This window comes from Henckelia pumila, chromosome 3, assembly GCF_033568475.1.
Source record: "Henckelia pumila isolate YLH828 chromosome 3, ASM3356847v2, whole genome shotgun sequence".
Lineage (NCBI taxonomy): Eukaryota > Viridiplantae > Streptophyta > Magnoliopsida > Lamiales > Gesneriaceae > Henckelia > Henckelia pumila.
Window position 1 is genome coordinate 82,406,838 of NC_133122.1, and position 72,089 is coordinate 82,478,926.

General features: G+C 39.3%; 1 protein-coding gene across 1 annotated transcript; it reads right to left on the bottom strand.

Moving 5' to 3' along the window:
* Positions 1-19,387: 19,387 nt before the first annotated feature.
* LOC140889104 (uncharacterized) lies at positions 19,388-46,402 on the bottom strand. The gene is made up of 7 exons (XM_073296813.1): positions 46,289-46,402; positions 21,705-21,742; positions 20,849-21,360; positions 20,777-20,789; positions 20,424-20,658; positions 19,640-20,101; positions 19,388-19,480 (listed from the first exon to the last, which is right to left on the bottom strand). Exons 1-7 carry the CDS (start codon positions 46,400-46,402, stop codon positions 19,388-19,390), a joined length of 1,467 nt encoding a protein of 488 aa, XP_073152914.1.
* Positions 46,403-72,089: the final 25,687 nt, after the last annotated feature.

Consider the following 72,089-nt stretch of genomic DNA (forward strand, 5'->3'; position numbering starts at 1 on the left):
CGTTTTAGTCCCTAAAATTTCCAAAATTTGCAAAAAAGACCCTGATCAAAATCAAAACGGCTCGAGAACTCTGTAATCTCTGATTAACTCAAATAAACTTATTTAAGATAAAAACGGGGTGTTACAAAACATCTCGAAACAAACTGATAAACACTGCGTTTCATTCCCTTCCACCAGAAACGAGTATGTAGATCCTTGTACATCTTGTTGCTCCCAGGATAAATACTCAACTTAGTGCGATGCGCCTGAGACAAAATCTCCTCTCGCAACTCTACATCCTGCGGAATCACAAGCCTACCAGACAAAAAAAGAAAGCCATCTGACTGATAATGAAATCCAGACGAGCTACCCTTGTTAGCTAGACGAGCTAAACGCTGGGTCTTCGAATCAGACATCTGAGCATCTCGAATCCGCGAATACAAAGCTGGCTCAGATAATATCGCAAACATTTGGATACTCTGCATACCTTTCTTATGCTTGAAAGTATATCCTGAAGTACAACAGTCACTGATCGCACTAGAAATCGAACAAGTCTGAAGTGCGGATAGTCGCACCTTGCGACTCAATGCATCAACGGTGAGATTAGCAGCTCCCGGATGGTACTTAATCTCGCAATCATAGTCCTTAATCAAGTCCATCCAACGTCTCTGCCTCATGTTCAACTCCGCCTGAGTGAACAAATACTTGAGACTCTTATGGTCAGTGAAGATCTCAAATTTCTCGCCATACAGATAATGACGCCAGATCTTCAAAGCGAACACAATGGCTGTCAATTCCAAATCATGGACTGGGTATTTGTCCTCATGAAGCTTCAGCTGTCAAGAAGCGTATGCGATCACATGCCTATTCTGAGTCAGGACACAACCTAACCCCTGAAGAGAAGCATCAGTGTACACCACATACCCTCCAGATCCTGACGGTAATGCCAACACTGGCGCAGAAGTCAACCGCCGTCAAAGATCACAGAAGTTCTCCTCACACTCGGAGGACCACTCGAAATCCACATCCTTGCGGGTAAGCTGCGTCAAAGGTCGAGCTAGCTGAGAGAAATTCAAAATGAAGCGACGATAATATTCTGCTAGACCCAGAAAGCTACGGATCTCAGCAACCGTCATCGGTCGCGACCAATTAAGCACCGCCTCAATCTTTCTTGAATCAACAGAAATCCCCTTCCTGGATATGATATGGCCAAGAAAGGCCACTCGATCCATCAATAACTCACACTTGCTCAGCTTGGCATACAACTGCTCATCCCGAAGAGTCTGTAGTACCAACAGCAAGTGAGAAACATGCTCTTCCATATTACGCGAATACACCAAGATGTCGTCAATGAAGACCACGACAAACTTGTCCAAATACTCCCTGAAGACACGGTTCATCAGGTCCATGAATATAGCCGGCGCATTAGTCAAACCAAATGACATCACTAGAAACTCGTAATGCCCACAGCGAGTATGAAATGAAGTCTTGGCTACGTCTTGATCTCGGACTCTCAACTGATGATACCCAGATCTCAAGTCAATATTGGAGTAAATTGAAGTGACCTGCAGCTCATCAAACAAATCATCAATACGAGGCAAAGGATACTTGTTCTTCACAGTGACTCGATTCAGCTGCCGATAGTCAATGCATAGCCGCATAGATCCATCCTTCTTCTTTACAAAGACAACAGGAGCTCCCCAAGGAGATACACTAGGACGAATGTACCCCTTGTCCAAAAGATCATGTAGCTGATTCTTCAACTCACGCATCTTTGACGGAGCCAGATGATATGGTGCTCGAGAAATAGGAGAAGTACCAGACATCAACTCTATGCCAAACTCGACTTCCCTAATAGGAGGACGACCCGGAATCTCATCAGGAAATACATCTGGGAATTCATCCACAACAGGAATACTCTCTATCCCAATACTCTCAGAGGACAAATCAACTGCATAGATAAGGTAGCCTTCCCCGCTAGACTCTAGAGCTAGACAGGCTCTCAAAGCTGATACCAAAGGCATCGGGGGTCGCGCTCCCTCTCCATAGAAAAACCAGCTATCACTCCCCTCCGGATTAAAGCGTACTAATCTCTGATAGCAGTCCACTGAAGCTCGATAGGTAGTCAACATATCTATTCCCAGAATGCAATCAAAGTCGTCCATCGCAAGAACCATGAGATTCGCTAACAGAATGTTCCCCTCGAACTCTAAAGGGCAACCCATCACTAGACGCTTAGCCAAAGCAGATTGGCCCGTCGGAGTAGAAACAGAAATCACTACGTCTAGTGCAATGCAAGGTAACTTATGCCTCTTAACAAAACGTGCAGAAATGAAGGAATGTGATGCACCAGTGTCAATAAGTACAAGAGCAGGTATACCATAAAGCAAAAATGTACCTGCAATGACTTTCTCATTCTCCTCCACTGCCTAATCATGTCTCAGGGCAAACACCTGGCCAGAAGCTCGTGGCCTCAAATGAGAACTCCCAGCAGGCTGTCCCTGCGACCTTTGCTGAATGGTGGCCTGAGAACCAGAACCAGAACCACCTCCCCCAGATAGTGGACAATCCCTTCGGATATGACCCACCTCACCGCAACGAAAACAATCTCCAGAAGCTTTACGGCACTTGTCGGATGGATGGTTCTTCCCACAATGATCACACTCGTCCTTCTTTTCGAAACGAACAACACCAGCAGAGCCAGAGGAAGAAGAAGTAGATCAAGACTTCTTGAAAGATTGGGCATGGGGACCCAAAGAACTAGCAGGCCTCGACTGAGAGAAAGACCTGTTCCGCCGAATGCTATCCTCTACCCGGTGACAACGGCTCACCAAACCCTCGTAGGACATGTCGTCACCAACTGCCACACGGTCATGGATCTCAGGGTTAAGGCCCTGAAGGAACAGATTATACTTCATCTCGGAGCTATCGGCAATCTTCGGGCAATAGACTAACAGATCAAAGAACTTCTGCTGATACTCGTCAATAGACAAATCTCCCTGCCGCAAGCTCAGAAGCTCACCTGCCTTCGACTGACGGAGTGCAGCAGGAAAATACAGCTTCTGAAAAGCTGTGCGGAACTCGGCCCAGGTGGCCAATCCTCTCGCCGCAACAAAAGGTGCAGAAGTAAACCTCCACCACCTGCACGCACGTCCATCCAGAAGAAAACCAAGGGTCTCTATCTTCTGCTCCTCGGTGCAGTGAAAAGTCTGAAAAGTCATCTCCATGCGGTCTAACCAGTTCTCCGCATCCTCTGGAGACTCACATCCAACCAAGGGCTTAGGCTCCATCTGCAAGAATCGACGTACACTGAAATGGTCCTCATCTCAATGACGATGGCGGCGTTCCCGACGAGGCTCCCGGTCGGCATCACCCCAACGCCCAACAATACTGCCATGAGAACTCTGGTCATCACGATCTGCCATCTACAAAATTAACCTAACAGTTATCTTATGTAGAATCTAAATCCCAAGAATACTTTGCATGCTCTGATACCATAAATGTAGTGACCCTTACCCGGATCACCTACTAAACATAACTTAGGCATGAAATTAACTTAACTAAACAGAAATCAAAATTCAACTTCGGAAACCATAACATTAATACAATCCCAAGAAAATAAATCTGTAAATATCCAAAATAATATACAATCAAATTGAATAGCTGTATAAACCCAAAACAACAGAATAAAAACCTAAACGAAGCTCCAGCTGACCAACCACTGCCTAGCCCCTCTTGGATCCACCCGCCTCATCCAATCGCAAGCCTGACCCATGGAATAGGGTGTCCAGAAACACAGAGTACGAAACGTGTAGTGACCCAACCCGGATCCACTACCTAATCATAGTTATAGTAAAAGCGCACGCAATAAAAGCTTAAAGCTTAAAGAGCGGATAATTAAAATACAACAAATCCAATCGGCAGAATACAACCGACGCTATCACAAGTGTATAAATACTGTTATACAACCAAATTGAAGGTTCAGGGTAAATAAATCCCTACCCTCTACAACCTCTCACTCCCCAAGCTCAATCCTGCTGAGAGCCGCCTGGACCGTCCAGCCTCAAACCTGCCCCGCCACAAGGTACACAATACCCAAACACAGGGGCGTGAGCTAGAACGCTCAATACGAAGCAATGATATAAATACAAATATGCGCACACAGATGATATAAAACTCAAGTGAAAACACTTGCTCATGGCGCCGGGAATATACAGTACCGGCTAGAGAGCTACTCCGCGGGGTACTCGTATACTCCATATCAGGGCTGAGCCAACCCCATCCTGACCCGAATCCAAAATAGGATACAAGTCCCATATGGAAACTGTCATACCTGACTCGAGTCCAAAATGAATTCATCGTTCCCTATGGAGACTGTCAATGACTCACATCTCTCCGGATGCAGTAACACTTAAAATCATGTATGTGCTAAGACGGTAAAACATGATAAAACATGATAAAACATATAGCACATACTCATGCAACATATAAGCAAATATATCATGCCGGCTATCTCGGTCAGTAAATACGTACCTCTAACACTGCTGGTCAAACCTAGCTCCACTGACCTAGACTCCAAGTCTACTAGTCCAGTCTACTAGCTACTACAATGCAAATATCCATGCATCAACATTTAAGCTCTAAAAGCCTTAATTAAGCTATTGCATACTCCTAAATATTTTTAGGATGCCAAAGCTATATATGCGTCCGTCGTTATCCCTTTGCTGTCAATAGCCTCAAAACTAGGCCGTAGCTCTGCGACGACGTCTAGATCACTTAGCCACTTCCGGATTCCCCATAGGACGCCTAGATCTCCCTAGATCTGAGTTAGAAGGCTTAGGAATCGAGAGAGAAGAGAGGAAATTGGTGCGAGAAAAATGAATTCTCGGACCCTCTATTTATAGGCAACGTTCGGAGCCTCCGAACCTGGTTTGGAACGTCCGAACTCGATCGGAACCTCCGATCCCTCCTTCGGAGCGTCCGATCGCCCAATATTACGTCAGCCATGACGTTACCTTGCTGATGTAAGCGATGACGTATGCCCTGGTCCCGATCGGAACGTCCGATCTTACCGACGGAGCTTCCGATCCACTTCGGAGCCTCCGATCCTGAATTCGGATCCTCCGAACCCGTTCGAAGCCTCCTGACTTGGTTCGGAGCTTCCAAACCATCGAACCCTTGGGACCTTCCCGGCTATTTTCGAGTGTCCTGAATCTATTTCTAAAGTCCGTTACCCCAACAGGAACTTACTTAATCATGTTTTACTTAATCTAAACATGATCACGTGATTAATTACTCATTAATCACTAATTAGAAATACGAGTTACTACATTCTCCCCCACTTAAGTAATTTTGTCCTCGAAATTTAAGTCTTGGAGAAAAACATAAATAGCCAACCAAATGTTCTTTATTACAACTGAACAAGTACAAAATCGATACTAAGAAGTACAAAATCTCAAAATAACTCGGGGTGCTTGGCTAACATTCGGCTCTCCAACTCCCAAGTAGCTTCCTCTATCCCTCTGCGTTGCCACTGTACCATAACCAATAGTATGCGCTTGTTACGAAGTACCTTATCCTTCCTGTCAAGAATCCATAGGGGTTTCTCCACATACGACAGATCTCGATCTACCTTTACCTCGGTCGGATGCAAAATATGTGACTCGTCCGCCACATACTGCCTCAACAAGGACACGTGGAACACATCGTGGATCTCCGAAAGATCGGGTGGCAAGGCCAGACAATAAGCCACATCCCCAACCTTCTCGAGAATCTCGAAAGGACCAATAAATCTAGGTGTCAGCTTACCCTTGCGACCAAACCTCATCACCTTCCGGAAAGGTGACACACGCAAGAAAACATACTCTCCTACCTCAAAATGAAGTGGCCTGCGATGAGTGTTCGCGTAGCTAGCCTGTCGATCCTGGACTGCCTTAACCCTGCGTCGGATTAACTCTACTGCATCAATCATCTAAGGACCCTCAACCTGACGCTCGCCAACCTCGTCCCAAAACAAAGGTGTACGACAACGGCGTCCATAAAGAGCCTCAAATGATGCCATGCCAATGCTGCGATGGAAACTATTGTTGTAGGTGAACTCCACCAAGGGTAAATGATCATGCCATGCTGGACCAAAATCCATCACCACCGTGCGAAGCATATCCTCTAAAGTGAGAATAGTACGCTCCGACTGTCCATCCGTCTCTGGATGATAAGCCGTACTCAAGCTCAAAGTAGTACCAAGGGCTCACTGGAAACTACCCCAAAATCTTGAGGTGAACCTCAGATCTCTATCGCTGACAATGCTCAACGGAATCCCATGCAATCGAACAATCTCTCGCACATACAATTGCGCCATCCTATCAAAGGTGTAATAGCGGTTATAGGGAAGAAAATGCGCTGACTTCGACAACCGATCCACGACAACCCAAATAGCATCACAATTCCTGGAAGACATAGGCAAGTGGGTGACAAAGTCCATCGTCACATGCTCCCACTTCCATTCAGGAATCTCTAGGCTGTGAAGTAACCCTCTGGGTCGTCTAAACTCTGCCTTGACTTGTTGACACACAAGGCATCGGGATACAAACTGATAAACGCTGCGCTTCATCCCTTTTCACCAAAATCGAGTGCGAAGATCCTTATACATCTTCATGCTGCCTGGATGTACAAAGAATCGACTGCGGTGAGCTTGCGATAAGATCTCATCCCTCAAAGTAGAATCATCGGGTACCACAACTCGACCAAAAAGACACAACAGACCGTCTCCTTGCAGATGAAAACCAGAAGTATTATCACACTCAGCCAGCCGGGCCAACTTCTGAGTCTTTAGATTAGAATTCTGAGCTTCCTGGATTCATCTGTATAGCGCTGGCTCTACAAGCACAGAAGAGACACGAATCCCTTGTTGTTCTTTCTTATGACGAAACATGAATCCCAAAGAACAACACTCCTCCACTGCCTTCGAAACCGAACTGGTACGAAGGGAACTCACATAAACCTTGCGACTAAGCGCATCAGCAACGGGATTTGAAGAACCTGGATGGTACTTGATCTCACAATCGTAATCCTTCAACAGATCCATCCACCGACGCTGCCGCATGTTCAACTCAGCCTGAGTTAACATATACTTCAAACTCTTATGATTGGTGAAGATCTCAAATCGTTCTCCGTACAAATAGTGACACCATATCTTAAGAGCAAAGACAATGGCTGCAAGCTCTAAATCATGTACGGGATAGTTCTCCTCGTGAGTCTTCAGCTGTCTGGAAGCATAAGCAATCACGTGGCCATTCTGAGTCAATACACACCCAAACCCTGGAGAGAAGCATTAGTGAAGACTACAAAACCACCTGATCCAGACGGTAAAGCAAGAACTGGAGCTGTTGTCAGACGACATCTCAACTCACGAAAACTGTCTTCACAAGCATCGGACCAAATGAAAGAAATGTCTTTCTTCGTCAACTGAGTCAAAGGCTTAGCTATCTGAGATAAATTCTCCACAAAACGACGATAGTATCCTGCTAAACCAAGGAAGCTACGAATCTCAGATGCTGTAGTCGGACGTGACCAATTCAAAATAGCTTCTGTCTTGCTAGGATCAACAGATACGCCATCCTGAGAAATGACATGACCAAGGAACACAACTCGGTCAATCCAGAAGTCACACTTACTCAGCTTCACGTACAACTGTCTTTCCCTCAAGACCTGCAGTACAGTATAGAGATGGTAGGCATGCTCATCCATGCTGCGAGAATACACCAGAATGTCATCGATAAACACCACCACGAACTTATCCAGAAAGTCGCGGAAAACTCTGTTCATCAGATCCATAAAAACAGCTGGAGCATTCGTCAAACCAAACGGCATCACTAGAAACTCATAATGTCCATACTGCGTACGAAATGCCGTCTTAGGAACATCCTGCTGTCGAACTCGCAACTGATGATACCCAGACCAAAGATCAATCTTCGAATAGACAGAAGTACCCTGCAACTGATCAAAGAGATCATCTATCCATGGAAGAGGATACTTATTCTTCACTGTCACCTGATTCAACTGACGGTAGTCAATACACAACCGCATCGAACCATCCTTCTTCTTGACAAACAGTACTGGGGCTCCCCATGACAAAACGCTAGGTCGAATATAACCCTTATCAAGAAGATCTTGCAATTGCTTCTGCAACTCTTTCATTTCTGACGGTGCCAATCGGTAAGGAGTTCTTGAAATCGGTGTAGTTCCTGGCACTAACTCAATGCCAAACTCAATCTCCCTTACTAGTGGTAAGCCTGGAATCTCCTCCGAAAACACATCTGGAAAGTCACGAACCACTGGTATCTCTTGGATATCTGGCTCTCCTAAGGATACGTCAATGGCGTAGATAAGGTATCCTTCCCCGCCAGACTCTAAAGCACGCCGGGCCTTCAGAGCTGAAACCACTGGCATCGGGGGTCGCGCTCCCTCACCATAGAAATACCATGACTCGTCATCCTCTGGACAAAACTGGACAAACCTCTGATAGCAATCCAATATCGCTCGGTAGGTAGTCAATAGATCTATCCCAATGATGCAATCGAAATCCTCCATCGCTAGAATCATTAGGTTAGCACTAAGCTGATGTCCCTCAAAATCCAAAATAAAACCCCCAACTAGACGCTTGGCTAAAACCTCGCTCCCCATAGGAGTAGAAACTACTAGCAACACATCTAAAGGAATAAACGGCAATCTATACTTCTTAGCAAAACGTGCTGATACAAAAGAATGCGATGCACCGGTATCAATTAAAACATATGCAGGAAAACCACATAAACTACATATACTTGCAATCATCCGATCACTGTCAGCCTCTGCCTGCTCCTGGTTAAGCGCAAAGACCTAACCCTGGGTACGTGGCCTCAAAGAAGAATGACCCCGAGAAGGAGTCTGAGTAGGCTGTCTCTGAAACTGCTGCGGATGCTCGCGCTGCTGCGAATACTGCTGCTGGAAAGGTGGCTGCTGGTACTGAGGTGGCTGAACAGATGCCTGAGAACCTCCGGAACCACTCGCTGCCCCAATCAGCATAGGACAATCTCTCTTCATGTGACCCTCCTGGCCACACTGGAAACATACAGTGGTCGATCGACCACACTGCCCTGGTGAATGTCTGCGTCGGCACTGAGTACACCGGTTCGGTATGTGTCCACCAAAACGATGCACTCCACCAGATCAAGAGGAACAAGAAGAAGTACCTCCTGACTTCTTGAAGGACTGTCCTCTCGGACCCAAAGGACTAGAGCTCGCTGTCCTGGAAGAAGAAGAGTAAAGTCCCCTGTTCCTCCGAATACTGTCCTCGGCCTGGCGACAATGGTCCACCAAATCCTCGTAAGTCCCATCGCCGCCCACAGCAACCATCCGATGAATATCAGGGTTCAAACCCTAAAGGAAATGATCAAACTTTGCCATAGAACTATCAGCAATATGAGGACAAAAGGGTAGCAGATCAAAGAACTTCTGCTGGTACTCCTCGATCGTCATCGTCCCCTGTCGCAAACTCAACAACTCACTGGCTTTCGCCTGACGAAGAGCTGGAGGAAAATAAAATCTCTGATAGGCAGTACGGAACTCAACCCAAGTAGCTGCACCTCTAGCTGCTATGAACGGTGCGAAAGTAGATCTCCACCACTTCCTCGCTCTGCCCTCAAGCATAAAGGCAAGAATCTCCATCCTATCCTCAGCCGTGCAATGAAACTCCTGGAAGCACTGCTCCATCCTCTCCATCCAATCCTCCTCCTCTTCAGCTGTCTCACCACCCGTCAAAGGCTTCGGGCTAACTTCTTCGAATCTACGCATGCTTACTCTTCTGCGCTCCTCGGGCTGTCCATAACGTCTACGATCATCTGGATCGCCCCAACGACTGCCGTCTACGCAACCGTGACTCTCGTCGTAATCTGCCATCTGTTACATAAGAACAGATAATTACTTAATCCGTTTTACGATATTCCCAGTGCAATGCGTCGCTTTGATACCAAAAATGTAGTGACCCAACCCGGATCCACTACCTAATCAGAGTTATAGTAAAAGCGCACGCAATAAAAGCTTAAAGCGTAAAGAGTGGATAATTAAAATACAACAAATCCAATCGGCAGAATACAACCAACGCTATCACAAGTGTATAAATACTGTTATACAACCAAATCGAAGGTTCAGGGTAAATAAATCCCTACCCTCTACAACCTCTCACTCCCCAAGCTCAATCCTGCTGAGAGCCGCCTGGACCATCCAGCCTCAAACCTGCCCCGCCACAAGGTACACAATACGCAAACACAGGGGCGTGAGCTAGAACGCTCAATACAAAGCAATGATATAAAAACAAATATGCGCACACAGATGATTTAAAACTCAAGTGAAAACACTTGCTCATGGCATCGGGAATATATAGTACCAGCTAGAGAGCTACTCCATGGGGTACTCGTATACTCCATATCAGGGTTGAGCCAACCCCATCCTGACCCGAATCCAAAACAGGATACAAGTCCCATATGAAAACTGTCATACCTAACTCGAGTCCAAAATGAGATCATCGTTCCCTATGGAGACTGTCAATGACTCACATCTCTCCGGATGCAGTCACACGTAAAATCATGTATATGCTAAGACGGTAAAACATGCTAAAACATGATAAAACATATAGCACATACTCATGTAACATATAAGCAAATATATCATGCCGGCTATCTCGGTCAGTACTTACGTACCTCTAACACTGCTGGTCAAACCTAGCTCCACTAACCTAGACTCCAAGCCTACTAGTCCATTCTACTAGCTACTACAATGCAAATATCCATTCATCAACATTTAAGCTCTAAAAGCCTTAATTAACCTATTGCATACTCCTAAATATTTTTAGGATGCCAAAGCTATACCTGCGTCCGTCGTTAACCCTTTGCTGTCAATAGCCTCAAAACTAGGTCGTAGCTCCGCGACGACGTCTAGATCACTAAGCCACTTCCGGATTCCCCATAGGACGCCTAGATCTCCCTAGATCTGAGTTAGAAGGCTTAGGAATCGAGAGAGAAGAGAGGAAATTGGTGCGAGAAAATGAATTCTCGGACCCTCTATTTATAGGCAACGTTCGGAGCCTCCGAACCTGGTTCAGAACGTCCGAACTCGATCGGAACCTCCGATCCCTCCTTCAAAGCATCCGATCGCCCAATATTACGTCAGCCATGACATCACCTTGCTGACGTAAGCGATGACATGTGCCCTGGTCCCGATCGGAACGTTCGATCTTATCAACGGAGCTTCCGATCCACTTCGGAGCCTCCGATCCTGAGTTTGGATCCTCCGAACCCGTTCAGAGCCTCCTGACTTGGTTCGGAGCTTCCGAACCATCGAACCCTTGGGACCTTCCCGGCTATTTTCGAGTGTCCTGAATCTATTTTTGAAGTCCGTTACCCTAACAGGAACTTACTTAATCATGTTTTACTTAATCTAAACATGATCACGTGATTAATTACTCATTAATCACTAATTAAAAATGCGGGTTACTACAAAATGTGAGCATAAAACGCTCAGTACGAGAGTATGAGTATACATGCATGCAAAGTGAACTCCCTATAAACTCGAGGTCAAGGATCAGATAACAGAGACAGACCGGGCCCTGGTATGTAGCACGTTGTGCCGTCGCTTCAGGAGGTGGCTCCCATACCATAAATACCAGTGGATTTACCAGACCCAAAGCCATGGAAGTCCATCCACCAACAGGATAGGGTACAACCCTACCAATAGACATCTCGAAGGAGATAGCTCAGTATGCAAATGAATGTAGCATAAATCAATTACATATAAACCATGCAGTCACATAATACATGCATACTCAGTCAGGATATCTCGAATAGTACTTTCGTACCTCAAATCAGTGCAAGCTCTACCAACTCTAGTTCCACGCCTATAGTATGCTCTACACTGCCAAATGATACTACTATCATTAAAGTGCTCTAAAAGCCTTAACTAAGCTATTGCATACTACTAAATATTTTTAGGAAGCAAAAGCTATACCTTCGTTCGTCGTTAGCCCTTTGATGTCGATGCCTTCAGAACTTGGTCACAACTCTGCTGCGACTACCGAATGCCTCGCCGACCCCCGAATCAAGCCTAGGAAGACTAGAACTAAGCAAATAAGACTAGAATGGAGAGGGAATTCTCGGAATTGGCAAATCAAAATGAAGCCTCGGCCTTCTATTTATAGACAACGATCGGAACCTCTGATCCTCGATCGGAACTTCCGTTCCTCGATAGGAACGTCCGATCCTGCCATCGGAGCTTCCGAAGATCCTCATCTGCCACGTGTCAAACTATCACTGGTTTACTTCAGATAGGGGTGATCGGAGCTTCCGATCCTGCCACTCGTCATGCCTGACGTAATACCATCGGAGCTTCTGATCCTGCATCGGAGCTTCTGATCCGTCCAGTACCCAATCTATTTAATTAGCGTTGATTAATCCCTTAATCACTAATTTTGGTTGCGAGCTACTACATTCTGACTCTAATCAACTTCACATGTTCTTCCATATCACGAATCATATCTGGACCTAACTCAGGTGATTCTGAAATCTCATCCCAGAACAACGGAGATCTGCACTTCTTCCCGTACAAAGCTTCAAAAGGTGTCATGCCAATACTCGCTTGGAAGCTGTTATTGTACGAAAACTCCACTAGAGGCAAGGAATCTTGCCAACCTAAGCCAAAATCAAGCACTACTGCTTGAAGCATATCCTCCAAAGTATGGATCGTATGCTCGGACTGGCCATTGGTCTGAGGGTGATACGCTGTGCTCAAGTGCAAACGAGTACCCAATGCCTCCTGCAAACTGTGCCAAAAGTGCGAAGTGAATATCGGATCTCTGTCTGATTCTATCGACTTCGGCATGCCGTGCAATCTCACAACCTCTCTGACATACAACTCGACCATCTGATCGTGACGGTATGTTGTACGATATGGGATGAAACAAGCAGATTTCGTCAACCGGTCAATCACAACCCAAATCGCATCACAACCTCTGATAGAACGCGGTAGCTTGGTGACGAAGTCCATAGAGATATGATCCCACTTCCATTTCGGGACAGGAAAACTATGCAATAAACCACCTGGTTTCTTCCTCTTGGCTTTCACCTGTTGACAATTCAGACAACGGGACACAAACCTCGAGACATCTCCTTTCAGTTGCTTCCACCTGAACTGAGTCTTCAAGTCGTTATACATCTTTCTGCCTCCAGGATAAACACTAAACCGACTGCAATGTGCCTCTCGAAGGATACACTGCCTCAATTCAGAAACATCGAGCACAACAATACGGTTATTCACAAATAAGATATCATCCCTGACCTCAAACTCTGACTGATGACCTGATCTGACCTTCTCTATCGAACTCTGAATGCCCGGATCAGATCTCTGAGCCTCTCTGATCGACTGAAACAACTCTGGCTCTGCCTGAATTGCAAAAACTCTGATGGATCTCCTATCGGTCTCGAACTCCAACCAAGAAGTACAACAGTCTTCAATCATCTGAGAAACACCAATCGTAGTAAGAGATAAGGAACAAAGCTTCCGACTAAGAGCGTCTGCAGCTGCATTCGACTTTCCAGGATAATACTTGATCTCACAGTCGAAGTCCTTAAGTAAATCCATCCATCTCCTCTGTCTCATGTTAAGCTCGGACTGGGAAAACAAGTATTTCAGGCTCTTGTGGTCATAAAATATCTCAAACGACTCGCCATAAAGATAATGGCGCCAAGTCTTCAAAGCAAACATAATTGCGGCAAGCTCAAGATCATGGATCAGATAGCGAGTCTCGTGCGGCTTCAGCTGCCTCGAAGCATAAGCTATGACATGCTTTCTCTGCATAAGAATGTATCCAAGACCACGGTGAGAAGCATCACAGTAAACAGAATAACCTCCCGTACCTGATGGAATAGACAAGATCGGAGCGCTGGTCAATCTCTTCTTTAGATCAATAAAACTGGCCTCGCAATCCTCGGACCAAACAAACTTTGCATTCTTCTGAGTCAACTGGGTAATAGGCTTTGCAATGGAAGAGAAACCCTCGATAAATCGGCGATAATACCCCGCTAAACCCATAAAGCTTTGGATTTCTGGCACTGATGTCGGTCTCGGCCAATTCATAACTGCCTTGATCTTACTGGGGTCTACAGAAATTCCATCTCCTGATACAATGTGGCCAAGAAAAACAACTCTATTCAACCAGAACTTGCACTTAGAGAGCTTAGCATACAACTGTTTGGCTCGAAAAGTCTGCAATACAATCCTCAAATGCTCGGCATGGTCAGAAAGGTTCTTCGAATAGATCAAAATGTCATCAATGAAGATAATGACGAACTCATCCAAATACCGCTGAAAGATGCGATTCATCAGGTCCATAAAAACTGCTGGAGCATTGGTCAAACCAAAAGGCATGACTACGAACTCGAAATGCCCATATCTGGTTCTGAAGGCTGTCTTAGGCACATCCTCGTCTCGAACCCTCAGCTGATGGTACCCTGTTCTCAGATCTATCTTCGAATACACTAAAGAACCTTGTAGTTGATCAAAAAGATCGTCAATTCTAGGTAGAGGATACTTGTTCTTGACCGTCGCTTGATTCAACTGGCGATAGTCGATGCAGAGTCACATAGAACCGTCTTTCTTCCTCAAAAAAAGCACTGGAGCACCCCAAGGCGATACGCTAGGTCGGATTTATCCCTTGGCAATCAAATATTCTAACTGCTCTTTCAACTCCTTCAGTTCTAACGGAGCCATTCGATAAGGCGCTTTCGAAATAGGCTGAGTACCTGGTGTAAGTTCGATGCTAAACTCAATCACTCGAATCGGCGGCAAACTAGGAATCTCTTCTGGAAATACATCAGGAAACTCGCTAACCACCGGTATCTCAGTCAACTCAGGACTAGACCTCTGAACATCCACTGCATAAATCATGAATCCTTCTGCTCCTCTCTGAAGCAAACGAGACATGGACAATACAGAAATCAGAGGAATCTTGGATCGAGAACCCTTACCGAAAAACTTCCAATCATCTGCCATCTCAGGTCTGAAGCGAACAACTTTCCGAAAGCAGTCTACTGTCGCCCTATACTTGGTCAGAGCATCAATCCCGACAATACAATCAAATTCAGATAATCCAAGTACAATGGAGTCATTCTCAATCGAATTTCCCTCGAATTTTAATACACAGTTACAGACCAATCTCACCGAAACAGTTTCCCCACCCAAAGTTGAAGTGATAGAAACGAAATCAGATAATGGCTCAGCAAATAAATCATGCATCACGACAAATCTTTCAAAAATAAAACAGTGAGAAGCACCTGTATCAATCAAACAAACGCAGGATAACCAAAGATCGAATAGTTACCTGATATTACATCATTCGGGGCTGCATTGGCCTGATCCTCTGTCAGGGCAAACACCCTCGCCTGCAATCGAGGAGGTTGGTTCTGATTCTAATTACCTCCCTGACGAGATTTCTGCTGTGGCTGAAAAGAATGAACTACAGAAGCTGACCTCTCGGGCTGAGCTGGCGGTCGAGAAGAACTGCCGCTCTGAGCTCTATCGGATCCTCGCTGAGGACAGACTCTAGCAAAGTGACCCGGCTGCTGGCAGATATTGCAACTACCAAACACGCCTCGACACTGATCACTTGGGTGACGTCCTCCACACTTACTGCACGATGCTCCTGAAAACCCTGAATTCTGTTCAGAACTGAACTGTCTAGAGCCACTGGAACTCGATGAACTGTTCCCAGACTTCTTGAAATTCTTCCCCTTCGGCCGATACTGATCTCGCCTGTTTCTGCTACTGTTGACTCCATCAACCCTCTGAGACTGATTCGACTGTGGAGAAGGTTGGTACTGATACTGAGACTGCTGTGGCTGAAACTGAACGGGCTGATTCTAAAAGGACCTCTGTTGTTGCTGTGGAGCTACCTGATTTTCCTCATTGCATCACGAATCCGGCTTCGGCTTCCTTCGCCTGATCCATAGCATCTGCAAAGTTATTGGGTCTCCCATTATTGACCAAAGTGAAAATCTCAGGATTCAAGTCGTTGATAAAATGATCGGCCTTGGCTTCTTCGTTGTCTGCGACATGAGGCGCAAACCTCAAGAGACTGTCAAACTTGCTCACGTACTCTCGATACTCAGATTCCCTTGCTTCAGATTCGCAAACTCGGCATCCTTTTCCTTACGATACGAGACAGGAAAGAATCGCTTGTAGAACTCTGTCTTGAACAAATTCCAAGTTATAACGGTGCCTCGACTCTCATTTTCCCTCTTGGTTGTGGTCCACCATTTCTTGGCAACACCCTGCAACTGATGACTGACTAACCTGATTCTGCGGTCATCGTTATAGTCGAGAGAATCGAAGAGCTCATCCATGTCATCTAGCCAACTCTCGTAGTCAACGAAGTTCTCGGTACCAGTCAAGGTAGGCGGTCGGAAAGATCGAAATCTCTTCAATAGAGTCTCCATCGGGGTCGCGGTTGCATCAAACTGATCTACTCCAGTACTATCCTGATCATTCGGAGGAGTTATTACCGGCGGCGTATTCTCAGTAGAAGGAGGAGTCAAAGGTGCTTGATTCCTTCTCAAAGATCGACGAGGTGCCATCTGATATCAAAGGGTTAGGACACAATTATCTCAAACACAATTCCAATCTCATAACCTCGGTGTCCAAAACTCTGCTCTGAGTACTCATGAACCTCAATAATATCCAATGACAGATAATGGCACATTTACAGATATATATCACGTAATTCATGCTTTATAAATTAAATCACAATTCATGTAATTCAATTAATTCAAGAATCAATAAAGCATGCTCGCAAGTATTTAAAATAATCATTTAAATAACTCAATCACATGCGAGAATTCAATTCATGTGGATTCGATCTACCCCGCTCACTCTACTTCAAATCCAAGAATCTTATCTCTCTGATACCTCTTAATGTGAGACCCCGTTTCTAATCTTCTAAACTCGGGTTACAAACAATCAAAGAAAAAGAAAAAGCCTGCCAAATTATTATTTTTTTTAATAGTGCTCCGCTAGATCGCTAAGATCTTACCGATCTAGAGGGCAGAAAAATCGCAATACACTGCCCGATGAAAACCATCGCCGCTCGATTTGTAATATCTTACCGATCGAGCGGGAAAGCAATTACAGAGTCAGAAACTCAGCAAAAGGCCTCCGCTCGATCGGTAAGATCTCACCGATCGAGCGGTGACAGTCCTGGGCAAAACACAGTAGAAAACTTAATCAAACTCAATCTAAATCATGCATAACCCAAACAACATTCATCCAACATTAAACAAGCTTCAACATGAGATAGCCTAAGGTTATACAATACAAAGCATAACAAGTGCGGAACCAATCTAAGTTCGATGATAGGGTTCGTTCGACTATCCAAAATAATACAACCCAAAAGGTACGACCCTACGACACACGATGTCTCACTTCTATCATCTCACCCCAAGCTAACCAAGACGACTCGGTCCAGCTCCTGATCCTCCTGTTGCCAAGTACACATACAAACAAAGACAACAGCCGGATAAACCGGTTAGAAATATAATTCCTAAGTAAAAGGGACATGCATGCAATTTCAGATAAACACCTCAGATTGAATTGTAATAATCAATAACAAATCAAAATGAGAATGAATGAATGCATGACGTCAAAACTCGGGACTATCAAATCAGATAATCGAAATATCAATCGGTATTCGGTTGGGATCCCGGGGCCAAGTCTTCACAATAACTCACCGACACATCCATTCGGGGTGGAAGTCGTTCAACTCAACCCCTAGACTTTAGAGCAACTATAAGAAGTATTCTGGCACTTGGAAAATCCCGAAATCCAAGACCACTTCAATATAGCTCCCTAAATCATCTATTTCAAAAACGAATCGAATATTCGGCTCAATATGAATGCAAGTGCAAATAAAATAATCAATCAAGTTCACACAAGCAAATAACATGAAGTATGTGATTTTCGGGGCTCGAGAAACAATCGAACTCGAGTATTCTACCCCATTCGAATCAATGTCGTCTTTTACCTTTACTCGAGGCTTCATTCAATCCTGTCAATCAAAAAAAGAATTCGATTCAATAGCTATTCGGATTCGAAACTCAAAGTCGATAAACAAATACTATACCGTCTTCAACTCCAATCGGTTTAAAAGCCTCAAAGCTTGGTTCCAACTCGAATCTCTTCAATCAAACTCTGAAAACATCGAATACGGATTCAATATCAAACTCATAACTCGAACTAACTCAAGAACCAAACCGAAACAACAAAACCAATAATCCAAACTCAATTTCGACGGCATAACGGCTATAAACGGTCCAACCAAAATATCCAACAACAACAACCAACTCCAATCAACTCATATCAACCTCTCAATCAACAAAACAAACAAAAATCCAACAAAATCTCAAACCCCATTTTTGAAATAATGCCTCAAAAATCATATAAAATCCAAACTTCGTTCTTTTTCCAAACCGACTTCGAATACACGATCTATGCTAGCTCAAGCACAACATAATCCAAGATTATAAAATTCTGACAACCCAACACAATCAAAGTTCGAGGATCGTAGCAAAACTTATGTCAAAACGAAGTCCTCGTAGTGGTGATCGTGAATCTCGACTCGGAATCAAAATCTAACGGTCGGATCGTGCGAATCAAACGGATGAAAAGCTTGAGGAATCGCCTTTCATGGCGTCCAACAGTACATACGAAAAGGAGAGGAAGAGAGGAGAGGGAATGATGTGATTTGATGGCCAACTTTCATGATAATATAAATAAAATCCCATCTTTGCATTTCAGTCCTTTAATTCTACAAAGTTTGCTAAATGACCCCTGCGAAATAACAAAACGGCCCTCAACCACTGAAAACCCTGATTAACTAAATTAAATTTAATTATAATAAAATCGGGGCATTACATCCACAGACACCTCTTGTCGTGCAATAGTCCAACAGACATCCACAGTATCTAATACATCGCTACAATTCACCGGTTAAACATGCGTGATAAAAAATATTCACTACTCAACCTACAGTTTCTCATGTCCAATCAAGAGTAAAATTTTTCAAAAATTCAATTTTTTTCCAACTTCATCATCATAGGCTAACAATCTCCATCCTCTACTTATGCATACGAAACAAACAAGAAACAAAAACAAGACAATGCATGAAATATATGCAAATACACAACAAAAACAAATGTAAAACAAAATGCAAACAATAAATGCATCCCCTCCACTTATCTAAAGCATTGCCCTCAATTCTTCAGAACAAAAAACACAAAGACAAATAACAAAATGACAATGCGATGAAAATGTAAAATAGAACTCCCCTGGTTCAAGTGTTGGCGGAGTCGTCCTCTTCCTTTTCTAACGGAATGACGGAAGAATTATATTGAAACTCGGACTGCGGAAGTGGCGGCACTCGGTTCTAAAAACAACGAAAATAAAATGCAAAAAAAAAAAACTAAATGAAAGGAAAGAACAATGGGTTGCCTTCCAGCCAGCGCCTCTGTTTACAGTCTTTGGCCCGACTGCATGCTTCAGATGCTCATGGTGGTTCATATCTAATTCTCTTGTCCAACTTCACCCATTTGAGCACTTTAACATTTAATTTTGGTCTATTCATTGAATTTCTAGAAATCCTAGGTTCTTCAGCTTTTGGTGTCTGTAGATCAGAAAGAGAAATTTTAACAGGTCTTGCTACTACTTCCTTCAACTTACACTCATTCACAGCTTTCTTGTGTTCTTGTGACAAGTAATCATTGATATCAAGATTATTAACAACACTTTCACAACTAGGAAAATTCAGGTTATCAAAAATATTAAAATTAACAATCTCCCCATCGAATTCCATAGTGAGAGTACCATTATTAACATCTATAACAGACTTTGAAGATTTAAGAAATGGTATTCCTAGCAAAATTGGGCTTTTCAAATCATTGTTTTTCATGTCAAACACATAAAAATCAGCAAGAAAAACCAAATTACCAACTTGCACAAAAACATCCTCTATCACACCCCTAGGATAAATAGTAGATCTATCAGCCATCTGGATAACAGTTGCAGTTTCATTCAAATGCCTTAGTTTTAAGAAAGCATAAACAGAGTATGACATGACATTAGTTGATGCTCCTAAGTCTAACATGATCGTATCAAGCTGAACATCTCATATTTTACAAGGAATCGAAAACATACCTGGATCCTTGCATTTTTCAGGTGTCTTTCTTCGAATCATAGCAGAAACTTGTTCTCCTAGTTCAACTTTTTTTACATCCCTTCAACTTATGTTGTTTTTTCGCAGTACATAATTTTTTTAAAAATTTATCATAGCGAGGTACTTGCTTAATAACATCTAACAATGAAATATTTACCTCACATCTACGAAAAGTTTCATACAACCCCTTAATACCTTCAACCTTCCTAGACTCTTTCAATGCAAGGGGAAAAGGGGCTACAGGTTTATATTCAGAAAGAGGAGGAAACTTACCTCTTGGTGTATCCTCGTGATTAAGCTCATTCTCCTCTACCTTGGATTCCTTCACATCTTCATTCTGCACCACTTCTTCATGAACCTTCAACTCTCTTCCACTCCTCAAAGTTATGGCACTTACATTTTATTTTGGATTCAGCACAGTCTGAGATGATAAACTGTTAGAATGTTGTGCTTCCAACATGTTAATTGCGGTTGCCTACTGTCCCACCTGAGTGTTCAAGTGTTGGATACTTGCTCTCATTTCCTGTTGAAAATTTAATGTATTAGTTGCAAGATCCTTAACAATGTTTTCTTGAAACTCACCAGACGCTGGAATTTGAGGACGTTGCGGTTGTGGAAGATATGGTGGCCTGTAAGCTTGATTATTCGGCCGTACTTGAGGTGCAGGCTGGTTCATCGAAGGATTGCCATATCTAAGGTTTGGATGATCCTTCCAACCCGGATTGTACGTGTTTGGGTAAGGATCATAATTTCTCTGTGGTGGTCCTGGAAATCCTCCTGCTGCATTGACTTGCTTAGTAGATCCCTCTTGAAGGGTGGAACACATGTCAGTTACATGTCCCACTACAACACACATTCCACACTTTTTCACATTCTGCCCATTTTCTACAGCCATTTGACGCACAAGAGACACCAGATCAATCAGTTCTTGTTCAAGAGAAGAGACATTTACCTCGTTATTCCTTCTGGGCGCAGAATAGCTTCTGTTGGTGCCAAATTGCTGATAATTGGCAGCCATATGCTCGATCAAGTTCCTTGCAGCTTGCGGTGTTTTATCAACAAACACTCCTCCACTAGCCGTGTCTAGCATACTCCTGTCATTAGACAACAAACCTTCATAGCAATATTGGATTAAAAAATTTTCACTTATCTGATGTTGCGGACAGCTAGCGCAAAGCTTCTTGAACCGCTCCCAATACTCGTGAAGTGATTCTTCTGTATACTACTTGATCCCATATATTTCCTTCCTGATATTTGCTACTCTAGAAGCTGGGAAATATTTTTCCAGTAAAATCCTCTTCATTTCAGTTCAGGTAGTGATGGATCCAGGAGATAAGTAGTATAGCCAATCCTTTGCAGCATTCTTGAACGAAAACGGAAAGGCTTTCAGTTGGATCTGATCCTCTGTTACTCCATGGGGTTTCATGCTCGTACATACCACATGAAATTCCATCTAGTGCTTGTGGGGATCCTCACCTGCAAGATCATGAAAAGAAGGCAGTAAGTGAATTAATCCGGATTTCAACTCAAATGTAGCATTATTTTCTAGAGTAGGAATGCATAAAGTTGCTGATTTAGATCAGAAGTTCCCAATTGTCTCAGACTAAGAATTGCGTTGTCAGTCATTGCTCTTGTAAGATTTTTAGCCTGTAAATTTTCCTCTTCTTTTTTCCTACGAGCTTCTCTCCTTCGCCTATGCAAAGTTCTTTCTATCTCCGGGTCGTATGAAAATTCTTCTTTTGAAGATTCTCATGAAAGCATTTACAAACCCGAGAAGCACTTGGGGAAAAAAATTAAACAAAATAATGAAAAGAAAACTAAAAGAACACAATCTATTTAAACGCCTTTCCCGACAACGACGCCAAAATTTGGTAACGCTCAGTCGTATTGCATCCAAATTACCCGACTCAACTCAGATAAATAAAATATGCAGTAGTGAGAGTAGGGTTCGTTCCCACGAAAATAAGTAAAATTTAATTGTGTTCCTTAAAATACTAAAAATAAAAAAAGGGGTTTTTTGAATTGAAATTAACTACTATTAATTAAAAACAATTTAAAATAAAATTCTATTAACTATCATACAAGATTAAATTATAACGAAAAAATCAATGAGAAACAAGTTTTGGTATCGGTCGACTACACCCTTGAAATTATTCATTCGATCATCGATTATCTAAAAATAATTAATTCAAATTGAATATTCATCATTGAAAATTAAATTCATGTTTTACCTTAATCTTAGTTAACTAGACACAAGAGTTTTAAATTAACCTTTACCAATGAAACAAGTCAATACAAGTGATTAGATTTAAATTCAAGGCAACATGAAAACTAGTAAAACTGATGAATCTAGACAACACATACACAAACAGATGTATTTAATCTAGTAAATTGTTGTTCCTACAATTTAATAAACTCACAAGTGAAAGAGTGGGTGCCCGGTGAGCCAACTTATGGCTAAGGGCTTTTATGATTCTATGTATAAACAATCTTTTGTTTAATATAATTTACACTTTTATAAAGGCGTTTACTTTATCTTTAATCATATTATTATGTTGTGACATACTATAAGATGTTAGATGAAGACCTTGAATATACTATAGTGTATGTAAGATGTGGTAGCATATGGGGATGGCTATCATGAAACACATCTTATAGTCACTTATATTCTAAACAGTTTCTAGTCGATTGAGCCGTCCGTTAATAAGGATAAGGATCGCTTGAGATTGAGACTAGCATTTGCGATGCCGAGTACCACGTTTCATTGGTATGGAACATAGAGATGTTCAAAGCATGCAAATGGATATTCATACGATGAATGATCGAACTACCCTATCCGGACTTTCCAAGTGGTTATCACTTATCGAGTGGATGAAGTCCGCGGTTTTGGTTGTACACCATTAGTCCTTACTACTTGAAACATCATTGAGACTCTATATGCTAGTACTGTACTTTGACTCGTTTACCGACTCTATTGGGGTCATCAGGTGTCGGGATTGGGTACAGTTACGACACATATAGGAGTCGATGCTTTGTTGTCAAGGATTCACCACATACTTGCTAGTGTGGATATCCTATACAATCTGAGGAGATATTAGTGTGACGAATCTCTGGCCAGAGTACATGATGTGTTTTAAGAAATGGTTTCTTAGTAGCACATGCGATGTCACTATTTGATCTTCAAGATGCATTGCATAGTTATCGAATCTCGAACGACTCTTGATTTACCAATGGTTGTTGATTCGACCGGGATATATGGATGAAGGGACCGTACTGTACGCTAACCAAAATCTATTGGTTCTTGCAGGCACTATCAGTGATACCTAGGGAATCATGGGGCGATGTTGCTAGGCGCTCTTACCATGATTCGATGGGCAAGTCGGAAATTGTTGTTCCGAGTCACAAGGAGTTGTGAACCCACGGCTAGCTGTATCCCTGAACCATTGAGGGTCACACAAGTAATGGATTTTTAATCCCCGTTGAGATAATTAAATTTAAAGAGTTAAATTTAGTGAATAAAGAAGTGGGACTTCTTATATCAGAGTAGAAGAGTAAGATTTCCTAAAATGACATAGGGATGGGCATTTTTGGAAATCACTGAATTCGGATTCAGAAAATTTATCTTGACTTTAAAAGGTGCAGAAATGGATTCTGTGCACATTGGTGAAATTGGTTTATCAATCTGAGTCACGATGAATTTTATATTAATTTCTGAACATGCGGGCTTTGTTTGTCAGGCTTGAACTTATGACTAATGAGCCCTAAGCTGTTAGCAGCCCACATTATAAATAAGTTATTGCAGTACAGAAATTATAGAACAGAGGCTCATAATTTCGAACACTAGGGTTTTTGAGACCTAGAGTGGCCGCCCCCCTCTCTGTGTTTTCTCTCTGAAATCCAGCCCGTGAATTTCGAATTTGCAGTCTGGTTTAACGGATCAAATTCGTTAATTCTCTTCGTAGAAACTTCTGATAGATTTTCTAGTGCAATCTATCAGAGGGATTAAACTTCTGTTCGTGGACCTGATTGAAGAATTGTTCGTCCATCAGTTCCTGGGATATACAACAAGAGCAGAGTTATCTGTTGGTGTCCATAATCTCGTTTCGAGATTCAAGGTAAAAATTTAAATTGTTATTTAATTTTTACACGCACAATTTAATCGTAAAGTTTTGATACCCATGATATGGAATCGTTCCATATAAAATTTTAAAACTTCCGCTGCACCGGGTATCAATTCTGATTGATCTGAACACCGTTTTCCAACAGTGGTATCAGAGCCAGGTTGCTCAGATCAAACGATTAAATTAATCGATTGTACAAAATTTTTTAAGCCTCGGTTTTTGAAACAAAACAAATTTTAAAAATTAAATTTTTTGACGGGCAAAACACGGGCAGCGATGGTCGCTGCCCAGCGCAGCGCACGGCGCTGCGCAGGGCAGCGACGGGCTGCCCGGGATCGTCCCGGGCGGCCCGGGAAAATTAATTTTTATTTTTTAATTAAAATTTTAATATGTTAAAATTCTATTTTTGGTCCGATCGAAAATTGTTTTTGATTGGTCCACGAGGCGTCGGATCGAATTGTTCGAGTCCGAAAATTTTAAAATTGGTTTTTGGATAAATTTGAATTTTTGAAAAATTTATAGATTTTATCCGTTAAATCAGATTTTATGAAATTAATTATATTTGGTACAATTGATGATAAGATATGATCTTATGGAAATATTGAGTAAAATATGATTTTATGTATAAAATTGGATTTTATATGTAAAATATGATTTTATTTGATAAAAAGATAAAATATGATTTTGTATGTAAAATAAGATTTTATATATGGAATATGATTTTATCCTTTTTAATTTAATTGTCATTGCATGTTATCCAATAAATTAATTTTGAATTAAATATTATTGGATAAGGATGATCGATTGCCATGACCAATTTTGTAGGTGTATGTTAGGGAATTTACATTTGTTTTTATTGTTGTTGGATTTATTAATGGGCCTGGTTTATGGCCCAATATGAATTGTCATATGTAATAAAAGTGGGCCTGGTTTATGGCCCGTTCCCACCCCTTAAAATGTATCCCCTACATGTCATAGTTATTTATTGTAAATACATTATACTTAGTGGGAGATGAAGATTTGAAGACGGAGGTGGGCCCAACAGACAATAAAGACTGAAGAAATGTAAATTGAAAGCACAATGTAATAGGATTGCATTGCATACTTGCATATCACCTAGGATTGGACTTAGACTCGTGATTGGCAACCACGGGTCGATTAGTAATGGAATCGATCATCCTAAAATATAATATATGATATTATCGTTGTATGCATGTTTAGACTAAATTGTATGAATCCCGTAAGCATACAAATTTTAAATGATGAGACAAATTTTCAAAAATTAAAATCCCTCATTTTAAATATGATTTAAAATTGATATCAATATAAATAAAGGGAATCTAAATATTGTTTAAATGTTCCTGCCTTCCATCAACGAACAATGTATGAGATGCTACCCGCGGATACGGTCCGGCTCATATTATTGGGGTGGCCCGTTCGTCGAAAAGCTGTACATTGGATCGACACATGTTGTAAGTTGGGTGGAACTCCCATGGGATTTGCTCATATTATTGGGGATCCACATGGCGACCGTCCATCACAACTTAATATTGATGGGTCATCTTGACATGTCACAATAAACGGCGTCATATTATTGGGCCCTTATTGGACATGAGGTAAAAACGTGGAGGTTGCTTTGGAAGCAATTGGGCTCTACCTTTTGAAAATTGTGGTTTGCTGATATTATTCGGGACTATAGTTTGTCAATTGGACTCCATGTTCCCACTAAGGAAAACAGTTTTCCGTTTTCACTAGAGGGTAGTGAAATCGTTAAAATAGTGGGAGTGAGATTCATAAAATAAATTTTGCCTATTTTATGTCTTAGTAAATTAATTAAACAATCACTGATTATTGTCTGTTTCTTTTCAGTATTTCATTAAGATGAATTCGCGCAATCCACTATTCTCTATTCTCGAACAAAATAAACTGACTGGCGCAAACTATAAGGAATGGTTCCGTAAGTTGAAGATTGTCTTGACCTCGGAGAAGATGCTCTACGTGTTAGAAAAATCTCCTCCGAAGGAAGCACCAGCTAATATAAGTCCGGAAGAGTTGGCCAAACTTGATAAATGATGGGACCATGATATCAAGGCCAAATTCTATATGCAAGCTTCGATGTCTGATGAACTCCAGAGGCGATTTGAGGATACCGTGAATGCTGCTGACATTCACGTACAACTCAAGGAACTTTTTGGGGCTCAATCGAGAGCTGAAAGGTTCGCTACTGTAAAAGAGTTAATGACGTGTCGCATGCGTGAAGGAACTTCGGTCCGTGATCATGGGGTACGCGTGATTTGGCTCATACAGAAGTTGGTAACGCTTGATTTGGTAATGGAGCATGAACTCAATGTGGACTTATTACTTCTCTCTCTTCCTTCATCGTTTGACGGTTTTGTGGTGAATTTCAATATGAACAAGATAGAGGCCTCCCTTGAAGAGATGGTCAATATGCTTGTAACTTATGAAGCCACTTTAAATAAGGATAAACCGGTTCTCTTGGTGGACTCCTCTTCTTCTGCTAAGAAGGGGCCAAGTACAAAGGGTAAGAAACGTTCTGCCCCATCCAAGAAAACCGGACCTGAGAAGAAGAACAAGACAAAGGCTTCAAACATGGAAAAGTCCAAGGATGTTTGCCATCACTGCAAGAAACCCGGTCATTGGAAACGTAACTGCAAGGAATATCTAGAGCAGTTGCGAACTGCGAAGGGTATGTTTTATATTGAAATAAATGTTTCACTTAATACTACTTCTTGGGTATTGGATACCGGATGTGGATCTCACATTTGCAATGATTTGCAGGTGATGACAAGAAGTCGCAAGCTTAGAATGGGTGAGACCCAGCTGAGACTTGGAAATGGTTCTAGAGTTGAAGCCAAAGCTGTGGGAGACGTTTATTTAATTTTGCAGAACGATTTTAAGTTACTTTTGAAAGATGTTTTATTTGTTCCAGATTTGATTAAAAACATTATTTCTGTTTCTATGCTTGATAGAGATGGTTTTTCTTGCAATTTTGTGAATGAAATTTGCAATATTTACAAGAATGAATGTTTGATTGGAAATTGACAACTTGAAAATGATCTATATAACTTAAAATTAAAAGACGTTCCAATAAATTATGTTGATAAACCGGTAACAATGAACAAAAGGAAAATCGATAGTCAAAACTTGGCAAACCTTTGGCATGCTAGGCTAGGTCATATTTCCTCAAGGAGGATGAACAAGCTAGTGGGAGAGGGCATGTTTGATATGTCTGATATTAACTCTCTACCTACTTGTGAATCCTGCCTGAAAGGAAAAATGACTAAATCTCCATTCAAGGGGAAACCTGAGCGTAGTCAAAATCTGTTGGATTTGATCCATACAGATGTTTGTGGTCCATTTAGAATTGGTACTCAATTTGGCCACACCTACTTCATTACCTTTACTGATGATTATTCAAGGTATGGGTATTTATATTTAATGAAATATAAGTCTGAAGCATTTGAAAAGTTCAAAGAATTCAAGGCTGAAGTAGAAAACAAGCTAGGTAAAAGTATTAAAGCACTTCGGTCGGATCGAGGTGGAGAATACTTAAGTACCGAGTTTTTGGACTATCTAAAAGAGAATGGGATTCTCTCTCAGTGGACTCCTCCTATGACACCTCAGCTGAATGGTGTATCGGAGCGTCGTAATCGAACTTTGTTGGACATGGTTCGATCCATGATGAGCTTCACTGAGCTTCCACCTTTGTTTTGGGGCTACGCGCTTGAAACAGCGGTTTTGTTGTTGAACAACGTTCATACTAAAGCAGTGAACAAAACACCGTACGAGTTATGGAATGGCAAAGCTCATAAGTATTCGTACTTGAGGATTTGGGGATGTCCTGCTTACGTGAAGCAGACAGTGGGAGATAAGTTGGATAGTCGATCCACCTTATGTTATTTCGTAGGGTATCCGAAGAATTCAATCGGATATTATTTCTATCATCCTACTGAAACAAAAGTGTTTGTTTCAAGGAATGCCACCTTCTTGGAGAAGGAGTTCTTATTGGATAAGAAAGGCGAGATGATGGAACTCGAAGAAATTCGAGAAGAACCCGAAATACAAAATAATGATCTCATACCTCAAGAATCTTCAGAGGACACACCTATACCTAGAAGATCCGAGAGGACTTCTAGACCTCCTATTCGATATAGTCTTCTTCTTGAAGGGGATCAAGATGAACCCGACGTTGGATGTGATCCAAGAAACTTCAAGGAAGCAATTTCTGATGCGGATTCAAATTTATGGCTTGAAGCTATGCAGTCGGAAATAGATTCGATGCATACAAACCAAGTTTGGTCTTTAGTAGATCCTCTTGATGGAATTGTTCCAATAGGGTGTAAATGGATCTAAAAGAGAAAGCTTGGGCCTGATGGTAAGGTATTGACCTACAAGGCACGATTGGTGGCAAAAGGTTATACTCAAAGACAAGGAGTTGACTATGATGAAACCTTTTCACCAGTTGCAATGTTCAAGTCCATAAGAATCCTTATTGCCATAGCTGCTTGGTATGACTATGAGATATGGCAAATGGATGTGAAGACTGCATTTCTTAATGGAAACATTAAGGAAGAGATCTATATGACGCAGCCTGAGGGATACACATCCATGGGAAGCGAGCATAAGGTATGCAAGCTTCAGAGATCGATCTATGGTCTCAAACAAGCATCAAGAAGTTGGAACCAGAAATTTGATGAAACAATAAAGGATTTTGGTTTCATCAAGAACCCGGAGGAACCGTGCGTGTACAAGAAAGTAGTTAAGGATGCTGTGATATTCTTAGTACTTTATGTTGATGACATCCTACTCATTGGGAATGACGTAGGGATGTTACAGTCAACGAAGATATGGTTATCAGGTAGATTCTCGATGAAGGATTTGGGTGAGGCATCCTATATTCTAGGGATACAGATCTATAGAGATAGATCTAAAAGAATGATAGGACTCACTCAATCAACTTACATCGAAACCATATTGAAAAGGTTTTTAATGGATGGGTCCAAGAGAGGACATCTACCTATGTGTCATGGAGTTTCTCTATCCAAGTCCATGTGTCCCAAGACTGATGAAGAGATAGAAAAAATGACACATGTACCATATGCATCAGTCATAGGTAGTATCATGTATGGGATGATATCTACCAGACCGGATGTAGCATTTGCTCTGAGTGTCACGAGCAGATATCAAGCCAATCCCGGTCAAATGCATTGGAAAGTCGTGAAGGACATTCTTAAGTACTTACGAAGGACTAAGAATATGTTCATGGTATATGGAGGAAGAGAACTGAAATTGGAAGGCTATACCGACTCTAGCTTCCAAAGTGACGTGGATGGCTCGAAGTCAACTTCTGGATTTGTGTTCATGCTCAATGGCGGTGCTGTCTCTTGGAAGAGTTCCAAGCAGGACACCACAGCGGATTCCACCACTGAGGCAGAATACATTGCGGCATCAGCTGCTGCTAAAGAGGCCGTTTGGATGAGGAATTTCGTCCATGAGTTGGGCGTCATTCCTGAAGCTGTTGGTCCAGTCCCGGTGTACTGTGACAACACGGGTGCCGTTGCTCAGGCAAAGGAACCAAGGTCTCATCAAATATCCAAACACGTACTGAGGAAATACCACATCATCCGGGAGATCGTGGAAAGAGGAGACATCACTGTCGAGAGAGTGGCCTATGCTGACAATATCGCTGATCCACTTACTAAGCCCTTGCCAGGACCATTATTTGACAAACATCGCGAAGCAATGGGACTGCGTAGTATGACTAGTTGGCTTTAGGGCAAGTGGGAGATTGAAAGAGTGGGTGCCCGGTGAGCCAACTTGTGGCTAAGGGCTTTTATGACTCTATGTATAAACAATCTTTTGTTTAATATAATTTACACTTTTATAAAGGCGTTTACTTTATCTTTTATCATATTATTATGTTGTGACATACTATAAGATGTTTAGATGAAGACCTTGAATATACTATAGTGTATGTAAGATGTGGTAGCACATGGGGATGGCTATCATGAAACACATCTTATAGTCACTGTATATTCTAAACAGTTTCTAGTCGATTGAGCCATCCGTTAATAAGGATAAGGATCGCTTGAGATTGAGTCTAGCATTTGCGATGCCGAGTACCACGTTTCATTGGTATGGAACATTGAGATGTTCAAAGCATGCAAATAGATATTCATACGATGAATGATCGAACTATCCTATCTGGACTTTCCAAGTGGTTATCACTTATCGAGTGGATGAAGTCCGCGGTTTTGGTTGTACACCATTAGTCCTTACTACTTGAAACATCATTGAGACTCTATATGCTAGTACTGTACTTTGACTCGTTTACCGACTCTATTGGGGTCATCAGGTGTCGGGATTGGGTACAATTACGATACATATAGGAGTCGATGCTTTGTTGTCAAGGATTCACCACATACTTGCTAGTGTGGATATCCTATGAAATCTGAGGAGATATTAGTGTGACGAATCTCTGGCCAAAGTACATGATGTGTTTTAAGAAATGGTTTCTTAGTAGCACATGCGATGTCACTATTTGATCTTCAAGATGCATTGCATAGTTATCGAATCTCGAACGACTCTCGATTTACCAATGGTTGTTGGTTCGATCGGAATATATGGATGAAGGGACCGTACTGTACGCTAACCAAAATCTATTGGTTCTTGCAGGCACTATCAGTGATACCTAAGGAATCATGGGGCGATGTTGCTAGGCGCTCTTACCATGATTCGATGGGCAAGTCGGAAATTGTTGTTCCGAGTCACAAGGAGTTGTGAGCCCACGGCTAGCTGTATCCCTGAACCATTGAGGGTTACACAAGTAATGGATTTTTAATCCCCGTTGAGATAATTAAATTTAAAGAGTTAAATTTAGTGAATAAAGAAGTGGGACTTCTTATATCAGAGTAGAAGAGTAAGATTTCCTAAAATGACATAGGGATGGGCATTCTTGGAAATCACTGAATTCGGATTCAGAAAATTTATCTTGACTTTAAAAGGTGCAGAAATGGTTTCTGTGCACATTGGTGAAATTGATTTATCAATCTGAGTCACGATGAATTTTATATTAATTTCTGAACATGCGGGCTTTGTTTGTCAGGCTTGAACTTATGACTAATGGGCCCTAAGCTGTTAGCAGCCCACATTATAAATAAGTTATTGCAGTACAGAAATTATAGAACAAAGGCTCATAATTTCGAACACTAGGGTTTTTGAGACCTAGAGTGGCCGCCCCCCTCTCTGTGTTTTCTCTCTGAAATCCAGCCTGTGAATTTCGAATTTGCAGTCTGGTTTAACGGATCAAATTCGTTAATTCTCTTCGTAGAAACTTCTGATAGATTTTCTAGTGCAATCTATCAGAGGGATTAAACTTCTGTTCGTAGACCTGATTGAAGAATTGTTCGTCCATCAGTTCCTGGGATATACAACAAGAGCAGAGTTATCTGTTGGTGTCCATAATCTCGTTTCGAGATTCAAGGTAAAAATTTAAATTGTTATTTAATTTTTACACGCACAATTTAATCGTAAAGTTTTGATACCCATGATATGGAATCGTTCCATATAAAATTTTAAAACTTCCGCTGCACCGGGTATCAATTCTGATTGATCTGAACACCGTTTTCCAACAACAAGTGGATGATTATTAATTGCAGTTGCTTCACAAATTAGATGATTCAAACAATCACATATTTGAATTTTAATTTAGCAGTAGATTGTATGAAAAATCATCAGGTGATCAATCTAAGAATCAAACACACAAGCATGGAAATCAATTCCAAACAACTCTTGATACTCAATAATAATCAAACACTGAAAATCAAAATCTCACAAATAAATAAATTCAAGGGCTTGTCTTTCTCAACCAAGTTCTAAAGTCTAGCCACAAATATTCATGAAAATTTGCAAGAAAAATCAAAAGAAGAGAAGAAATCTAAGAATAGTAGAAGAAAACCTAGCCTCCAAGCCTCCTTCACGTTATCTCCCTCTTAGTCCCCTAAAAGATCTCAGAAAAACGGAATAAATACCTAATAAAAGACTAGAGTCCTTAAAAATAGAGTTTCCTAATTTAAGGATTTTTTTTCCCGAACTGCGCGGCTCGCTCGATCTGCTGAGTTTAGCAGATCGAGTGAGCAAAACTCTGTCCCGAAATCTGCTTTTTTTCTTCTGGCCGCTTGATCTGTTGAGTTCAGCAGATCGAGCCAAAAAACTTTTGATTTCAATTCTTCCTTGTTCACTCTCTCTCTCGCTCGATTGGTTGAACTCCGCAAATCGAGCGAGATTGTTTCTGTCCATTTTTTCCTTTAAAGTGCCACATCCTACAAAATAAACCCGAAAGCATGTTATGAAGACACGATAAATGAAATACGAACAAAACACGTAATTAAAACACATAAATGTATGCAAAACAACAACAAAACGATATTAAAACATGCAACACTAACACAACTATCAGTAATCCTGATCGATGCAAGCAATATTAATGTGTATCAACCGATCAAATTCACGGCTAGAAACAACAAGATGCAATGATCAAGAAGAATCAAAATATGCAAAGAATCAAAATAGGGACAAACGATATATAGTGGTTTGGATCACAAGATCCTACATCCACTCTGAGAAAGTGTCGATGCCACCCCATTGGGGTAGTGCCCACTGGGGTATCCAACGGTCCATATTTTATGCAAGTGAGATGATCACATGAACATCTGACTTGCATAAAAAAAACGGACCCACTCTGGCCCAAGGCTCAAAAGCTTCCTTCAAGATATTGAAATCTGAGTTTGGTTTATACCAATTATATCCATGAACTATCTTGGAGTTACAATGCATATACCAGGAATCAAAGGATATTAGATATACAAGTATAAACACTAATCTAAACCCTTGGCAGCTCAAGAGTATGAGAGAGTGATAAAATGTGAGCTTATACACTTCTGCGTACCTCTCCCTCCTTCTTATATGAAAAACTATAGCTGCAACCAAGTTGGTTGGTTGTTAGATCAGTTACAACAGCTTGCTATCCTCTACGTGTACACCCTCAATCATCCAATGCACTTTTTTTTTTTTTTTTGTTTTATCCAATGCACTCTTGATGTTTATGCAACCCAGTCATTTGGTGATTAGGCAATCCTACTCAGTTTCCTTGGTTGTGCATCAAATGTAGCCCATGTATATACGGCAAAATAAATCTTTTAACACTTGCTTTTGAATTCGTTTCCATGTTTTTTTTAAAAAGAAATTAGGTATTTGAAATTCATTACAATTTAAATGGGCTCTCGAGATGCCCATCTAAATAATGGGTTAACATGGGTATTCATTCATATCCTTAAATATTAATTACTTAACCATTAAGTTTTACAAGTTTTGAAGACGTCACAAGTATGCTTCGACTTATTCACACTAGCTACCAACTTGCCAATTGGCTCAAAAAATTTATACTATTCAAAATTAAATTATAATAGAATAGATTGACAAATGACGCACGCAAATTATGACTTACAATCAAAATGTGAATTATATATTTAAAAATGAAAAACAAGTCGCTAGAATTGAAAAGAAAGCAAAAGCCATGAGTTAAATATTTTATAAACAGATACGTCATATAAAAATCTAATGTGTCATAATTAATTTTTTTAAAATAACTACTTCATCGAGACGAAGTTAATGTTTTTCGAAACATTATATCTAAAATTTCCCAAAAGGATACATCGGGGAGAAGGACAATGTTATGCCAGACGTGAAACTTTTATATAAAAGTTTGTTCTAAATAGTTCGACGTGATACTTTTATATAAAAAGTTTGTTCTAAATAGAAAAAATGTATCAAATATGTGGGGCCTCGGGTTGCTAATCTCAAATCTTAAGGGCAATTAATGAATAAGCAATCACCAAGCATCCGAAGCTGTAACAAACAAAAAATTTATTTTTTTTTAAAAAAAAAATAGGTTGCGCTCGAGCGGCTGAAAAGCGCCGCTCGGGCGCGCCCTGCCCATTTCGAGGCAGAACTTTCTGCCCCGGGCTGCGCTCGGGCTGCTGTTTTCTGCAGCTCGAGCACGGCCCTGGCAGATTCTTGCCCACATTTGACAGAAAGAGTGGGTGCCCGGTGAGCCAACTTGTGGCTAAGGGCTTTGATGACTCTTTGTATAAACAATATTTTGTTTTATATAATTTACACTTTTATTAATGGCAATGACTTTATCTTTCTTCATATTGTTATATTGTGATATACTATTGTTGTTTTGATAAAGACCTTGAATATACTATAGTGTATGTAAGATGTGGTAGAACATGGGGATGTCTATCATGAAACACATCTTATAGTCACTGTATATTCTAAACTGTTCCTAGTCGATTGAGCCGTCCGATAATAAGGATAAGGATCGCTCGAGTTTGAGACTAGCATTTGCGATGCAGAGTACCACGTTTCATTGGTAGGGAACATAGAGATGTTCGAAGCATGCAAATGGATATTCATATGATGAATGATCGAACTACCCTATCCGGACATTCCAAGTGGTTATCACTTATCGAGTGGATAAAGTCCGCGGTTTTGATTGTACACCATTAGTCCTTACTACTTGAAACATCATTGAGACTCTATATGCTAGTAATGTGCTTTGACTCGTTTACCGACTATATTGGGGTCATCAGGTGTCGGGATTGGGTACAGTTACAACACATATAGGAGTCGATGCTTTGTTGTCAAGGATTCACCACATACTTGCGAGTGTGGATATCCTATGCGATCTGAGGAGATATTAGTGTGACGAATCTCTGGCCAGAGTACATGATGTGTTTTAAGAAATGGTTTCATAGTAGCACATGCGATGTCACTATTTGATCTTCAAGATGTATTGCATAGTTATCGAATCTCGAACGACTCTCGATTTACCAATGGTTGTTGATTCGATCGGGATATATGGATGAAGGGACCGTACTGTACGCTAACCAAAATCTATTGGTTCTTGCAGGCACTATCAGTGATACCTAGGGAATCATGAGACGATGTTGCTAGGCGCTCTTACCATGATTCGATGGGCAAGTCGGAAATTGTTGTTCCGAGTCACAAGGAGTTGTGAGCCCACGGCTAGCTGTATCCCTGAACCATTGAGGGTCACACAGAGTAATGGATTTTTAATCCCCGTTGAGATAGTTAAATTTAAAGAGTTAAATTTAATGAACAAAGAAGTTGGACTTCTTATTTAAGAGTAGAGGAGTAAGATTTCCTAAAATGACATAGGGATGGGCATTTTTGGAAATCACTGAATTCGGATTCAGAAAAATTTATCTTGACTTTAAAAGGCGTAGAAATGGTTTCTGTGCACATTGGTGAAATCGGTTTATCAATCGGAGTCATGATGAATTTTATATTAATTTCTGAACATGCGGGCTTTGCTTGTCGGGCTTGAACTTATGACTAATGGGCCCTAAGCTGTTAGCGGCCTACATTATAAATAAGTTATTGCAGTACAGAAATTACACACAACAGGTCACAAAATTATTTTCGAAAAACCCTATTTTTCTTAAGTGTGGCCGCCGCCCCCCCTCCCCTCTGCTCGGAAAATCCAGTCTGTGAATTTTGAATTACAGTCTGGTTTAACGGATCAAATTCGTTAATTCTCTTCGTAGAAACTTCTGATAGATTTTCTAGTGCAATCTATCAGAGGGATTAAATATCCGTTCGTGGACCTAATTGAAGAACAGTTCGTCCATCAGTTCCCGGGATATACAACAAGAGCAGAGCAATCTGTTGGTGTCCAAAATCTCGATTCGAGATTGGAGGTAAAAATTTATAATTGTTATTTAATTTTTACACACACAATTTAATCGTAAAGTTTTGATACCCATTATGGAATCGTTTCATATAAAAAATTTTAAACTTCCGCTGCACCGGGTATCAATCCTGATTGATCTGATCACCGTTCTCCAACAATGGTATCAGAGCAAGGTTGCTCAGATCAAGCGATTAAATTAATCGATTGTACAAAAATTTTTAAGCCTCGGTTTTTGAAACAAAATAAATATTTTAAAATAAAAATTTTTTTTCGAGCAAAACCCGGGCAGCGATTGGATCGCTGCCCGGGGGGGGGGGCAGCGATGGTCGCTGCCCATGAGCAGCGACGTGATCGCTGCCCAGGGCAGCAATCGTCGCTGCCCTAGGGGCAGCCGGGCTGCCCGGCCCGAGCCCTTTGGGGCGCGGGCAGCCCGGGAGTGTCCCGGGCGGCCCGCGAAAAATTAATTTTTTAATTTTAAAATTAAATTTTAATATGTTAAAATTCTATTTTTGGTCCGATCGAAAATTGTTTTTGATTAGTCCACGAGGCGTCAGATCGAATTGTTCGAATCCGAAAATTTTAAAATTGATTTTTGGATAAATTTGAATTTTTGGAAAATTTATATATTTTAAATCAGATTTTATGAAATTAATTATTTTTGGTACAATTGATGATAAGATATGATCTTATGGATATATTGAGTAAAATATGATTTTATGTATAAAATTGGATTTTATAGATAAAATATGATTTTATTTGATAAAAAGATAAAATATGATTTTGTATGTAAAATAAGATTTTATATATGGAATATGATGTTATCCTTTTAAATTTAAATTGCCATTGCATGTTATCCAATAAATTAATTTTGAATTAAATGTTATTGGATAAGGATGATCGATTGCCATGACCAATTTTGTAGGTGTATGTTAGGAATTTACATTTGTTTTTATTGTTGTTGGATTTATTAATGGGCCTGGTTTATGGCCCAATATGAATTGTCATATGTAATAAAAGTGGGTCTGGTTTATGGCCCGTTCCCACCCCTTGAAATGTATCCCCTACTTGTCATGGTTATTTATTGTAAATACATTAGACTTAGTGGGAGATGAAGATTTGAAGATGGAGGTGGGCCCAGCAGATAATAAAGACAGAAGAAATGTAAATTGGAAGCTCAATGTAATAGGATTGCATTGCATACTGCATATTACCTAGGATTGGACTAAGACTCGTGATTGGCAACCACTGGTCGATTAGAAATGGAATCGATCATCCTATATAATATGTGATATTATTGTTGTATGCATGTTTTAGACTAAATTGTGTGAATCCGGCAAGCATACAAAATTTTAAAAATGATGAGACAAATTTTCAAAATTAAAATCCCTCATTTTAAATATGATTTAAAATTGATATCAAGATAAATAAAGGAAATTTAAAATTGTTTAAATGTTCCTACCTTCCATCAACGATCAATGTATGAGATGCTACCCGCGGATACGGTCCGGCTCATATTATTGGGGGGCCCGTTCGTCGGAAAGTTGTACATTGGATCGACACATATTGTAAGTTGGGTGGAACTCCCATGGGATCGGCTCATATTATTGGGGGATCCACATGGCGACCGTCCATCACAACTTAATATTGATGGGTCATCTTGACATGTCACAATAAACGGCGTCATATTATTGGGCCCTTATTGGACATGAGGTAAAAACGTGGAGGTTGCTTTGGAAGCAATTGGGCTCTACCTTTTGAAAATTGTGGTTGGCTGATATTATTCGGGACCATAGTTTGTCAATTGGACTCCATGTTCTCACTAAGGAAAACAGTTTCCCGTTTTCACTAGAGGGTATTGAAATCGTTAAAATAGTGGGAGTGAGATTAATAAAATAAATTTCGCCTATTTTATGTCTTAGTAAATTAATTAAACAATCACTGATATTTGTCTGTTTCTTTTCAGTATTTCATAAAGATGAATTCGCGTAATCCACTTTTCTCGATCCTCGAACAAAATAAATTGACTGGCGCAAACTATACGGAATGGTTCCGTAAGTTGAAGATTGTCTTGACTTCGGAGAAGATGCTCTACGTGTTAGAAAAATCTCCTCCGAAGGAAGCACCAGCTGACATAAGTCCGGAAGAGTTAGCCAAACTTGATACATGGTGGGACCATGATATCAAGGCCAAATGCTATATGCAAGCCTCGATGTCTGATGAACTCCAGAGGCGATTTGAGGACACCGTGAATGCTGCTGACATTCACGTACAACTCAAGGAACTTTTTGGGGCTCAATCGAGAGCTGAAAGGTTCGCTACTGTAAAGGAGCTAATGACGTGTCGCATGCGTCAAGGAACTTTGGTCCGTGATCATGGGGTACGAGTGATTTGGCTCATACAGAAGTTGGTAACGCTTGATTTGGTGTTGGAGCATGAACTCAACGTGGACTTACTACTTCTATCTCTTCCGTCTTCGTTTGACGGATTTGTGGTGTATTTCAATATGAACAAGATAGAGGCCTCCCTTGAAGAGATGGTCAATATGCTTGTAACATATGAATCCACTTTAAAGAAGGATAAACCGGCTTTCTTGGTGGGCTCCTCTTCTTCTGCTAAGAAAGGGCCAAGTACAAAGGGTAAGAAACGTTCTGCCCCACCCAAGAAAATCGAACCCGAGAAGAAGTACAAGACAAAGGCTTCAAACATGAAAAAGTCCAAGGATGTTTGCCATTACTGCAAGAAGCCCGGTCATTGGAAGCGTAACTGCAAGGAATATCTAGAGCAGTTGCGAACTGCGAAGGGTATGTTCTATATTGAAATAAATGTTTCACTTAATACTACTTCTTGGGTATTGGATACCGGATGTGGATCTCACATTTGCAATGATTTGCAGTTGATGACAAAAAGTCGCAGGCTTAGAATGGGTGAGACCCAGCTGAGGCTCGGAAATGGTTCCAGAGTTGAAGCTAAAGCTGTGGGAGATATTTATTTAATTTTACAGAACGGTTTTAAGTTAATTTTGAGAGATGTTTTATTTGTTCCAGATTTGATTAAAAACATTATTTCTGTTTCTATGCTTGATAGAGATGGTTATTCTTGCAATTTTGTGAATGTGATTTGCAATATTTACAAGAATGAATATTTGATTGGAAATGGACAACTTGAAAACGATCTATACAACATAAAACTAAAAGACGTTCCAATAAATTATGTTGATAAAACGGCAACAACAAACAAAAGGAAAATCGATAGTCAAAACCCGGCAAACCTTTGGCATGCTAGGCTAGGTCATATTTCCTCAAGGAGGATGAACAAGCTAGTGGGAGAGGGCATGTTTGATATGTCTGATATTAATTCTCTACCTACTTGTGAATCCTGCCTGAAAGAAAAAATGACTAAATCTCCTTTTAAGGGGAAACCTGAGCGTAGTCAAAATCTGTTGGATTTGATCCATACAGACGTTTGTGGTCCATTTAGAATTGGTACTCAATATGGCCACACCTACTTCATTACCTTTACTGATGATTATTCAAGGTATGGGTATTTATATTTAATGAAATATAAGTCTGAAGCATTTGAAAAGTTCAAAGAATTCAAGGCTGAAGTAGAAAACAAGTTAGGTAAAAGTACTAAAGCACTTCGATCTGATCGAGGTGGAGAATACTTAAGTACCGAGTTTTTGGACTATCTAAAAGAGAATGAGATTCTCTCTCAGTGGACTCCTCCTATGACACCACAGCTGAATGGTGTATCGGAGCGTCGTAATCGAACTTTGTTGGACATGGTTCGATCCATGATGAGCTTCACTGAGCTTCCACCTTCGTTTTGGGGCTACGCGCTTGAAACGGCGGTATTGTTATTGAACAACGTCCACACTAAAGCAGTGGACAAAACACCATACGAGTTATGGAATGGCAAAGCTCCTAAGTATTCGTACTTGAAGATTTGGGGATGTCCTGCTTACGTGAAGCAGACAGTGGGAGATAAGTTGGATAGTCGATCCACCTTATGTTATTTTGTAGGGTATCCGAAGAATTCAATCGGATATTATTTCTATCATCCTGCTGAAACAAAGGTGTTTGTTTCAAGGAATGCCACCTTCTTGGAGAAGGAGTTCTTATTGGATAAGAAAGGCGAGATGATGGAACTCGAAGAAATTCGAGAAGAACCCGAAATACAAAATAACGATCCTACACCTCAGGAACCATTGATAGACACGCCTATACCTAGAAGATCCGAGAGGACTTATAGACCTCCTATTCGATATGGTATTCTTCTTGAAGGGGATCAAGATGAACCCAATGTTGGATGTGATCCAAGAAACTTCAAGGAAGAAATTTCTGATGCGGATTCAAATTTATGGCTTGAAGCTATGCAGTCGGAAATAGATTCGATGCATACAAACCAAGTTTGGTCTTTAGTAGATCCTCCCGATGGAATTGTTCCAATAGGGTGTAAATGGATCTACAAGAGAAAGCTTGGGCCTGATGGTAAGGTATTGACCTACAAGGCGCGATTGGTGGCGAAAGGTTATACTCAAAGACAAGGAGTTGACTATGATAAAACCTTTTCACCAGTTGCAATGTTCAAGTCCATAAGAATCCTTATTGCCATAGCTGCTTGGTATGACTATGAGATATGACAAATGGATGTGAAGACTGTTTTTCTTAATGGAGACATTAAGGAAGAAATCTATATGATGCAGCCTGAGGGATACACATCCATGGGAAGCGAGCATAAGGTATGCAAGCTTCAGAGATCAATCTATGGTCTAAAACAAGCATCAAGAAGTTGGAACCAGAAATTTGATGAAACAATAAAGGATTTTGGTTTCATCAAGAACCGGAGAAACCATGCGTGTACAAGAAAGTAGTTAAGGATGCTGTGACATTCTTAGTACTTTATGTTGATGACATCCTACTCATTGGGAATGATGTAGGGATGTTGCAGTCAACAAAGATATGGTTATCAGGTAGATTCTCGATGAAGGATTTGGGTGAGACATCCTATATTCTAGGGATACAGATCTATAGAGATAGATCTAAGAGAATGATAGGACTCACTCAATCAACCTACATCGACACCATCTTGAAACGGTTTTCAATGGATGGGTCCAAGAGAGGACACTACCCATGTGTCATGGAGTTTCTCTATCCAAGTCTATGTGTCCCAAGACTGATGAAGAGATAGAGAAAATGACACATGTACCATATGCGTCAGCCATAGGTAGTATCATGTATGGGATGATATCTACCAGACCGGATGAAGCATTTGCTCTGAGTGTCACGAGCAGATATCAAGCTAATCCCGGTCAAATGCCTTGGAAAGCCGTGAAGGACATTCTTAAGTACTTACGAAGGACTAAGAATATGTTCATGGTATATGGAGGAAGAGAACTAAAATTGGAAGGCTATACCGACTCTAGCTTCCAAAGTGACGTGGATGACTCGAAGTCAACCTCTGGATTTGTGTTCATGCTCAATGGCGGTGCTGTCTCTTGGAAGAGTTCCAAGCAGGACACCACAGCGGATTCCACCACTGAGGCAGAATACATTGCAGCATCAGCTGATGCTAAAGAGGCTGTTTGGATGAGGAATTTCGTCCAAGAGTTGGGCGTTATTCCTGAAGTTGTTGGTCCAGTCCCGGTGTACTGTGACAACACGGGTGTCGTTGCTCAGGCAAAGGAACCAAGGTCTCATCAAAGATCCAAACATGTACTGAGAAAATACCACATCATCCGGGAGATTGTGGAAAGAGGAGACATCACTGTCGAAAGAGTGGCCTCTGCAGACAATATCGCTGATCCACTTACTAAGCCCTTGCCAGGACCATTATTTGACAAACATCGCGAAGCAATGGGTCTTCGTAGTATGACTAGTTGGCTTTAGGGCAAGTGGGAGATTGAAAGAGTGGGTGCCCGGTGAGCCAACTTGTGGCTAAGGGCTTTGATGACTCTTTGTATAAACAATCTTTTGTTTTATATAATTTACACTTTTATTAATGGCAATGACTTTATCTTTCTTCATATTGTTATATTGTGATATACTATTGTTGTTTTGATAAAGACCTTGAATATACTATAGTGTATGTAAGATGTGGTAGAACATGGGGATGTCTATCATGAAACACATCTTATAGTCACTGTATATTCTAAACTGTTCCTATTCGATTGAGCCGTCCGATAATAAGGATAAGGATCGCTCGAGTTTGAGACTAGCATTTGCGATGCAGAGTACCACGTTTCATTGGTAGGGAACATAGAGATGTTCGAAGCATGCAAATGGATATTCATATTATGAATGATCGAACTACCCTATCCGGACTTTCCAAGTGGTTATCACTTATCGAGTGGATAAAGTCCGCGGTTTTGGTTGTACACCATTAGTCCTTACTACTTGAAACATCATTGAGACTCTATATGCTAGTACTGTGCTTTGACTCGTTTACCGACTCTATTGGGGTCATCAGGTGTCGGGATTGGGTACAGTTACAACACATATAGGAGTCGATGCTTTGTTGTCAAGGATTCACCACATACTTGCGAGTGTGGATATCCTATGCGATCTGAGGAGATATTAGTGTGACGAATCTCTGGCCAGAGTACATGATGTGTTTTAAGAAATGGTTTCTTAGTAGCACATGCGATGTCACTATTTGATCTTCAAGATGTATTGCATAGTTATCGAATCTCGAACGACTCTCGATTTACCAATGGTTGTTGATTCGATCGGGATATATGGATGAAGGGACCGTACTGTACGCTAACCAAAATATATTGGTTCTTGCAGGCACTATCAGTGATACCTAGGGAATCATGGGGCGATGTTGCTAGGCGCTCTTACCATGATTCGATGGGCAAGTCGGAAATTGTTGTTCCGAGTCACAAGGAGTTGTGAGCCCACGGCTAGCTGTATCCCTGAACCATTGAGGGTCACATAGAGTAATGGATTTTTAATCCCCGTTGAGATAGTTAAATTTAAAGAGTTAAATTTAATGAACAAAGAAATTGGACTTCTTATTTAAGAGTAGAGGAGTAAGATTTCCTAAAATGACATAGGGATGGGCATTTTTGGAAATCACTGATTTCGGATTCAGAAAAATTTATCTTGACTTTAAAAGGCGCAGAAATGGTTTCTGTGCACATTGGTGAAATCGGTTTATCAATCGGAGTCATGATGAATTTTATATTAATTTCTGAACATGCGGGCTTTGCTTGTCAGACTTGAACTTATGACTAATGGGCCCTAAGCTGTTAGCGGCCTACATTATAAATAAGTTATTGCAGTACAGAAATTACACACAACAGGTCACAAAATTATTTTCAAAAAACCCTATTTTTCTTAAGTGTGGCCGCCGCCCCCCCTCCCCTCTGCTCGGAAAATCCAGTCTGTGAATTTTGAATTACAGTCTGGTTTAACGGATCAAATTCGTTAATTCTCTTCGTAGAAACTTCTGATAGATTTTCTAGTGCAATCTATCAGAGGGATTAAATATCCGTTCGTGGACCTGATTGAAGAACAGTTCGTCCATCAGCTCTAGGGATATACAACAAGAGCAGAGCAATCTGTTGGTGTCCAAAATCTCGATTCGAGATTGGAGGTAAAAATTTATAATTGTTATTTAATTTTTACACACACAATTTAATCGTAAAGTTTTGATACCCATTATGGAATCGTTCCATATAAAAATTTTTAAACTTCCGCTGCACCGGGTATCAATCCTGATTGATCTGATCACCGTTCTCCAACATTGACAGCTTCAAAACCTGGCAATTGACAGCTCCAAAACTTGCTTCCTTTAATGTAAACACAAATTTATACATCTAACAAAGTCTCAAGCAAGTATACATGCATTTTATTACATCAACCAAGTCGCTAAAGAAACGATAACGATAACGACACAAACTATCCCAAGTTTTATACATGTATTCCAAAACCAACAAGTTCTAAAGTTCCTTGCTTCTAACATTCAAAACATCATCTACAACCTGAGCCCTCACGTGCTAGACTCTCTCCCAGCTGTCAATGACGTCGATGATCAGATCCTGCCCTCCCTGTTGTCATGCACACATACAAAACAAGACAACAACTGGATAAACTCCGGTGAGATATAATTCTCAGTATAACCAACATATCGAAAGCGTTAAATAAATCATATTAACTCTATTTCAAACTCGACTCAACAAATAGAGTACTCAAACGCTTTAAGTACAAATTGATTCATATAACTTCGAAGCCATCAAGATTCATAAATGATCTTGACATGGATATCCATCTAATGAATTCGTAAACGACTCGCAAATAAGGTTAACCGCAACCTTGGCTTAAAATCAATTCGATATAGCATCATATCAACTCAAATATAAAGATCCACTACCTGAGATGGATCGACAGCATCACAATCAAATCAAAACATAAACAAGTATGTGATTTTTGCAGGCCAACTCAAAGATAATCGTTCTTGAGTTTCAAAGTCCCTACTTCGCGATGTCGTCATTATACCTTCGTTTATTGAGGTTCTGAACTCTTCAAATCTGTAAGATATAATCAAAACACATATATCAAACTTCATATCAACCTATCATTTCAGAAACGAGTCAAAACCATCAAGATTTCATCAATCAAAACCACTTCAAACCTCAATCAACTTTCTTCGGTTCAAAGTCGGCGTCTCGTGTTGTTGGCCTTCCAAACGTGACTGAAATTGAACAATACACATTCTTTAACATTTATAACATCTCAATAACAACATCAACTCAGAATTCGGCTATCAAAACAGTTCCAAAACTCGATTAAACGACGTAGCGATTCAAAATCGATAACCGACGTAATTCCCGATTTCGAAACTTGTAACTCAACTCATATATCAGCATATATCTTATAAAACTCAGCCATACAACAACATATCAACAGCTATACTTGTCAAGATACATGCTACAAATCATAATCAATCCCTTCAAGCATTCAACTTTGATCCGGTGTCGAAACTAGACGCAATACACAACTCACAACATAACCGAAAACTCAATATTTGATATCTATCAATTTTCAAAATTAAAACCATGTTAAAAGATATAAAATCTTACACCAAATCTAAGCCCTTGTCGTAAGGATTCCAGAACACTTTTCGGAATCGAAATCGGATATCCGGAGCAAAAGTTATAAGGGTTTGAAGATCAAAAACTCAAAGAAAAATGGAAGAACGAGCTCTGTTCTTATTTTTCTGAAAATTCTCCTTCATACACGTGCATAAGCTGAGTATTCAATTTAATATCTGATAAATTTGAATCCTAATTGCAATTTAGCCCATCATTTCTTTAATAATTGCAATTTGCTCCTCGGCCCTTATTTTAATTCAATTTCAATCCTAAATAATTTAAGAATATTAGAATTTAAATCAAAACTCTAAATATTCCCAAATTAAATATACTCGGATTAAAATTAAATAAATTCGAATTAATTTCTAATTAATCCCGGGCCTTACATTTCTCCCCCACTAAGACATGAGTTCGTCCTCGAATTCATAAACAGAATAGATATGCAGTCCGCATGCTCATAAGAATAAAAATAACTGAAAACTGAATAAGAACTCACATCAATGAAATAAATAAGGAAATCGTTGCTTCATATCTTCTTCGACTTCCCAAGTCTCTTCTTCAACTCCTTGTCGATTCCATTGAATCTTCACCAATGGAATGGTCTTCATTCGGAGTTGCTTCGTCTTTCTATCAAGAATCTGAATAGGTTGCTCGAAATAGCTAAGAGTGTCATCCAATTCAGCTTCATCGGAGTGAATCACATGAGATGCATCAGATATGTAATTCCTCAACATCGATACATGAAAGACATCATGTATTCCAGATAAAGACATAGGAAGAGCGAGTCGATAAGCTAGATTGCCTATCTTCTCGAGAATCTCATACGGCCCAATATACCTCGGAGATAATTTCCCTCGTTTACCAAATCGAACGGTGCCTCTGAACAGTGAAATCTCCAGAAACACTCTATCCCCCTGATCAAAAGATAACGGCCGTCGTCGTACATTTTCATATCTGGTCTGTCTGTGCTGTGCTGTTCTCATTCTTTGCTGTATCAGTTTCACCTTCTCAGTCATCTGTCTGATTATATCAGGTCCTAACTCAGGTACCTCAGAAAAATCATCCCAATACAGCGGTGATCGACATTTCTTCCCATATAACGCTTCAAATGGTGCCATCTTTATACTCGTTTGATAACTGTTGTTATAAGAAAATTCCAAGAGTGGTATAGAATTTTGCCATGTAACACCAAAATCAAGTACTACAGCTCTAAGCATATCCTCAAGCGTCTGAATTGTTCGTTCAGATTGACCGTCGGTTTGAGGATGGTAAGCAGTACTCAAATGTAAACACGTACCTAGAGCTTCCTGTAGGCTATGCCAAAAGTGTGAAGTAAACCTCGGATCTCGGTCAGATACAATCGACTTTGGTACACCATGAAGTCTTACCACTTCTCGAATATAAAGATCCGCCATTTGATCATGACGATAAGTCATTCGATAAGGAATAAAGCACGCAGATTTCGTCAACCTGTCGATGATCACCCAAACAGCATCGCACCCTCGAGATGATCGCGGTAACTTTGTTACAAAGTCCATGGAAATGTGATCCCATTTCTATTCAGGAATTGATAAACTCTGTAATAAGCCACCCGGTTTCTTTATTTCAGCTTTCACCTGTTGGCAATTCAAACATTTAGATACAAATTCAGTCACATCAGACTTCATTTGCTTCCACCAGTACTGACTCTTCAAGTCGTTGTACATCTTTCGGCCTCCAGGGTGAACACTAAAGCGACTACAATGTGCTTCTTTCAGAATATTCTGTCTCAAATCTGTAATATTAGGAACAACTATTCGGTTATTCACATACAAGATATCGTCATCACTAACCTTGTACTCAGACTGATGTCCTGATTTGATCATTTCAATCGATTTATATACACTCTGATCAGCTTTCTATGCTTCTTTGATACGAATCAATAAATATGGCTCAGCACTGATTGCATACATTCTCATCGGCCTTCTAACTGTCTCAAATACATACCCAAAAACACAACAATTCTCAATCAAATTAGATACACCGATAGTAGATAAAGATAGAGCACATACTTTTCTACTTAGGGCATCTGCTGCTGCGTTAGATTTTCCCGGATAGTATTTGATTTCACAATCAAAATCCTTCAATAAATCAAGCCATCGTCGTTGTCTCATGTTCAATTCAGATTGTGAGAATAGATACTTCAGACTTTTATGATCAGAAAAGATTTCAAACTTCTCACAGTATAAATAATGTCTCCAAATCTTCAATGCAAAAACGATAGCAGCCAATTCAAGATCATGAATCGGATACCTAACCTCATGTGGTTTCAGTTTTCGAGAAGCATAAGCAACAACATGTCCTTTCTGCATTAAAATACATCCCAAACCCTGGTGAGAAGCATCACAATAAACAACAAAATCACCAGTACCTTTAGGGATTGTCAACACTGGCGCAGTAGTCAATCTCTTCTTCAGTTCAACAAAACTCCTTTCACATGCCTCAGACCAAACAAATGGTGCATTCTTCTGTGTAATAGGCTTCGCTATAGATGAAAAATCTCGAATGAATCGACGATAATAACCAGCTAAGCCCATAAAACTTCGAATTTCTGGCACAGACGTCGGTCTTTGCCAACTGATCACAGCTTCTACTTTGCTTGGATCCACTGATATACCATCTCCTGAAATTATATGGCCAAGAAACACGACTCGCTGCAACCAAAACTCACATTTGGATAACTTGGCATATAATTTTTCTTCTCATAACGTTTTCAATACAATTCGGAGATGATCAGCATGTTCACACATATTCTTTGAATAAATCAAGATATCATCGATAAATATGATCACGAAATCATCTAGATATCTTTGAAATTCCCTATTCATCAATCCCATAAAAACTGCTGGTGCATTCGTTAGACCAAAAGGCATGACTATGAATTCATAATGGTCATACCTGGTTCTAAATGCAGTCCTAGGAATATCTTTGTCTCTAACCCTCAGTTGATGATATTTGGATCGCAAATCAATCTTCGAATATACTGACGATCCCTGCAATTGATCAAATAAATCATCGATACGAGGTAAAGGATAGCGATTCTTTACCGTTGCTTTGTTCAATTGCCGGTAGTCAATACATAGTCTCATCGATCCGTCCTTCTTTCTAGAAAACAATACCGGAGCACCCCAAGGAGAGACGCTCGGTCTGATATAACCCTTGGCCAACAAATCTTCGAGTTGGTCTTTCAATTCTTTCAATTCAATCGGTGTCATACGGTAAGGTGCTTTTGATATCGGCTGTGTACCTGGCATCAATTCAATACTGAAATCTACCTCTCGATACGGTGGAAGTCCTGGAATCTCGTCAGGGAATACATCTGCAAACTCACTCACCACTGGTATATCAGTCAGTGTCGGACTAGTCTTCAATACATCAATAGCATAGATCAGAAATCCTTCTGCTCCTTTATGTAACAACTCAGTCATAGCAAGAACAGATATCAATGGAATTTTAGATCTTGATCCCTTACCATAAAATTTCCATTCATCAGCCATATCAGGTCTGAACTTCACAATCTTCTTAAAATAGTCTACTGTAGCTCTGTACTTGGTTAGCGTATCAATACCGATTACGCAATCAAAATCAGACAAACCGAGTACAATACAATCAAGCTCAATCTCATGCCCCTCACACTGTAATATACAATTTCGTACAGACTTCACTGATACAATACCTCGACCCAGAGGTGATGAAATAGATACAACAGTAGCTAAGGGCTCAACAGGTAATGAATGCAATGCAACAAACTGCTCAGATATAAAAGTATGCGATGCACCAGTATCAAATAAGACATAAGCAGGATAACCATAAAGAGAACAGTTACCTGCAATCACATCATCTGGTGCCGCTTGTGCTTGCTCCTCAGTCAATGCAAACACCCTTGCTCGTTACCTTGGAGGTTGATTCACCATCTGACCTCCTCCTCTACTCGGTGCTGCAGGCTGTGGTTGAAAAGAGTGAACTAACGATGTAGATTGACCCACCGGTCTCGATGCTCCTGCACCCTGTGCACCTTCAGATCCTCGTTGTGGACACACTCTTGCAAAGTGTCCCATCTTGTTGAAAATGTGGCAGCTTCCAAACACACCTCGGTATTGTTCATCAGTATGGCGACCTCCACATTTGGTGCAATATACATCAGACTTCTGTCCAGCTCTAGACTATCGGGATCCACTAGAACTAGAAGAGATACCATCACCTGATCTCTTGAACTATTTGCTCTTACCCTTGAATAAATTTTTCTTTCCACTGCTGCTACCTCCAGCTTCAAATCGAGGTGGCTGTGGAATATGTGGCTGTTCTTGTGGTTGTCTCACTGGCTGTGGCACAAACTGTGCTCCTCGTTGTTTTAGTATCCCTGCTTCTGCACCCTTTGCTCGATTCAGAGCATCAGAAAAGGTATTCGGTCTTCCCGAATTCACCAGTGTAAACACCTCAGGATTCAAGCCATTGATGAATTGATCGGCTTGAGCTTCGTCACTAACAACGATATGTGGTGCAAACTTCAACAGGCTAGTGAATTTGGCAACATATTCTTCAATATTCAATTGTCCCTATTGCAAACTTGCAAACTCTGCTCCTTTGTCCTTGCGATAAGACACAGGAAGGAAACGCTGATAGAAAGCAGTTCGAAATACAGACCAGGTAATAATAGTACCTTGGTTTTCCAGTGCTCTCTTCGTCGCTATCCAACAACTCTTGGCAAAGCCATGCAGTTGATGAATTATCAGTCTCACACGACGATCATCTGTATAGTCAATGGACTCAAATAACTGCTCAATATCTTCCAGCCAGTTCTCACATTCTATAGCATTCTCTGTTCCTTGCAACTTCGGTGGTTTGAATGACTGGAATCGTTTCAAAAGTTTCTTCATCGGATTAGCATCAATGAACTCATCAGTAGACGTACTACCCTGTCCATGTTCAGACACTGTCACTGGGACCTGTGCAGCATTTGTCTGTTCAGGCTGATTCACAACCAATGGTTGTCTAACTCTCGGTGCTGGTCGGGGAGGCATATCTGATAATCAAACAGATTAGTGTACAATTCAATCTCAAATACATCAAGTCTGTTGCAATCCACATTGTCTTCGTAGATCGAGTTTCAATTCATCCTCATAATACATGCTAGTACTTCAATCAAATAACTAAATAGCATGTAATTCATAACATTGTATAGCATACTCTTCGCAAATCATCACAGCATCATGTGACAATTTAATATCGGTAATCAATAAATCATATACCATACAATTATGAAAGCAATAAATAAATCAGAATAGAAGACTCGATCTACCCCGCTCATCTAGTCATAGTTCGAGAAACTTAATGCTTTGATACCACCTGTTGTGGGGCCTCGGGTTGCTAATCTCAAATCTTAAGGGCAATTAATGAATAAGCAATCACCAAGCATCCGAAGCTGTAACAAACAAAAAATTTTTTTTTTTTTTAAAATAGGCTGCGCTCGAGCGGCTGAAAAGCGCCGCTCGGGCGCGCCCTGCCCATTTTGAGGCAGAACTTTCTGCCCCGGGCTGCTGTTTTCTACAGCTCGAGCACGGCCCTGGGCAGATTCTTGCCCACATTTTACAGCTCCAAAACTTGGCAATTGACAACTCCAAAACTTGCTTCCTTTAATGTAAACACAAATTTATACATCTAACAAAGTCTCAAGAAAGTATACATGCATTTTATTACATCAACCAAGTCGCTAAAGAAACGATAACGATAACGACACAAACTATCTCAAGTTTTATACATGTATTCCAAAACCAACAAGTTCTAAAGTTCCTTGCTTCTAACATTCAAAACATCATCTACAACCCGAGCCCTCACTTGCTAGACTCTCTCCCAGCTGTCAATGACGTTGATGATCAGCTTCTGCCCTCTCTGTTGTCATGCACACATACAATACAAGACAACAGCGGGATAAACTCAGGTGAGATATAATTCTCAGTATAACCAACTTATCGAAAGCGTTAAATAAATCATATTAACTCTATTTCAAACTCGACTCAACAAATAGAGTACGCTTTAAGTACGAATTGATTCATATAACTTCGAAGCCATCAAGATTCATAAATGATCTTGACATGGATATCCATCTAACGAATTCGTAAACGACTCGCAAATAAGGTTAACCGCAACCTTGGCTTAAAATCAATTCGATATAGCATCATATCAACTCAAATATAAAAATACACTACCTGAGATGGATCGACAACACCACAATAAAATCAAAACATAAACAAGTATGTGATTTTTGCGGGCCAACTAAAAGATAATCGTTCTTGAGTTTCAAAGTCCTTACTTCGCGATGTCGTCATTATACCTTCGTTTATTGAGGTTCTGAACTCTTCAAATCTGTAAGATATAATCAAAACACATATATCAAACTTCATATCAACCTATCATTTCAGAAACGAGTCAAAACCATCAAGATTTCATCAATCAAAACCACTTCAAACCTCAATCAACTTTCTTTGGTTCAAAGTCAGCGTCTCGTGTTGTTGGCCTTCCAAACGTGACTGAAATTGAACAATACACATTCTTTAACATTGATAACATCTCAATAACAACATCAACTCAGAATTCGGCTATCAAAATAGTTCCAAAACTTGATTAAACGACGTAGCGATTCAAAATCGGTAACCAACGTAATTCCCGACTTCGAAACTTGTAACTCAACTCATATATCAGCATATATATTATAAAACTCAGCCATACAACAACATATCAGCAGCTATACTTGTCAAGATAAATGCTACAAATCATAATCAATCCCTTCAAGCATTCAACTTTGATCCGGTGTCGAAACTAGACGCAATACACAACTCACAACATAACCGAAAACTCAATATCTGATATCTATCAATTTTCGAAATTCAAACCATGCTAAAAGATATAAAATCTTACACCAAATCGAAGCCCTTGTTGTAAGGATTCCAGAACACTTTTCAGAATCGAAATCGGATACCCGGAGTAAAAGTTATAAGGGTTTGAAGATAAAAAAAAACTCAAAGAAAAATGGAAGAAATCGAGCTCTGTTCTTATTTTTCTGAAAATTCTCCTTCATACACGTGCATAAGCTGAGTATTCAATTTAATATCTGATAACTTTGAATCCTAATTGCAATTTAGCCCCTCATTTCTTCAATAATTACAATTTGGTCCTCGGCCCTTATTTTAATTCAATTTCAATCCTAAATAATTTAAGAATATTAGAATTTAAATCAAAACTCTAAATATTCCCAAATTAAATATACTCGGATTAAAATTAAATAAATTCGGATTAATTTCTAATTAATCCCGGGCCTTACAAAATAGCTTGATATTCAAACAATATGATGAGCCTCAATGAGCTTTAAAAAAATTAAAACTCAACTTAATTGTACCCAACTTGTCTCAACATACAATTGATGATGTTATTTTTTTTAATTACGGTTTAATTATTTTATGGGCAACTTGAGAGGATGTTCTAGTTTATTTTAATAGAATGTTCACTTATATTTATATCTTTATTTTTTTAAAAAAAACAAAAGGTGGGGGTCAAAAAAAATAATAATTGAAGGTAACATAAAAATGATCGGTACGACAAAATTAACAATAGAATAATAATAATAAATTTAAAAATTAATAATCGAAGGTAACATAAAATTGATCGGTACGACAAAATTAACAATAGAATAATAATAATAAATTGGCATTTAATGTGTTTTAGTAAGACAAAACAAAAAAAAAAGGATGGTCTCTCGCTCTGTCTCTAGCCCAGGCCATTCTCTCGCTCTAACTATGGAGGAGGCGTTTTGGAAGAAGAAAGCATCTGCTAAGTGGATGGTGGGTCGAGAGAAAAATTCTAAACTTTTTCACAATATGTTTAATTGGCGCAGATCCAGGAATACAATTTACAGGATCTGACATGAGGGGGTTGCTCTGGAAACCCCTTCGCTTATAAGGGAGTCTGGAGTGAGGTTCTTTGAGAATTTGCTTACTGGTGATCCGACTGCTCTTAATGAGCCTTCCTTTGATCACATTCCAGTGCTGATAGATGAGGCAGATAATTGCTCGATGTTGGCGCTTATTTTTTAGCAGGAAGTGTATGATAGTGTGTTCACATTACATGAGGATACTGCGGCGGGGCCTGATGGGTTCTTTGCAGGTTTTTATCGTATATGCTGGGATATTATCAAGGATGATCTGATCAAAGCCATCAGAGAGTTTTTTTTTTTGGGAAGTTTCACTCCTACTACTGTAATTCTGATTCCAAAAAATGAAGTTGCGCAGAGATGGTCTGATTTCAGGCCAATTAGTTTATGTGATGTGAGTAATAAGATTATCACTAAGCTCATTACTCTTCGCCTGAGCCCGCATCATTCCCAAAATTATCTCCCCTTCTCATAGTGGTTTTGTTGCACGCAGACTGATATTAGACAATATTCTTCTGGCTCAAGAGGTGGTCAATCACACCAATTATCAAGTCAGAAGGGGGAAATATAATTATGAAGCTGGATATGGCCAAAGCATATGACAGAGTTCAGTGGAACTTCTTGATCCAGATGTGTCGTGCTTTTGGGTTTTCAGATAGATTCTGTCATGAAATATTGCGATGCATAAATAATTGTTGGTTTTCCATTAACATTAATGGCACGCTTACATTTTTTTTTCCCTTCAAAAAGAGGCCTCAGGCAAGGAGATCCTTTATCTCTGCTTCTGTTTGTTATAGCAGCTGAATATGTCTACAGGGGATTGGATATTTTATTTGCTCGCCACAGGAGTCTGAACTATAGCACGGGTCAGCATTTTAGCCTTTCTCACTTGGCTTATGCTGATGGTCTCATTATATTTGCTAATGGCTCGATTCCTGGCATCAGAATTCTCAGAGATTTCTTGTATCATTATGAGCATTGTTCTGGGCAGCTCATCAATAATGCCAAGAGTTTATCCTTTCGTCAAAAATTGTTCGCAAGACGAAATTGGGTGTTACTTCGCTATCACATGTTTCTGGGAAGGATCACTGCCTCTACGGTACTTGGGTGCACCTCTCTACCTGAGACATCGTAAGAGTTCTTATTTTAATCATATTATTGCCAATGCTTTTAAGAAGTTACAAGGATGCATGGGAGACGCAACATATATCCTATGAGAGTCGGTTGGTGTTGATAAAGAGCGTCCTTTGTTCTATGCCTATTTACTTATTCTAAGTTTTACAGCCACCTGGAACAGTTTTGCATAGTTTTGAAATGTTGTGTGCAAAATTTTTATGGGGTTCGAACTTTGGTGAGCAGAAAACTCATTGGATCTCTTGGGAGAAGATTTTTCATCCGGTTTCTGAATGTGGTCTTGGTATTCGTAGACTCAAAGACATAGTTACTACTTTTCCATTAAATTTTGGTTTAGGTTCAGAACTGTGGATTCACTTTGGAGTCGGTTCATAATTCAGAGATATTGTAGGATGGAACCTCCTGCTGCAGTGCGCATTATGCAAAACATTTTTACATCTTGGCATAGGATGTTGAAGATCAAGAATCGTGCAGAATCGGAAATTGGATGGATAATTGGAGATGGGGACATTAGCATTTGGTTCGATACTTAGTTTCCCGATGGCCCCTTATCTTCTTTGGTTCCTATCCAGGGACAGCCAAACAGACTAGTCAATTGGTTAATTATTAGAAGATAGAAATTGGAATTTTGATCGTCTTCTTCTTGTGCTCCCCCAGAAGGTTGCTTTCAGTGTTTTGGAAGTCCCTTTCCATTGTGTGGCTAAAGATAATGCTATCTGGAAAAGCTCTATTAATGGAAAATTTTCTGTCAAATCAGCATGGGAGTTGGTGCGTAACGGGCAGACAGTTGTTGGCTGGTTCAAAGGATGTTGGTCCAAACTTTTAAGGCCATCGATTTGTATCTTCTACTGGAGATGGTATTATAAAAGACAACTTGTCGATGGTATTCTTATGTCTCGAGGAATTGCTTTATCATAGGTGTGTCAATGTTGTCGAGCTCAGGAATATTTTGACCATTTATTCTTTTCGAGTGGCCCTGCTCAGTCGGTATGGAATTTCTTTGCTCGACTTTTTGGTGTAGTGCATCATCGTAATTTTGGTAATTGGAAGGTGGCAGAATATTGGCATAAGGATGGTCATGCTAGGGAACTTATTCCATTTCTGATTATTTGGTTCCTCTGGAAGGCGAGGAAAAAGCATAAGCATAGGGGTGTTCGCACCCAACCGGCCAGAATTATCAAGAAGAAGAGTTTATTGTATCTCTTGGCCTTGTAGGGATCTTAGAGGTTGATCATTGGCGTGGATTCCAGGATGTGGCTTCTTTTCTTACTCTCAGAACCACTCGAACTACTTATATCCGAGTGGTAAGGTGGATTCCGTATTTGCTCAGGCATTTCAAAATGAATTCGGATAGATGTTCGAAAGGTGAAGGGGAGTCTGGGATAGGCGGGATTGTCAGAGATCATTTTGGTATGCCTATCCTAGCATATCTCGATTCTATTGGCTATGGGACTAATACGAGAGCTGAATTTTTGGACATTTTGATGGGGCTTCAGATTTGTCAGTTATATAATTTGTTCCCATTATGGCTTGAAGTTGACTCTATGGTAGCATTATCAATTATTGATGCCGAAAACTCCTATTGGGAACTCAGTAACATTCTAACACACATTCAAGGGATCCTAAATTCATCACTGGTGAGGAAATCTCACGTATACAGAAAAGCTAACGCGGCGGCGGACGAATTGGCCAATCTGGGATTGGCAAAGTGTTCAGCTATTTTATGTCCAGGGGATATTCAAGGGCAGTTAAGAGGAATTTGCAAACTAGACAGATCGGGTCTGTCTAGTCTGCAAAGTGTTCGAGTTAGCTAGATTTTATCTTTTGTAAATTTTTTATTTGGTTATTTAATTTTTTGAATGCTTGTAATTTCTTGAAAGGTTTTGACCTAGTACTCATCTCTTGTATTTCTTTTTTTATCTAATAAACAGGTAGAGACCTGCCAAACCCCCCGCCACAACAGGCGGCTTTTTAAAAAAGATGAAAAAACAAAAAAAGGATATCAAGCGCGCTAAATTTTCTCATCTATATATTTACGTTATCTTTAAATGGATTTATTTAGAAAGAAGCTAAAAAAATATTGGATCATACAAAGAGTGGAAATCGGAGATTGAAAGGTTGCAAGGAGCAAGTTGTTAAACATCGTATATGTAACTGAGGACAGTCGATGTCTCATATATGGAAGTTTTGATTGGTGTTGTAATGATCTGATCCGGATCTCCTATTTTCTTAGATTACTAGACATGTAATTAAATAAACTTAAGCAAAACAACAAAACATCAAAACTTAAAATGAGTTTACAACGCATACCGACTGATTACAACCGACACAAAAAATAAAGAGATAATAATGTTATACAACCATATCGAATAAACTGTATCAAAAACCACTGAACAGAACAACACCTCACTACGGTCACTGATTTTGCCCTCAACCATGTCTCAAACTTCCAGCCTCGTCCAAACTGAGACCTCCGTTGAATAGGGTGTCCAATAATAACAACAAGGACGTTAGCGACAAACTCTCAGAACGTAAAGTACGAATATACAGACCAATATGATGCATGAAAATAACTAGGTAAATGGTAACTATGGAAAAAGATCCAGCGAGGGCAGATCCTCAAGTCCTGTTCAGTCTATGCGCCAATGAGTGTATTGTACCACATAAGATCAACTCCAGTAGGTAAATTCCAACACTCGTCAAGATCATCGTAGCGGCAGTCCCCGTTATCACGACATCTCTCGGTGTCCGACCATATAACAAAGGTTTAGGGCTGAGCTACCCTACTCGAAAAGATATCTCGAAGGAGATTCGGCTTAACATGAATATGCACATGCAAAATAATATAATAAAATAGTAAAACATGGATCTTGGCATGTAAACTACAACATATAATCATGCACACTCACTACCAATCTCAATAAGTACTTAAATACATTTCTAAGGCAGTCCTACCAATACATGTCTAGGGTCCACAAAAAAAAAACAAGTCTAGGGTCCAAGCATACAAGCCAATCATTATCATATCACTAATATTGATCTTATAAAAGTTTTAACTAAGCTAATAAATAATCCCATATTATAATAAGGATCTTGGACTATACCTGCATTCGTCGTCAGCCCTTTGATCTCGAAGACTCCAATTCTTGGGATTGGCTCTGCTGCTATCTCGGAAGCGCCTTGCTACTGCTCAACCCAAGATTATAAGGATATAGAACCCCCTAGAATATAAATATTGAAATAGAATTGTTGTAAATTGGGAATTAAATTGAAATCCTCGTGGCCTATTTATAAATGGAGTTCGGATATTCCGAACCCCACTCCAAACATTCCGAACTGCGCATGTCCACCACGTTCTTAACTTCCCCGATCAGAATGGACGTTTCGATCACATGCATGAATTGACGTGTCTTTTGCGTCTTGACACCTAAGGGAAAGCCTGAGTTTGGACCTTCCGAACCCTAGTTTGGATGTTCCGAACTGAGCAGACTGAGTTTTAAAGTCATTTCATGCATCATATTTGTTTGTATATCTATGCTTTTGTATTGAGCATGGTCTCTCACGTCTAGTATTTTTTTATTTTCTAAACTTTTTATTCGACGGGACAGGTCTCAGGTTGGATGATGCCGGAGGTTCGCGGCAGGGTTGAGACCAGGTTCCAGGGATGCAGTGAGCTCCCTTAGTGGTTAGGGATCTGATACCCTATTTTTATTTGGTTGTATTTATTCAGATATTGTTTATGGGTTTTAGTGTCGATTTTATTCCGCCGACTTTTGCGTATTTTGGATTTTTAATTTCCGCTATTAGATTATGTTTACTATTTGATTAAGTATATTGCATTCTTAATTAGTCTTAAGTTGTAGGTGATTCGGGGTTGGGTCACTACAAAGGATAGGAAGTCGGATATTAGATATGTGTCTGAGAGTTCTAATGCAAGGCCAAACTGGAAGCCTAACCAATCTAGTTGGACTGAACATGGTTCTATGAAAGACAAGCATAATCGATACTTTAATTCCAGCCATGTTCGAAGAATGTTAGGAATCAACCAAAACCAACTTGATATTCTGAGAATATTTACCAGACAAACACACACACAGCAACAACAAGAACACAATCCCAGAAACATATGAAACCCAACACACGAAGATCAAACACCAACTCACGCGAAAGCAAATAAACGACACAAGTATTTACGTGGTTCGGAAAGGAATTTTCCTACGTCCACAGGAGAGTAACACAACCACTTTATTAATCACAAACCAGAGAAAAAACCAAGCTCAAACCAGAGCTTATTACAGAACCAGACTAGAAAACTCTAACGCTAGATATAGACACGATTCAAGCTTTAAATCCTTGAATCTTCCCGTCACAATCTACGCCTCAGTTCTCTCTTTCTAAATTCTCTCTTCTTTTCTCTCCCAAACTCTTTTTTGAAGATTGAAGAATTTGATTTTCTGTTATGTTGGTTACGGCCAGCTTCCATCTGCTTATATAGAAAACATACACTGACTTCTTGGGCTTTAGGTCAACAACTTACTAAGGCCCAACTTCAAAGTCAACGTGGCCCAACTTGATAAGTCTTCTCGCATCAGTTTGATCTGCTCTTGTACTTCGATCGACCTTCAAGCTTATAGCTTCACGGAAAATTCATCTGACTTTTAACCAAGTCTCAGCACTTGAGAAATCAATCTTCCTGAACTCATCCGAAGAGCTCATCTGACCATCAACTTCGATCTGATCTCAGTATTCGATCTGAACATGAACTCATCTGGTCACTATAATTTGATCTGATCTCTTCTCTATTCCCATTTAATCTGAAAGAAGCACACTTCAACAATCTCCACCTTGATTCTTTCAGGTTGAATGCTGCTCTCCAATCTAGCCTCCATAGGTTAATCTTCAATCACCTCATTAACTAAGTCCAAAAATTTCTTGAACTTAGCATACGGCAGTGACTTTGTCATAACATTTGTAGGGTTTTCTTCTAATGATATCTTCACAAGGATCACATCTCCTTTTTCAATTACATCTCTGACAAAATGCATCTTCATATCTATGTGTTTCGATCGTTCATGATAGACTTGGTGTTTTGTCAAGTGTATTGAACTTTGATTGTCACAGTGTACTACAACTTGATCTTGTTTCACACCAAGCTCCGCTATCAATCCTTTTAACCACAACCATTCTTTTATAGCCTCGGTGACAACTATGAATTCTGCCTCAGTGTTAGAAAATGGCAACCACTGACTGTAGATTAGACTTCCAAGTGATTGTTGTGCCATAAAAGGTGAACACATATCCAGTCAATGACTTTCTAGTGTCTAAGTTCCCAGAAAATCTGAATTCACATATCCAACCACCGGATCAATCACATTTTGCTGTTTTTCAAACTTCAACCCCATATCCCAGTAGTGTTTATGAGATATCTAAGAATCCATTTCAGAGCTTCCCAATGATATTTACCTGGATTAACCATAAATCTTGACACAACATTGATTGCATATGCCAGATCAGGCCTACTACACACCATTACATATATGAGACTTCCCACTCCACTAGCATATGGAATACCATGCATCTTCATCTTGTCTTCCTTATTTTCAGGTGACTGATTTGCAGATAGCTTCAAATGTTGTCCCTGAGGGGTCAAGACATATTTTTCTTGATTAATATTATACTTCAGAACTACCTTCCTCAAATAATTCTTCTGACTCAGATGAATCTCCCGTATTTTCCTTTTTCACATAATGTCCATGCCCAAAATCCTCTTTGCTTCTCCCAGATCTTTCATCTCAAATCTGAGTTGAGCTGTTGTTTCAAGGATGATATCTCTGCCCTACTTTTACTTGCAATCAAAATATCATCAACGTAAATCAGTAGGTACAAGATAACCTGCCCTTCATTTTTCTTCAGATAGACACATCTGTCATATTGGCTTCTCACAAAACCAATACCAATCATGAACTCATCAAACCTCCTGTTCCACTGCCTCGGATTCTCCTTAAGCCCATACAATGATTTCCTCAGTAATCAGACCATATTCTGTGTTTTCTGATGTATGAAGCCCTTAGGTTGTTCCATATAGATAGTTTCTTCCAGATCATCGTGTAGGAAAACAGTTTTCACATCCATATGCTCAAGCTCCAAATCGAGATGGTTCACCAATGCTAACATAATCCGGATGGAATAATGTTTGACCACTAGAGAATAGACCTCATTAAAATCTATCCCTTCTACCTGACCAAAACCCTTTGCAACCAATCTGGATTATACTTGATCTGATCTGTACCACGATTTCCTTCCTTCTGTTTATAGATCCACTTGCATCCCAATATCTTCTGATGCTTTGGTCTGTCTACTAATGTCCAGGTTTGATTATTCTCTAGTGAGTTCATCTCTTAATTTGTATCTTCTGTCCATTTGTCCTTGTATTTACTTACCATAGCTTCAACATATGTATTCGGCTCTAAGTACTCCACCTCCTCAGCTACTGTAAGTGAATACCAAACCAAATCATCTTTACCAAACCTCTTAAGAGCTCTGATCTCCCTTCTGGTTCTGTCTCTTGCAAGGTTATAGGTACTCAAGTCATCTTTTGGATCACTTGTTGTCAAATTTTCATCTTGCATCTCATCTGAATCTGTATCTGGCACGGAAGACTCCACCTCAAACGGTAGTTTATGATTCTTACTGATCTGACTGTCCTTTCCATCTGTATTTATTTTATATCCCAGTTTGGTTTCATCAAACTTTACATCTCTGGTGTTGAAACACTTTGGACCTCTTGACTCCAAGTTCCAAACTTTATACCCTTTCCCACCATCCGGATACCCAATGAATATACATCTGACTTCCGTTGCTTCAAACTTGTCCTATTTCAGATGAGGATATGCAAGACACCCGAATACCCTCAATTTTGAATAGTCTGCAGGTTTTACACTCCACTTTTCCATTGGTGTCTTGAAACCAATAGCACTGGATGGGCACCTATTGACCAAATAGCACGCAGTAGATAATGCTTATCCCCAGAAGTACTTAGGAAGATAAGCATTAATCAACATATATCTGACCCTTTCCAGAAGAGTTCTGTTCATACTCTCTGCTAGGCCATTCTACTTTGGTGTTCCTGCGACTGTTCTGTGTCTGGTAATGTCTTTCTCCTTACATAGCTTAACAAACTTATCTAATAAGTATTCAAGTCCATTATCTGTTCTCAGATGTTTAACTTTTCGATCACTCTTGTTCTCAATTGCCAGCAGTCATTCTCTGAATTTGTCATAAGCTCCATCCTTAGTCTTTAAGATTAATATTCATATTCTCATTGAGTAATCATCTATCAATGCTACAACAAAAATGGTCATTAACAACAGCTTAAAGACAACGCTTTTTACAAAAAGCGTTGTTAAAAAAAGAAACACAACGCTTTTAGGAGAAAGCGTTGTCTTTGATTTTGTAAATTTTATAAAAGACAACATTCTTTTGTCATCCACAACGCTTTTTAAAAAGCGTTGTGGATGAGCGTTTTTTTTATATCTACTACAACGCTTTTAGCAATGTCTTTTAATTTCTTTTTTTCTTTTTTTTTCTGATTTTTATATATCTAATTTTTTTATGTTTTTTTTAAAAAAAATCCTATTCTTCTCTCTCTTCTCTCTCGTGAGTCTCACGATTCTCCCAAGATCCAACCCTAGCCGCCCATTTTTTGTCGTTGATTCGTTGCCACGGGCATTGGAATTTTGTGATTGGAGCTAGAATTTGGTCAGAGCTCATCCTAAGCTTCGTTTTGATGCCAATCTAGCAAGAAATCATAACCTAAAGCTTCGAAGTCGTCGGCCCAACGAGTTGTTGTTATTCGTTCTTTAGGTGTGATTGATTCGATTTTTGTGGAAAATACATTGTGAGTTTCATATATTAGTGAACATTTTTAGTGTTTTGTTTCTACGTTTTTTGATTTTTGTGATTTTTTGAATATACATTCCCGTGTCCTCTCGTAAACTCATTTTGTTGCTTTGTTTCTGGTGAAATTTTTTTTAGAAGAAATATATGAAATCAAGTTTGTGATTCCAATCCATATATACCTTTTTGGAAACCTTAAGCTTTGGTGATTTTGAAACCCTTTGATTTGATACTGTTATGGATTAATATACAAAAACGGGTCATCATTTTTACATTATTATGATGTTTTATAGATTTGTTAGGTTGTTTGGGAGAAGGTTATAATCTGATGTTGACTGTGGAACCCATCAGATAAACTACACTTTAATTTTCATATTACTGAGATTCACTTCTCAGTGTGTTTAGGCTATAAATGTCATGTACCCTTCTCATCTAGTTGATTCTTTAGTCAAAACTATATATGACAATGGAGTTGATTTGAAAAGCTATTGTATTATTATTCTATAAATTCTCAGTTGACAGTGGTTTGATTAGTTGCTCCTTTACCGTACCACAAAATTATGGCAAGTAATAGACGAGGGTTAAATTAATTAAGCTTCATTCTTCATGTTTTTGCATATTTGATATTTCAAAACCTTAGTGGATACAATAAATTCACCTAATGGCTTGAATCAAAAGCCAAGTTTTTGGGAAGCCTACAGGCTATAGTTCCACCACGAAGTTAATCCATCTGTCACTTTTCATATGTACACAGTACACCTCCTCTTGTCCATTCCTGATTTTCAACGCATGCATTAAGTGCAATTATATTTCTACAAATCAGCCACAATTCTGATTGTAGAAAATAATCGAGAAGTTGAATATTTTTTACAAGATGAGGTAATTGGCTGATGATCGTTTTTTCCCTCGTTCAGTTATATTGGTTTTGCGTGCATTCTAATTATGAGGAGCTATATTGTTTCTCTAGTTCATCCAAGTTTAGAGATCACAATTGTACAACCCTTTATCCCGCGACTTTCTTCACAGCGTCCCTTTTTGCTTTTAACTTATATTGGTTATACCCTACACTGATCCCCGCAGGGTTGTTTCATTGATTCTTGTAGCATGATCAGTTAGCCTACTATGTCCCTTTAGATGTAATTTAACCAAGTAATGGAATTGGTTTTATTCGGTAGCCATTTTCAGAACTCGATGCCCCTTCCTCCTATCATAGGCTGCTAAATTTCTAAGAGTTTCTAAAGGAATCTTGCTAGAAATTTGCATTATCCAGTTAGCTATATCTGTGGAGGTAAGCTTAATATATTATTGTTATTCGCGCTCATTTTGATTGGTTCTTTATGCGTCAATCTGTGGGGTGTGAGTTTTTTTTTTTGGGTTGGATTTATGATGAATTTGAATTGGGGATTTCAGATTGCTACAACACTCTGAAGCCAGGGGATGTGATTTAGTACCGTGAAGGCGGTTACCATATTCTCTACAAGAAACGCACCCGCAAAAGTAATTATCTTTAACCCAATCTGAGAAATAATAATATTTGCTTTGAATATATTATTTTATTGATTTCTTTGTTTCGACTTCTATTTTGGCCCTTGATTAATCTTCTTTATTGGTTATTTTAGTGAGCATGTTTATATAAATCTTTTTTATTGAATCTGAGAAATGTGTTGTTGTATAAAATAATTTTTTTACTTTTTGAGCATGTTTGAGCATGGCTCTGATTTGATGATTCTAATTCAATTGAACCGGTTTGAATAACATTATTTATATTTATTTGTGTTTTTTGCCAATCCATTATTGCTTTTTTTTTTGTTTCCACTGATTTTATTAAGAGTGATAATATCGCAAAATTATGCCATGAGAGTTGAACTTTGATATTTGTGTTCAGATGGTGAAACATAGAGGTGCTTTGTGGGGAATAAAATGGTACAAGTGTCGTGTAATTTGTTTTGTTGGTGTGTTTCGGGAACGATAACATGTTTATGTCTAATCACAGCCTGTGCTAACAAAATCTCTTGCATTCTAGGGAAATATTGGAACCTTTCCTATTCGAAGTATGCAGATTCGCTGAGGTTAGAGCGCTTCAAACTATCTTGGCTACTCAAAAGTCTTGCTTGCCTTCTTTTGCTGGTAACCCAAACTTTTTCTTTCTTTTCTGCCCCTCCAAGTTCAATTTTTTTTTTCTGATTTGGATTTCTTATTAAGGTTATGAGATTTGGTTTAATTTTTACTTTTGAACTTTTGTGGTGTGTTTGTTGTGTGATTTCGTTTAGTAAAGGGCTCAAAGTCTAGGCTTCCCCTTCCTATATTATTTTTGGCATTGGTGTAATCCTTTTATTTTGTTTATGTGGGATTGACATTAGTTCTGATATATCTGTATTTTTGAACTTAGTAGAAATTTGGATACAATTCATGCTTTCATAAAGAACCACTTGCTCGTTTATATAGGTCTCTTTGTGTGGTATGCATAAATATTTAAGTTGTTACATATTTAACCTTATGTCATTACCTTTCACAACTCTTAGACTTAATTAAGTTCCTGTCATCGGATTTTCTGGACAGTTTTGGCTCAGTTACATCCCCTTACCACTCTACGCACTTGTTACTCGAGTATTCAGCATATCAAACCATCCTAGTAAAATTGAACATTGATTAAATATAACTGTATATTTTATTTATTTTATTAGAAGGGAACAAATTATAAAGCAGCCTCGATTCCAAAAAGAATAAGAGAGACAATCCATGGATGGGGAAGGGGAGCTAGGATAAGGAGAAGGCATGACCATTTCACTGATGATTCCAGCGTGCATACAGACACGAGCACAGTTGCATCAGTATAGGTATTTGCTTTTGAAAAAGGTTCAGAAACAACAATCATTGTCATTTTTGGTTCATGGAAAGTTAAAGTTCGAACATTCATTCACATGGTGACAATATTCATGATGTAAGTAATTTATTCACACTTCATTGTTGGTGTACATACAATTTTGTTGCTGCATTAATCTTAAGAATTCAAAATTTACTGCCAAAGTCTATGTACTCTGTCTGATAAATGGATCTTCTATTCCGGGTTTGAATTCACGATTGCAGAAAGTAACTTTTAAAATATAATTTAACTAAAACCTTTTTTTCCCCCACTCATTTCTCTTAAAGTATTTTACATTTATCTCCCTTACATCTATATTTTTGAGATCTAGGTGTACGTGACAAAGCTGATTTTTTTTTCTTATATAGCTTTATCTTTTCTTTGTTTTCTGATTAATGTTCGTGAAGGATAAATATCAGGGAAGGGGTAGCAACATGAGATTAAACATTCCAGAAGTTGATCCATTATCCAACCAAGAGGCTCGAAATATTAGGAGGCAATCATCATCATCAGTTGCAGGGGGTTTACCTCCATTAGGCAGGTTCATTTTCAACAGTGTATTCTTTCTTCTGATTTTTTTTACTTGATTCCAAGTTTAGTACATAAACATAATATCATATTTCAGATTCTTTATCACTTCTGGGAACAATCCAACAACATAATTTTTTTTAAATTCATGTTCTTTTACAGATAAATAAGTGTTTAAGTTTACTTTCCATTTTAATCTATTCATATTTGTTTTATGTTTGTTTTTATTTTTAATAATTTACAGTATGGAGATACAAATTAAAGAAAAAGAGATTGTTGCGGCTTTTATGAAAGCTTGGGACGCTAACATGTGCTGAAGGAAGGAATCAAAGTTTTTCGAGATTAATGCATAGTTTTTTTTCTAGTTTTAGAAGATTTTATACTAAATTTTATTTTAGAAATTTTTGAATTTTGAGTGATTATAATATTGAAAATTTGTGATTTAATTTTTTTTTTGTTTTTTGTTTAAAAAAAGACAACGCTTTTTAAAGCGTTGTCTTTACCAGAAAAGACAACGCTTTTTTGAAGCGTTGTCTTTTCCAAATACAACGATGCTTAAAAAGCGTTGTCTTTTCCAAAAACGACAACGCTTTTTATAAAAGACAATGCTTAAAAAGCGTTGTCGTTTTTAGATACGACAACGCTTAAAAAGCGTTATCTTTTCCAAAAACGAAAACGCTTTTTTCGCGTTGTCTTTGACCATTGCCTTTTACAACACTGGCTACGACAACGCTTTTTCGGGGACATTAACAACTCGGAAAAAGCGTTGTCTTTAGCCGTTTTTCTTGTAGTGCAAAGACATAAAATATCTGACTCCACCATGAGTTTCTGTCCGAGAAGGACCCCATAGATCTGAATGAATGTAGGCCAATGGTTGATCAGTTTTGTGACTTCCTTGACCAAATGATATTTTTTTTGATTTTCCAAGAGCACAGCTATCACACAACTACAGTGATTTTGATTTTATCTCCACCTAACAGACCCTGTTTAGACAGATCATGTAATCCTTTCTCACTTACATGTCCAAGCCTCAGATGCCATAGCTTGGTCTTGTTTTGCTGTTCCTGAATATTTGTTGTACTCCCTATAATTGTCTAACCTTGTAGTACATGTAGGAGGTTCCTTTTTACAGCCTTCATAATAACCAGAGACCCTTTAGACACTGAGAGACTTCCTACTCCTGATTTGAATGAGTATCCCTGAGCATCAAATGTTCCCAATGATATCACGTTTCTATTCAACTCGGGCACATACCTTACATTAGTGAGTACTTTGTCAATCCCATCATGCATCCTTATTCTGATATTTCTAGATCTCTTTATCCTGCATGATTGATTATTCTCCAACAATACCATGCCCTGATCTGATTCCTCCAACTTTTCAAATGAGGACCTTATAGGACTCATTTGAAAGTAACACCCTGAATCCAGTATCCATTCGTGGTTTTGATCACCTTTACAAACCATCAATACTTCTTATGAGTCATATACATCTGAAGCTACGGCTAGAGTACCATCTTCTTTGGGTTTCTCTTGTTGCTTCCCTTTTCTTTCTGGACAATCTCTCCTAATATGCCCAACCTTATGACATGCAAAGCACTTTAGATTCCCCAAATTTATTTTTTGGTATCTTTTTTGACTCTTTGATCTGGATTTTGGCCTATACTTCCCATTGGATGTCATCTTATCATTCCTGCCCCTTACCATAAGACCCTCTCCTTGTGATTCAGTACTGTTTGTGTTTGATTTTCTCTGAAGTTCCTTGGATTGAATAGCCGACATAACTTCTTCCAAATTTATCGTCTGTTCTCTGCCATAGAGCAATGCATCCCTAAAGTTTTCATAGGCTTTAGGAAGTTCATTCAGAAGTATCAAATCCCGATATTCATCCTCAAGCTTTACTTCTATATTCTCTAAATCATCCAATATCTTGGTGAATTCTTTGATCTGGTCTTCCAGGTTTTTATCATCCTTGATCACAAAGGAATAAAACCTCTGTTACTTGTACAGACGGTTAGCCAGAGATTTTGTCATGTATAAATTCTCAAGTTTAAGCCACACAGCCGCAGCAGATTCTTCTCTCGCCACCTCTCGAAGAGGTCTATCACCCAGATAAAGAATAATTGCACTGTGTATTTTCTCGAGTAATTCATCCTGGTTCTTGATATCATCAGACATATCCTTTTTCTTCTTGAGTGCTTCCACCAATCCTTGTTGTATTAGGATTTCTCACAACTTAATTCTCCAGAGCGAGAAATTTTTCTTGCCCGTAAACTTCTCAATATCAAATATCATTGATCCCAACATCTTTGTTTAGTTTCCCACGGATGGCGCCACTTGTTAGGAATCAACCAAAACCAACTTGCTATTTCGAGAATATTTACCAGACAAACACACACACAACAACAACAAGAACACAATCCCAAAAACAGATGAAATTCAACACACACAGATCAAACACAAACTCACGCGAAAGAAAATAAACGACACAAGTATTTACGTGGTTCGGCAAGGAATTTACCTACGTCCACGGGAGAGCAACACAACCACTTTATTAATCAAAAACCAGGGAAAAAACCAAGATCAAACCAGAGCTTATTACAAAACCAGACCAGAAAACTCAAATGCTAGATACAGACACGATTCAAACTTTAAATCCTTGAATCTTCTCGTCACAATATACGCCCCAGTTCTCTCTCTCTGAATTCTCTCTTCTTTTCTCTCCCAAACTCTTTTCTGAATATTGAAGAATTTTATTTTCTGTTACGTTGGTTACGGCCAGCTTTCATTTGCTTATATAGAAAAGATACACCGACTTTTTTCTTGGGCTTTAGGTCAACAACTTACTAAGGCCCAACTTCAAAGTCAACGTGACCCAACTCGATAAGTCTTCTCGCATCAGTCTCATTAGCTCTTGTACTTTGACCTGCCTTCAAGCTTACGGCTTCAAGGACAATTCATCTGACTTTTAACCAAGTCTCAGCACTTGAGCAATCAATCTGCCTGAACTCATTTGAAGAACTCATCTGACCATCAACTTCGATCTGACCATAAACTCATCTGATCACTGAACTCATCTGGTCATTATACTTTGATCTGATCTCTTCTCTATTCCAATTCACTCTGACATAAGACCACTTCAACAAAGAAGATACAGGTAACTCAGTGATGTGGGAAAGTTGAAACAATATTATGTGTCAAATTCATATCATACACATGACCCACACAAACCTGCATATGCACAACCCTTAAGGAACAACGTTGAATGGTAGGTCAATCAGACTGGTCCAGGTATGGGTTCCAAAAGGATCAATCAAGTTTGGACCCAAGTAGGTATGAGGACCTAATTTATTCAACTCTGTGAATGCAGGTAATATGTACAGAAGAGTTGAATAAATAAGCTTGTACTTGGAAAATGGATGTTCAAAATACATGACTAGAGAAGCTCAATTGCTAGCCCATAATATTCATTTTTCAGTACCTAAAATCAATTTCGGAGAAAATTCAACAGCTAGAACCATGTGTTAGGATAATCTTATCCATGGTAACATAATTATTAATGATGTATTGTTTGTTGAGAACTTGAAATATAATTTTATAAGCATCAGTTGGTTGTGTGATCACGGATATTCAGTTGAGTTCAAGAAACACATTTGTACTAACAAAACTCTTTTTGGTGATATTATAATGACAAGTGATAGGTTTGGGTAGAAGTAAAAATTCAGCTAGACAACTCAACCAACTGAACTAGTTTGCTTCATATCATCAAATCAAAATAAGAACTGGCTCTGACACAAGCAACTAAACCACCTTAACTTCAAAGTCATTGAAAATCTAAGCAAGCATGAATTGGTAACTGAAATTCTTGAAATTTAATTTTATAAAGACAAAGTTTTCTCTTCTTTTTAGTTTAGGAAACAAGTCATCCTTTAAAAACAAAGGTTGAAACTCATCCTCCAGAAGATTAGAACGTTTTCACATGAAATTTTTTGGTCTTATTCCATTTATAAGCATAGGGGGAATGAAATATACCAAAGTTATTATTGATTACTTCTCTAGGTTCACCTGAGTCCTTTTCTTAAAATCAAAAGATCAAACCGCTCCCAAAATGATCAGGATTTTCAAAAGATATTTAAATGAAAAATAAAATGGGGTGGAAAAAAAAGGTGTTGCAGAAAGGAGAAATAGAACAGTTAAAGAAGCTATTAGAACTATGTTAGCTGATTTTAGGGTGTCTCAAATATTTTGGGCAGAGGCAATGAACACTGCATGCTACACTCAGAATCTATTAATAATTAACAAGAAGCTTGGAAAAACATCATATGAAATTTGACATGGAAATAAACCAATTGTGTTATACTTTAGGGTGTTTGGTTTCAAGTTCTATATTCACAAATAATGGTAAAAATCATCTAACTACATCCGACGCAAAGTCAAATGAGGTTATATTTCTTGGTTACTCTTCAGTTAGCGAATCTTACAAAGTTTTTAATAAAATAACACTAAATGTTCAAGAATCTATTCACATTGTTTTTTTTATGAAACAGTGTCAACTGATCATCCAACTAATCCAACTCAACTGACTAGTAGAATATAGGAAACCAATTTGGAGGATGAAAGTAAAGATGAATTTATGTCAAAAGGACACTTCAATTTCTAGAAATTGTCTTAGAACAAGTTTTGGTGTTGGACAAACTATTTTAGAACATCATTTAAACTGGTTAAAACACGAGTCATATGAACTAGTCCGGTCAAATAATAGAAGAATTTGTCTTATAAAAATATCTTCACTTTTTCTCAACCAGTTGAAGAACCAGTTCATATAACAAGTTCTAATATATCAGTCAAATCAAAAGTTTGATCAAGATTGTTCTAAGAATAAACTGTTGCAGGCCAATGGCTCAAGTGTCGACTGCTTCAGGACAACTGTCTATAAAGTATAATTATCCGACTGCTCAAATATCTACTGATAATGAGTACATTTCAAAGATAGAGCCGTTGTAATTCAAACATCTTTATCAAAAGATGTGCATAATAATTAGCTATACCTACGCCTAGAATTTATGAAGACATGCAGAAGATCAAGAGACGTTTGAGACAAGAATTTATCAAGACATCAAGGAAAACGTTGCTCAAACATGCCTATATATATTTAAAGGTTGCTAAAAATGAAAGATAGATAGATACACGATATATTACAAGCTATATAAGAATTATTCGAGCACTTTGCAAGAAACATTTTACTTGCTCACATTGCCCACTCATCATAAATACATATCAGATCTTAAAGGATCACGAAGGGCGAAGAGACAACTCCCAACTAATAATTTCAAACTGGAGAAGAGGATTTGCTCACTTGTTTGAATATTAGGATTAATTCAAACTCATTTTACTTGGTTTGTTATTTCTGTGTTAAGACGTGTTGTCTTAACTTGTGTACTAAGAGTTTCGATATAAGCAAGTGGTAAGTCCTACGATTGGAGTGGGTATATTACAAAAATGTAATAACCAAAGCCTTCTAATGTAACATTCCCTGTGAGGAAGCAGGGATGACTTAGGAGCAGTTAAGTCTCCGAATATCTATAAACATATCTGTGTGATTTACATTTCAGTCAAGTCATTCTACATATATGTTCAATCTATTAGTTGGCCTATTTTCGCACATATATATTTCTTGGCTAATTAACATCGACACACAAGAAATACTAGAGTCTAGTTACTGATAAGAACTTAACTCACTTTTGAAGACACAATCTTTCAACTGCTCAACCGAAGGCATTTTGTGGCAGTGAACTGCTCTTATCTTTTGAGTAAAGAAGCTTTCTTCAAACAATTTTTGATTTCCAACAAGTGGTATCAAAGCAGGTTCTTTCTCGTCTTTGAACATCTTCATATGGCTCCTTTTAATGTGTTCGTCAAGAGTTTCTCGTACAATACCATGGAAACTGCACTGCCAAGACTATGGAAACATGTTCTACTGCTAAGAATATTTGGCAGCAGTTGACTAAGCAAGGCGATAATGAGAAAACTGAGCAGGCCAGGAGTCCACTGATAAAAGATATTGAAGAATACTGCTATACAAACAGTTCTAAGGATGAGAAAAGCACGGGTCAACCAATCAAATCATCTGCCTTACTCAAACGACCCTCAACTGATCCAATTGTGTTTATTGACAAATCTTGTTGTTCAGTTAGATCATCAAAATCCAATGAAGAAGAAAATAGTTACTTCATGACTCATGAAGATCAGCCCTCCATCAGTAGAAAGGTATTAAATCAACCATCTACACGTGAACATGTATTTATTTTTAACTCTAATAATTTTACACAAGAAGAGTTAGTTGATGCAATGCACGACATGGCTAATGAGTTTCAAAAATTGTGTTTATCATTTGAGAAAGTCAAAGAAAAGCAAAATAAATT

Coding starts and splice junctions, on each gene's coding strand:
- LOC140889104 (XM_073296813.1), bottom strand. CDS start 46,402: ATGGCACCATTTGAAGCGTTATATGGGAAGAAATGTCGATCACCGCTG. Junction 21,743..46,288: donor TCAGACAGATGACTGAGAAG/GTGAAACTGATA, acceptor ATGATCTTGCAG/GTGAGGATCCCCACAAGCAC. Junction 20,102..20,423: donor AAACTTTTCGTAGATGTGAG/GTAAATATTTCA, acceptor ACTGTTATCCAG/ATGGCTGATAGATCTACTAT.